This window comes from Vulpes lagopus, chromosome X, assembly GCF_018345385.1.
Source record: "Vulpes lagopus strain Blue_001 chromosome X, ASM1834538v1, whole genome shotgun sequence".
NCBI lineage: Eukaryota > Metazoa > Chordata > Mammalia > Carnivora > Canidae > Vulpes > Vulpes lagopus.
Window position 1 is genome coordinate 86,444,358 of NC_054848.1, and position 72,089 is coordinate 86,516,446.

Here is a 72,089-nt window from a genome sequence, read left to right on the forward strand (position 1 = left end):
CCATCGTGGAGGGCCTCATGACCACCGTCCATGCCATCACTGCCACCCAGAAGACTGTGGATGGCCCCTCTGGGAAGCTGTGGCATGACGACTGAGGGGCTGCCCAGAACATCATCCCTGCTTCCACTGGTGCCACCAAGGCTGTGGCAAGGTCATCCCTGAGCTGAACGGGAAGCTCACTGGCATGGCCTTCCATGTCCCCACCCCCAACGTGTCAGTTGTGGATCTGAACTGTTGCCTGGAGAAAGCTGCCAAATATGATGACATCAAGAAGGTGGTGAAGCAGGCATTGGAGGGCCCCCTCAAGGGCATCCTGGACTACACTGAGGACCAGGTTGTCTCCTGTGACTTCAACAGTGACACCCACTCTTCCACCTTAAACACTGGGGCTGGCATTGGCCTCAATGACCACTTCATCAAGCTCATTTCCTGGTATGACAATGAATTTGGCTACAGCAACCGGGTGGTGGACCTCATGGTACACATGGCCTCTAAGGAATAAGAGCCTCCTGGACCACCAGCCCCAGCAAGAATAAGAGGAAGAGAGAGGCCCTCAGCTGCTGGGGAGTCCCTGCCTCAACTTGATCCCCCAAAACACTTGGAATCTCCTGACCTCCAATTTACATCCCAGACCCCGAGGAAGGGGAGGAGCTTGGGGAGCCCTACCTTGTCATGTACCATCAATAAAGTATACTGTACCCAGCTTAAAAAAAAATTCGAAAGAAACATGAATGTATTAAGGTGAGAAAGAAGTTCTACCTGTCCTGAACAAATTTATCAGTGGAATTTCAAACTTCAATGTTTGTATATCAGGGATCATGGGGAAATATATAGATGTTGCCGAGTGTTATAGTTGATGAAAGCAGTTAGCCTAGAAAACACAACGGAGGCATAATAGCTTTTTAAAACCTTAGAATTTGGAGATTTAGAAAGATGGTAGAGTAGAAAAGCTCCAGAAACGTATTTTCCTATAGAAATGAAATTTTTAAAAAACCCTAAATACTGGCTAAAATAACTTTATGGGAGCTCTGACAAACAAAGGATACATATGATTTTTATATGATATCAGATAAATGATTTGCAAATATTTTTTCCTATTCTACAAGTTGTTTAACTTTTGTGATAGTATCATTTGATGCACAAAGGTTTTTCATTTTAATGAAGCCCGATTTACCATTTTTGGGCAGGATACATGTGCTATGGGTATCATGTCTAAGAAATTACTGCCCAATCCAAGATCACAAAGGCTTAACAACTATTTTTCTTCTAAAAAGTTTATAGATTTAGCTTTTACATTTAAAGCTGTATACAAGCTTAAGTTAATTTTGTATCTGGTTGTAAGGTAGGAGTTTAACTCCCTTGATTTGTATACAGACATCCAGTTGTCCCAGAACCTTTGTTGAAAAGACTATTCTTTATCCATTCATCTTAATACCATTGTCAAAAATCAATTGACCATAAATGTTAATTTCTAGATCTTCCAGTGTTCCATATGTTTATCATTATGCCAGTAAAACAGTCATAAGCACTGTAACTTTGTAGTAAGTTTTAAAATTAGGAAGTATGAGGCTTTCAATTTTGTTCTGCCTTTTCAGGGTTGTCTTTGCTATTCTAAGAGTCTTGCATTTTCATAGGACTTTTAGAATCGGTATGTCAACTTTTGCAAAACACAGCTATGATTTTCATAAAAACAGCATTCAATCTATTGGTCACTTTTAGGATTCTTGCTATTTTAACAATATTAAGTATTCCAATCCGCAATCACAGGATGTCTTGCCATTTATTTAGGTTTTTTTTTTTTTTTCATTTATTTAGGTTTTGAAAAAATTTCATTCAATGATACTTTCTAGTTCTCAAATTTTGCATTTCTTTGTTCATATTTATTCCTATGTGTTTTTTACTCTTTTTCATACTATTGAAAATATATATGTATTCATTTATTTATTTTTAAAAGACTTTATTTATTCATGAGAGACACACAGAGAGAGGCAGAGACATAGGCAGAGGGAGAAGCAGGCTCCTTGCAGGGAGCCTGATGTGGGACTCAATCCCAGGACCCTGGGATTACTACCTGAGCCAGAGGCAGATGCTCAACCACTGAGCCACCCAGGTGCCCCTGAAAATAGATTTTAAATTAATTTTCTGATGGTTACTTCCTAGTATATAGAAACACAATTGATTTGGGTATATTGATCTTATATTCTTCAATGTTACTGAAGCCATTTAAAAGCCCTAATACTTTTTTTTTGAATATTTTGGGTTTTCTATCTACCAGATCATGTCATCTGTGATAGACACAATTTTAATTCTTCCTTTCCGATCTCTATGTTTTTTTTATAAATTTATCTTTTATTGGTGTTCAATTTGCCAACATATAGAATAACACCCAGTGCTCATTCCATCAAGTGCCCCCCTCAGTGCCCTTCACCCAGTCACCCCCAGCCCCCGCCCACCTCCCCTTCCACCATCCCTAGTTCATTTCCCAGAGTTAGGAGCCGATCTCTATGTTTTTTGTTTATTTTTCTCACCTAATTGCTCTGGATAGAACCTCCTGTACAATGTAGAAAGAAATGGCAAGAGCAGACCTCCTTGTCTTGTTTCTAATCATAAAGTTAAATATTATCTTTCAGCAAAAACACGTGATGTTACATATGCAATTTTTAAAAATGCCATTTTCTTTTTTTTTTCTTTTTAAAGATTTCATTCATTTAATCCGTTGGTCTTTTCAAAGGACCATGTTTCCAGTTATTTTTCTCTATTGTTTTTCTTTTCTTTATCTCTTTTATTTCCACTCTAATTTTTATTATATATTTTCCCTACTTCCTCTGTGTTTAATTACGTCTTTATTTTCTGGTGTTAAGGTAGGAAGCAAAGTTATTGATTTGAGATCTTTCTTCTTTCTTTCTTTTTCTTTCTTTCTTTCTTTCTTTCTTTCTTTCTTTCTTTCTTTCTTTCTTTCTTTTTTTAGAGAGAAAGAGGGTTAGTGAAGTGCCAGAGGGAGAGGGAGAGAGAGAATCTTAGCAAGCTCTATGCCCAGTGCAGAGCCTGATGCAAGGTTTGATCTCACAACCCTGAAATCATGACCTGAGCCAAAATCAAAAGTTGGATACTTAACCAACTAAGCCAACTAGGTGCCCCTTTTCTTTTTTAATTTGTTTTTAGCTAAAGATTTTCCTCTAAGTGATGCTGTTGCTGTCTCCCATACATTTTATGTTTCATGTTTGTTTTCACTTACCACAAAATGTTTTCTAATATCCCTTGTGATTTTAATTTGACCCATTGGTTATATGGGAGGATATTGCTTAATTTCTACCTATTTGTGAATTTACCAAATTTCCTTTTTTTGATTACTTATTTAATTCCACTTTCATCAATAATGTTTATGCTTTCATTTATTTTAAATTTATTGAAAAATATTTCATGGTCTTATATATGTGATCTATTCTTGAGAATGTTCTGTGTGTACTTGATAAAAATATATATTTTGCTATTTTAAGTTGGAGTGTTCTATAGATGTCTATTAGGCCCAGTTTATAGCTTTGTTCAAATGTTTATTTCCTCATTGCTCTTCTGTCTAGTTCTGTCCATTATGATAAGTGGGGATATTGAAATGTCCAACTATTATGGAAAATTCTCTATCCCCCCACATTGAAATCTGTCAGTTTTTATTTTGTGCATTATAGGGCTCTTAATTTAGATCATACATGTTTATAATTACTATATCTTCTTGCTGATCTGACTCTTTGATCATTATAAAGGGTTTCTCATTGTCTCTAATAATTTTTGTCTTAAAGTGTATTTTATTTGACATTAGTATAGGCATTTCCAGGTCTCTTTTGGCTACTGTCTCCATGGTATATAATTTTCCCTGTCTTTAATTTCAACCTTTTTTGTCTTTTAGTCTAAAGTCTATTTCTTATAGAAGACATAGAATTCATTTTTTATTACACTCTTCCAAACTATACCTTTATATGAAATGTTTAACTCATTTACAACTGATGTAATTACTGATAAATAGGATTTACATCTTCTATTCTGCTATTTGTTTTCTACATCTTATATCTTTTTGCTCTTCTTCCATTATTGTCTCCTACTCTGTTAAATAACACTTAAAAAAAGATTTATTTATTTTTATTTTAGAGAGAGAGTGTGTGAGCAAGTGAAAGGGGCAGAAGGCAAGGGAGAGAGAGAATCTTCAAGCAGACTGCCTGCTGAGCACTGAGCCCGACCTGGGGCTTGATCCCAGGATCCTGAGATCATGACCTGAGCTGAAATCAAGAGTCAGACACTTAACCAACTGAGCCACACAGTCACCTCTAAATAATACTTTATAATGCATTAATTCCCTTGCTGGTTTAGTATATATTTAAAATTTATTTTTGTAATTAATTTGTGCATTATAATAAACAACTAATAATAATCTGTGTTAGATTAGTACCAATTTAAATTAAGTAATATAAATAACTGTTTCTTCTATATATGTTCATCATACTTCCCTTCATGTGTTATTGCTCACAGAAATCAATTATTTATATACTCTATGTCCATCAACATACATTTGCTAAGTATTGCTTTATTCAGTTGTCTTTTATATCGATAAAAGAAGAAAAATGTTACAAGCAAAAATGTATTTATATTGTCCCTTACTTTTATTTAGTAGTTACCTTACCAGTGTTCCTCACTTATTCATGTGGATTCAGGTTATTGTCCAATATCCTTTCATTTCATCCTGATTTGAATTACTGTCTGAGTTCACTTGCTTTCAGCCTGAAGAACTTCCTTTAATATTCCTGTAGAACTGGTCTGCTAACAATGATTTTTTTCTGGGAATGTTTTAAGTTCTCCTTTATTTTTTGAAGTATAGTTTTGCTAAATATAGAATCCATGATTTATAATCTTTTTCTCTTAGCATCTTAAGCACACTTTTCCCTCTGTTGCATGGATTCTAACGAAAAACAGCTGTTAATTTTACTGAGGATTCCTTGTACATAATGAATCTCCTTTCTATTTCTTCTTTCATGTTTCTCCCTTTATCTCTGGCATTTAACTGTTTGACTATGGTGTGTCTGTAGATTTCTTTGAGTTTATCCTACTTGCTGTTTGTTGAGTTTTTTGATGAGTTTACTAACATTTTTCATTAAATTTAAGAAGACTTTGGCTAATATTTATTGAAATAGTCTTGTGATCATTTTCCTCTGTTTTTTCCCCCCCTGGGAATCCTATTTTGTACGACTTGTCCTTAATGGTGTCCCACAGATCTCTGAGCTTCTATTCATTTTTCTTCATTCATTCTTTCTGTTTCCTTAGTTGGATACTTTCAATTGGCCTTTTTTCAAGTTTGCTTTTTCCTTTTTGTGCTTGTTCAAATCTGTTATTCAACACCTCTAGTGAATTTCACAACTGTGAAGAAATTCTATTTTTCTTAATAATTTCTTTTTATTGATATTCTCAATTTGGTGAGATATTATTCTCACATTTATTATTAGTTTTTTAAACATGGTTTCCTTTAGTTCTTTGGACATAAAATACCCAATTTAGAGTCTTTGTACAACATCTGGGTATTCTCAGGGAGAATTTCTGTTAATTGCTTTTTATCCTTTGTGTGGGCCATACTTTCTTATTTCTTTGCTCATTTCATAATTTTTGAAAACTGAATTTTTCAAATGATATAGAAACTTTGGTAATCAGATTATCCTCCCTATCCAGGATTTGTTGCTACTGCTGTGTGTTGTTTTTTTCTTTTATTTGTTGCTTAGTTACTTTTCTAAACTAATTCCATGAAGCCTTTGTTGTGTGTAGCTACTGAGGGTTCTTCTCAATTAATGTAGTGGTTATGTGGAATCGCCAATTCTCCTAGTCTTTTCCACAGAGCTCTTTGTACCTGGTCAGGCCCACATTTAACACTCAGCCAGGTAATTGAAAACTTCAATTTATTGGATTCCTCCAAAATTCATATTTTACTTCTTGCTTGTGCAAAGTCTCAAAGTTAGCCAGAGGTGAGTGCTTAAGGCCTTCTCAAATCTTTCTTGGACCTTCACACAGCTCTAGACACGTGTACAACTATACACATGAACATCTATATTCCAGGAATGCCTCTGAGCTTTTCAAAGCCTCCCTGGATATCTTAAATTCCAGATTTTTAAAAAAGCTTTCTGGCAACTACAAGTTAATCAATTTACTCTAATATTTTTCTCTCCTTTCCCCCCTTTTTCCCCTTTTCTTTTCTTTTCTTTTCTTTTCTTTTCTTTTCTTTTCTTTCTTTTCTTTCTCTTTCTTTCTTTCCTTTTTTTGACATATACCTTGAGGAAGAGAAGCCTTTTCATGCTGGGCAAGTTCCACATCAAGTGAAATAAAAACAGATTTCAAAGTAGGATTTTTCAGGAAACTACCAGACAGGTCAAATAATGACATTTCTCTAGGAATGAGGCTTTGAAGGGGCTCCAGCCCCATTTTCCTGCCTCTAGGAGTTGGAAAGCCCCATTGTGCCACCTCCAGTGGCTGTGTGGCTGTTTGTTTTCAACATGGTTGAGGCCGTTGGCTTTTAGAGTTACTATAGGACTGGAGGGAATAAAAAGATGGTAATAAGGAAAGTTAAAACTCACAAAAATTACTCTTTTTCCTGAGACTTTGCTTTTTGTTTGTTTGTTTTTTCCTTGAATAAACATTCTTCAGATTGTTGCAAGATTTTGGTGAATTTCCATAATTCTGACACATTTGAGTCTGTGTATTTTTGCCTGTTTTTTTTCTTTTTTTTTGTATATTTTTATTGGAGTTCGATATGCCAACATATAGCATAACACTCAGTGTTTATCCCGTCAAGTGTCGCCCTCAGTGCTCATCACCCAGTCACCCCATCCCCCAGCCCACCTCCCTTTCCACCACCCCTTGTTGGTTTCCCAGAGTTAGGAGTCTCTCATGTTTTGTCTCCCTTTCTGATATTTCCCACTCATTTTCTCTCATTTCCCCTTTAATCCCTTTCACTATTTTTATATTGCCCAAATGAATGAGACCATATAATGTTTGTACTTCTCCGATTGACTTACTTCACTCAGCATAATACCCTCCAGTTCCATCCACATTGAAGCAAATGGTGGCTATTTGTCATTTCTAATGGCTGAGTAATATTCCATTGTATATATAGACCACAGCTTCCTTATCCATTCATCTTTCCATGGACACTGAGGCTCCTTCCACAGTTTGTCTATTGTGGACATTGCTGCTATAAACATTGGGGTGCAGGTGTCTTGGTCTTTCACTGCATCCGTATCTTTGGGGGAAATCCCAGGTAGTACAATTGCTGGGTCGAAGGGTAGCTCTGTTTTTAACTCATTGAGGAACCTCCACACAGTTTTCCAGAGTGGCTGTACCAGTTCATAATCCACCAACAGTGCAAGAGGGTTCCCCTTTCTCCACATCCTCTCCAACATTTGTTGTTTCCTGCCTTGTTAATTTTCCCCATTCTCACTGGTGTGAGGGGATATCTCATTGTGCTTTTGATTTGTATTTCCCTGATGGCAAGTGAGGCAGAGCATTTTCTCATGTGCTTGCTGGCCATGTCGAAGTCTTCTTTGGTGAAATTTCTGTTCATGTCTTTTGCCCATTTCATGATTGGATTGTTTGCTTCTTTGCTGTTGAGTTTAATAAGTTCCTTATAGATCTTGGATACTAGCCCTTTATCTGATAGGTCATTTGCAAATATCTTCTCCCATTCTGTAGGTTGTCTTTGAGTTTTGTTGACTGTATCTTTTGCTGTGCAGAAGCCTTTTATCTTGATTGAGTCCCAATAATTTATTTTTGCTTTTGTTTCCCTTGCCTTCATAGATGTACCTTGCAAGAATTTACTGTGCCAAATTCAAAAAGGGTGTTGCCTGTGTTCTCCTATAGGATTTTGATGGATTCTTGTCTCACATTTAGATCTTTCATCCATTTTTAGTTTATTTTTGTGTATGGTGCAAGGGAATGGTCTCGTTTCATTCTTCTGCATGTGGATGTCCAATTTTTCCCAGCACCATTTATTGAAGAGACTGTCCTTTTTTCCAGTGGATAGTCTTTCCTGCTTTGTCAAATATTTGTTGACCATAGAGTTGAGCGTGCATTTCTCGGTTCTCTATTCTGTTCCATTGATCTATGTGTCTGTTTTTGTGCCAGTACCATATTGTCTTGATGATCACAGCTTTGTAGTACAACTTGAAATCCTTGCCTGTTTTTTCATTGCTTTCATGAAGAAGAGAATTTTCAAAGGTTCTTCTTCTACCATTTTTGGTGACCTTCCTCTTTCTGCTTTTGTATGTAATTTTTTTTATTACAACACAGCCATACCTATTTATTTATATATTGTCTGTATATTATTTCACATTATAATGGCAGACCTAAGGAGTCATGAGAGAGACTGTAAGGCTTACAAAGTCAAAAGTAATTTATTGTCTGGCTTTTTACAGAACAAGTTTGCTTATAAGGCATTTTTATATTATGTTGGAGGTTAAACTAATTCAGTTATTTCTAATGTGTATTTCCATCAGAATCAAAACTGTGGGGGCAGCCCCAGTGGCCCAGCGGTTTAGCACCACCTTCAGCCCAGGGCTTGATCCTGGAAACCTGGGATCGAGTCCCACTCGGGCTCCCTGCTTGGGGCCTCCTTTTCTCTCTGCCTGTGTTTCTGCCTCTCTCTCTGTGTGTGTGTGTGTGTGTGTGTGTGTCTCATGAATAAATAAATAAAATCTTTTAAAAAACTGTGATGCTGGTTTAAAATTGAGACAAAAGGCCCTATACCCAGAAAGTCTGGATATAGAGTACAACCAGCAAGTCTATGTTTTAAAAAAATTAAATCAGAAATTCTGCTGAAGACAGTCCTCTCACTGGAAATAACTTAACTGTTTTTCAGTGTCCTTTCTAAATGTATGATTCTATGTGTTAGACTTCATGTATCAAGACTTTGTGACAGTAAATGGGGAAAATAGTTAATGTTTATTATTGAACATTTTGCTTTTACTCCTATTGTCAAAAGTAGTTCCATTCCTTTAGATTGATTCATCTCTAGTTTATTATAGTTATTAGCCCACAGATGAAGAATTAATAGACCTGTAAGCACTCATTTTTACAAATGTGTGTAAATTACCCTTTACTAATATTTTCTCTCAAGGGCCCAGACTTACTCAATTTTCTTACTTGATTGACAGATCAAGAAGGCTCAGGGCCCTATTTAAGCTTATAAACTGTTCCTTTTTTATGCAATAGAATTATCATAAAGTTTCTAATTGATTAATTTTGCAGTGGACATTCTCTTTTTGTGGATCCATCTCATATTTGTGGCATACACATAATTACTGCATTTGATAAATGAGCAGTAACTAGAAGGACTTACCCATATGTAAGAATATTGCACTCGAGGTTACCTATTCATCCATCTGAACCCTTTTCTCAAGGTCTTTTATCCCTAAAAGCTTTTACTAGTGAAATTGACTGATATTTATTCTTCCAGCTTAAAAAAATTTCTAAGAATAAATACACATGGATGGTTTGAAGGCTTAATGAATTTTGATTCCCTCAATCTACAATTACCAAAAGATGAAAGTGTATTCATTATACAAAAAAGTTATTTTTTGCTCAACAAGAGATAAACAAAAAAAAACAAAAATATCTGAAATTACACCTCTTTCAGAAGGATGATTAAGCCATCTGTGACATCAAAGTTACCTTTTAGTTGTTCAATAATAAAAATTGGGGCGCCTGGGTGGCTCAGCAGTTGAGCATCTGCCTTTGGCTCACAGCATGATCCCAGAGTACTGGTATCGAGTCTCACATCAGGCTTCCGGCATGGAGCCTGCATCTCCCTCTGCCTGTGTCTCTGCCTCTCTCTGTTCGTCTCTCATGAATAAATATATAAAATCTTTAAAATAATAATAATAAAAATTACTGCCAAGGATAATGGGGTATTCCTTACATAATTCAACAAAATACCATAAATTGAGTGGTTTAAATAAGAAAAAATTATTTTCTCACAGTTCTAAAGGCTGGAATTCGAAGATCAAGATGCCATAAGGGTTAGTTTTCTCTGAGGTCTCTCCTTGGCTTGCAGGTAGCTCCTTTCCTACTGCCTTTTCCCATGGTTATCCCATTGTACACACATATCCCTGAGTTCCCTTCCTATTCTTTAAGGACCCTACTCATTGGATTGGTGCTCAAACTAATGGCCTCATTTTAACTTAGTTATCTTTTAGTCTCTTCCTACTCTAAGGACTCTACTCCTATTGGATTAGTGCCCAAACGAATGGACTCATTTTAACTTTATTTCCAAATGCAGTTACATTCAGAGGTACTAGAGTATCTCCACTAGATACAAGAGGACTCCACTATATGGATTTTAGCGGAAAACAATTCAGCCTTTAGCATGGATATTGACAGATTAAACTATAATTTACAATATTCATATTTACTTGAGTTTGTGGGTATTTTAAAAAATAATATAAATGAAAAATTGTAGATAAAATAGAAGGAAATGAGTATAGATCACATAGAAATAATGGAAGCAGTAGAATAAATATTCAGAGTTAAAATGAAAATGTATGTAATGCAGGGACAGCAGTAGGAATAATATAGAGATAATAAAGTCCATGAGCTAAGTAGTGTCAGCTGTATTGCACAAGTTATGTGTAGTTTTTTTCTATTGGAATTCATTTTGAATTATATACTCATTTCCATTTTCATTGTCTGTAATTTATTAATTACATGAAAAGCGTTTTTTTTTAATTTCTAAACATATGAGATTTTAGTTTTCATTCCATACGGATTCTGAATTTTAAATATTGTACTAATGCAATGTGGCCAGTACACAGTTGACCCTTGAACAATGCAGATATTGGGGTGCTAACCCCCATCAAAAATCTGCATATAACTTTTGATTCCCTGAAAACTTAACTGCTGATAGCCTACTGTCCACTAGAAGCCTTACCAATAATATAGACAGCAATTAACATGTATTTTGTATGTTATATGTATTATATACTATATTCTTACAATAAAATAAGCAAGGGAAAAATGTTGAGAAGATCATTAGGAGGAGAAAATACATTTACAGTTCTGTACTATATTTATTGAAAAAAATGTATTAGTTCACAGTTCAGACCTGTGTTCTTTAGAGTCACTTGTAGTATTTACTTTTGCTATTTGTTGAAAACAGTTTTTATGGAATGGTATGCAGTCAGATGTTAAAAATAGTCTATGTGTGCTTGAAAATAGTGGATATTTAAAAATTGTTGGATATACAATTTTATATATGTCCACTACATTAAGCTGGTTAATTGGATCAATTAAATATTTTATACTGTTATGATTTGTTATGTTCAGTCAGTTGGTATCTGAGAGAGATGTCAAAAATCTTCCAGTATGGTTATGGATTTAATGTCTACACATATGTACAATCATTTCTCTTTATACATTCTGATGCTATATTGTTTGTTAAACACAGGGCCAGGATTTTAACCTCTTCTTAGTGAAATGTTCCTTGTGACTCTTTTGCAAAGATGCTGTTTATATTCTAAAATGTTTTTAATTTAAAAGTCTATTTTAGTGTTATTTTTTGCTGTATCAGCTTTCTTTTGGATTGCATCTACCTTTTTAAAAATTTCCTTGTTTCTTTCTTTTTTTTCAATAATATGATTTATTAAAATTAGTTGCATTTAAAAAATTTGGATGCTAGAAAACTTAAAATTACATCCATGGCTTATATTATATTTCTTCTTTTTTTGTTGTTCTTTAATTTTTTTAATAATAAATTGCCTTTTTATTGGTGTTCAATTTACCAACATACAGAATAACACCCAAAGCTCATCCCGTCAAGTGCCCCATTCAGTGCCCATCACCCATTCACCCCCACCCCCCGCCCTTCTCCCCTTCCACCACCCCTAGTTCGTTTCCCAGAGTTAGGAGTCTTTATGTTCTGTCTCCCTATCTGAGATTTCCCACACATTTCTTCTCCCTTCCCTTATATTCCCTTTCACGATTATTTATATTCTCCAAATGAATGAGAACATATAATGTTTGTCCTTCTCCGATTGACTTATTTCACTCAGCATAATACCCTCCAGTTCCATCCACGTTGAAGCAAATGGTGGGTATTTGTCGTTTCTAATGGCTGAGTAATATTCCATTGTATACATAAACCACATCTTCTTTATCCATTCATCTTTCGATGGACACCGAGGCTCCTTCCACAGTTTGGCTATTGTGGACATTGCTGCTAGAAACATCGGGGTGCAGGTGTTCCGGCGTTTCATTACATCTGAATCTTTAGAGTAAATCCCCAACAGTGAAATTTCTGGGTGGTAGGGCAGGTCAATTTTTAACTCTTTGAGGAACCTCCACACAGTTTTCCAGAGTGGCTACACCAGTTCACATTCCCACCAACAGTGTAAGAGGCTTCCCTTTTCTCCGCATCCTCTCCAAAATTTGTGGTTTCCTGCCTTGTTAATTTTCCCCATTCTCACTGGTGTGAGGTGGTATCTCATTGTGGTTTTGATTTGTATTTCCCTGATGGCAAGTGATGCAGAGCATTTTCTCATGTGCATGATGGTCATGTCTATGTCTTCCTCTGTGAGATTTCTCTTCATGTCTTTTGCCCATTTCATGATTGGATTGTTTGATTCTTTGGTGTTGAGTTTAATAAGTTCTTTATAGATTTTGGAAACTAGCCCTTTATCTGATATGTAATTGCAAACATCTCCAATTCTGTACGTTGTCTTTTAGTATTGTTGACTGTATCCTTTGCTGTGCAAAAGCTTCTTATCTTGATGAAGTCCCAATAGTTCATTTTTGCTTTTGTTTCTTTTGCCTTTGTGGATGTATCTTGCAAGAAGTTACTGTGGCCGAGTTCAAAAAGGGTGTTGCCTGTGTTCTCTTCTATGATTTTGATGGACTCTTGTCTCACATTTAGATCTCTCATCCATTTTGAGTTTATCTTTGTGTATGGTGAAAGAGAGTGGTCCAGTTTCATTCTTCTGCATGTGGATGTCCAATTTTCCCAGCACCATTTATTGAAGAGACTGCCTTTCTTCCAATGGATAGTCTTTCCTCCTTTATCGAATATTAGATGACCATACATTTCAGGGTCCACTTCTGGGTTCTCTATTCTGTTCCACTGATCTATGTGTCTGTTTTTGTGCCAGTACCACACTGTCTTGATGACCACAACTTTGTAGTACAACCTGAAATCTGGCATAGTGATGCCACCAGATATGGTTTTCTTTTTTAAAATTCCCCTGGCTATTCGGGGTCTTTTCTGATTCCACACAAATCTTAAAATAATTTGTTCTAACTCTCTGAAGAAAGTCCACAGGAGTTTGATAGGGATTGCATTAAACGTGTAAATTGCCCTGGATAACATTGACATTTTCACAATAGTAATTCTTCCAATTCATGAGCATGGAATATTTTTCCATCTCTTTGTGTCTTCCTCAATTTCTTTCAGAAGTGTTCTATAGTTTTTAGGGTATAGATCCTTTACCTCTTTGGTTAGGTTTATTCCTAGGTATCTTATGCTTTTGGGTGCAATTGTAAATGGGATTGACTCCTTAATTTCTCTTTCTTCAGTCTCATTGTTAGTGTATAGAAATGCTACTGATTTCTGGGCATTGATTTTGTATCCTGCCACGCTACCAAATTGCTGTATGAGTTCTAGCAATCTCGGCGTGGAGGCTTTCGGGTTTTCTATGTATAGTATCATGTCATTGGCGAAGAGGGAGAGTTTGACTTCTTCTTTGCCAATTTGAATGCCTTTAATGTCTTTTTGTTGTCTGATTGCTGAGGCTAGGACTTCCAGTACTATGTTGAATAGCAGTAGTGAGAGTGGACATCCCTGTCTTGTTCCTGATCTTAGGGGAAGGGCTCCCAGTCTTCCCCATTAAGAATGATATTTGCTGTGGGCTTTTCATAGATGGCTTTTAATATGTTGAGGAAAGTTCCCTCTATCCCTGCACTCTGAAGAGTTTTGATCAGGAATGGATGCTGTATTTTGTCAAATGCTTTCTCTGCATCTAATGAGAGTATATTTTGGTTCTTGGTTTTTCTCTTGCTGATATGATGAATCACATTGATTGTTTTACGAGTGTTGAACCAGCCTTGTGTCCCAGGGATAAATCCTACTTAGTCATGGTGAATAATTTTCTTAATGTACTGTTGGATCCTATTGGCTAGTATCTTCTTGAGAATTTTTGCATCCATGTTCATCAGGGATATTGGTCTGTAATTCTTTTTGGTGGGGGCTTTGTCTGGTTTTGGAAGTAAGGTATGATTTCTTCTTTAAGCGTTTGATAGAATTCCCCTGGGAAGCCATCTGGCCCTGGACTTTTGTGTCTTGGGAGGTTTTTGATGACTGCTTCAATTTCCTCCCTGGTTATTGGCCTGTTCAGGTTTTCTATGTCTTCCTGTTCCAGTTTTGGTAGTTTGTGGCTTTCCAGGAATGCGTCCATTTCTTCTAGATTGCCTAATTTATTGGTGTATAGCTGTTCATAATATGTTTTTAAAATCGTTTGTATCTCCTTGGTGTTGGTAGTGATCTCTCCTTTCTCATTAATGATTTTATTAATTTGAGACTTCTCTCTCTTCTTTTGATAAGGCTGGCTAATGGTTTATCTATCTTATTAATTCTTTCAAAGAATTCTTTCTTGGTTTTGTTGATCTGTTCCACAGTTCTTCTGGTCTTGATTTCGTTGAGTTCTGCTCGAATCTTTATGAACTCTCTTCTTCTGCTGGGTGTAGGATCCATTTGCTGTTTTTTCTCTAGCTCTTTTAGGTGTGAGGTTAGCTTTTGTATTTGAGTTCTTTCCGATTTTTGAATGGATGCTTGTATTGTGATTATTCCCCCCTCAGGACTGCTTTTGCTGCATCCCAAAGATTTTGAACGGTTGTATCCTCATTCTCATTAGTTTCCATGAATCTTTTTAATTATTCCTTAATTTCCTGGTTGACCCATTCATATTTTAGCAGGATGGTCCTTAACCTCCACATGTTTAAAGTCCTTCCAAACTTCTTGTTGTGATTTAGTTCTAATTTCAAGGCATTATGGTCTGAGAATACACAGGGGATGATCCCAATCTTTTTGTATCGGTTCAGACCCGATTTGTGACCCAGTATGTGGTCTATTCTGGAGAAAGTTCCATGTGCACTTGAGAAGAATGTGTATTCAGTTGAGTTTGGATGTAAAGTTCTGTAGATATCTGTGAAATCCATCTGCTTGTATCATTTAAAGCTCTCATTTCGTTGGAGATGTTGTGCTTAGAAGACCTATCGATGGTAGAAAGAGCTACATTGAAGTCACCAAGTATAAGTGTATTATTATCTAAGTATTTCTTCACTTTGGTTATTAACTGGTTTAAATATTTGGCAGCTCCCACATTCGGGGCATATATATTGAGGATTGTTAATTCCTCTTGTTGGACAGATCCTTTGAGTATGATATAGTGTCCCTCTTCATCTCTCACTACAGTCTTCGGAGTAAATTTTAGTTTATCTGATATGAGGATGGCTACCCCTGCTTTCTTTTGAGGACCATTTGAATGGTAAATGGTTCTCCAATCTTTTATTTTCAGGCTGTAGGTATCCTTCTGTCTAAAATGAGTCTCTTGTAGACAGCAAACAGATGGGTCCTGCTTTTTTATCCAGTCTGAAACCCTGTGCCTTTTGATGGGGTCATTAAGCCTGTTCACATTTGGAGATACTATTGAAAGGTATGAGTTTAGTGTCATCATGATGTCTATTCAGTCCTTGTTTTTGTGGATTGTTCCACTGAACTTCTTCTTAAAGGGGAATTTTGAGAGTCCCCCTTAAAATTTCTTGCAGAGCTGGTTTGGAGGTCACATATTCTTTCAGTTCCTGCCTGTCTTGGAAGCTCTGTATCTCTCCTTCCATTTTTTAATGAGAGCCTTGCTGGATAAAGTATTCTTGGTTGCATGTTCTTCTCATTTAGGACCTGAATATGTCCTGCCAGCCTTTTCTGGCCTGCCAGGTCTCTGTGGAGAGGTCTGCTGTTACCCTAATACTCCTCCCCATAAAAGTCAGGGATGTCTTGTCTCTTGCTGCTTTAAGGATCTTCTCTTTATCTTTGGAATTTGCAAGCTTCACTATTAAATGTCGAGGTTTTGAACGGTTTTTATTGATTTTAGGGGGGCATCTCTCTATTTCCTAGATCTGAATGCCTGTTTCCCTTCCCAGATTAGGAAAGTTTTCAGTTAGGATTTGTTCAAATACATATTCTGGACCTCTGGCCCTTTCGGCGCCCTCAGGAACCCCAATTAAACGTAGGTTTTTCTTCCTCAGGCTGTCGTTTATTTCCCTTAATCTATCTTCATGGTCTTTTCTTTGTTAGTCTCTTTTTTCCTCAGTTTCTCTCTTTGCCATCAATTTGTCTTGTATGTCACTCACTCGTTCTTCCACCTCGTTAACCCTCGTCGTTAGGACTTCTAGTTTGGATTGCATCTCATTCAATTGATTCTTAATTTCTGCCTGATTGGATCTAAATTCTGCAGTCATGAAGTCTCTTGAGTCCTTTATGCTTTTTTCTAGAGCCACCAGTAGCTGTATAATAGTGCTTCTGAACTGGCTTTCTGACATTGAATTGTAATCCAGATTTTATAACTGTGGGAGAGAGGACTGTTTCTGATTCTTTCTTTTGAGGTGAGGTTTTCCTTCTAGTCATTTTGCTCAGTGCAGAGTGGCCAAAAACAAGTTGTATTGGGAAAAGGAGAAAAAGAGAGAGAAGGAAAGAAAAGAGAAAAGAAAAAAGAGAAAGAAGAAAAAAAGGGGAAAAGAGAAGAAAAAGAAAGAAAGGAGAAAAAGAAAAAAAGGGGGGGTGGGGGAAGCAATCAGAACATCAAGAAGAAAGAGAAAAAAAACACAAAACAAAAACAAAACAAAACCAAAAAAACCACGGGGGAGTATCTTCCGATTCTGTTACTTTAAGTCCCTTGACTTCCCTGGAACTGGTCCGTGTCGCTGGTCTTCTGGGGGAGGGGCCTGCTGTGCTGATTCTCAGGTGTTAGCACTTGGGGGAGCTGCTCTGCCCCTGCTGGTGCAGGGCTCGTGGGGGTTGTTCACCCCGTGAGGCCCCGGGAGGAAGCCCCAGTGGCGGGGGCAGCTCTGGGACCCTGGAGTCAGCTCCCGCAGTAGCTCCGGGGTCTCCGTCTGCAGGGCCTGGCGACTCCGGGGCGCGTCCTGCTGTTACTGCTCGCTCGGGGCCGGGGCTCCCGCCTGTTCTGGGCATCCGCTCTGCCTGTCCCGGGGAGGCCGTCCGCTGTGTCCCGGGCTGTGCTGGCGCTGCGCTGTGATTCGCCTCCGCGGCGCCCCTTCCGGAGCCGCCGCCCGAGCCCCTCCGAGCTGTTCCCGGAGCCGCGCAGCCCCCTCCACGCGGAGCTTCTTCCTCCGCCCGAGCCGCCGCCGCTGAGCTGCTCCCAGAGCCCCGCAGCCCCCTCCGCGGAGCCGCCGCCCGAGCCCCTCCGAGCTGCTCCGGGTCCCGCCGAGCGCTGCAGCCCTTAGGGAGCTCGGCGCACTCCCCGGGGGCGCAGTTCCTCTGTTACTGTCCCAGGGAGCCCGAGGTCATCCCCGCCCTCCCGGGTCCTGCTCTAACTCCCTGCGAGCCCCTTTCCGCGGGGAAGGTTGGTGCAGCTCCTGCTCCTCCGGGACGGGGCTCTCCTGTCCTGGGGACACTCGCCCCGGCCTCAGCCCGGCTCCCCGCGGGGCCCCTCCCCCTCGGAGGCCTTTTGTGTCTTTCTTTTCCCCGTCTTCCTTCCTTGATAGAAGCGCGAACTCTTCTCACTGTAGCGTTCCAGCTGGTCTCTCTTTAAATCTCAGGCCGAATTCGTAGGTTTTCAGGATGACTTGAAGGTTATCTCGGTAATTTGTTGGGGACAGGTGATTTGGGGACCCTACTCTGCCGCCATCTTGCCCCTCCTCCTGTTTCCTTCTTTCTTTCGTTTTCAAATTTTTTCATGGAAATGTTCAAGCTTACAAAAAGAAATAGATTAGTCTAATGATCTGTCATGTTATCATCTCCATAATTAAATAATGATCAATATTTTATAATTTTTCTATCACATATCTTTATTCTTGTTTAGCCTCCTCATAAATTAAAGAACACAATATTTTATTCCAAATCCTACTCCTTCCACGTTATATTTTTTGTCAATATTTTAGTTCCTTCTGGTTACATACTAAACTAGTCATTTATAATAGTGGTTTTCATAGTCAGTTATAGCTTAGATTAACATACATATTTATATACAGATGGCCAACAGACACATGAAAAGATGGTCAACATCACTCATCATCAGGGAAATGAAAATCAAAACAATGAGATATGATCTCACACCTGTCAGAATGGCTAAAGTCAACAATGCAAGAAACAACAAGTCTTGATGAAAATGTGGAGAAAAAGGAATGCCCAATCAGTGTTGATGGGAATACAAACTGGTGCAGCCAATGTGGAAAACATTATGGAAGTTCCTCAAAGCATTAAAAATAGAATTATCTTATGATTCAGTAATTGAACTACTGGATATTCACCCCAAAATATGAAAACACTAATTTGAAAGGATAATTGTTTACTGCAGCATTATTTACAGTGGCCTAACTATGGAAGCAGCCCAAGTGTCTATTAATAGACAAATGAAAAAAGAGGTAGTGGTGTATATATACAATAGAATGTTATTCAGCCATAAAAAAGAATGAAATATTGCCATTTGTGACAAAGCAGATGGAGCTAGATAGTATAATGGTAAGCGAAATAAGTCCGACAGAGAAAAACAATTAGTACATGATTTCATTCATATGTGGAATTTAAGAAACAAAACAAACAGATAAAGAACAACAACAAAAAAAGAGGCAAACTAAAAAACAGACTCTTAACTATAGAGAACAAACAAATGGTTACCAGAGGGGAGGCAGGTTGGGAAGATGAGTGAAATAGGTGAAGAGGATTATGAGTTCACTTATATTGATAAGCACTGAGTGATATATAGAATTGTTTAATCACTATATTGTACACCTATAACATTGTATGTTAACTATACTGGAATTAAAATTTAAAAACAAAAACCCCCAAAATACACATTTATAAATTTCTTTTATCACTAGTACTTTTTACATTTAACTCATTATTTCAGAGTTCAACTTCCTTTTTTATGAAGTAAAATATTAATTTTATAATGATATTTTGAGCTGAGATACTAGTTATTATTTACAATACAGAGTAGAAGTAGATTAAAGACTTTCACATTATTCCTGCTATAAGACAATAAAAGGCTGACTTAAGATGTTGCCAATGGTAATGGGAATATGTAGTGAATCTAAGAGACATTTCAGAAATAACTAATTATATGTGTGTTGTGAAATGGATGGCAAAGGCTAGGGTAAATTAGGTTTCTATGCAGACTTGATAGATTCCTGGAGAAGGCACAAACTCTATTTGGAAATACACAAGGAAGATTTTTTTTATTCTGGATATATTAAATTTGAGTATTTTTGGAGGTACCTGGATAGAAATGTTCACTAGACATTTGAAAACATGAATATCTCATCATAGAAATTTGGACATGGAGATATGGAATCTATAACAGGAGCACATTGTTGAAATCCAGTATTCTAAATCCACTCTGTCTTCTCTCTTTCTCAAATTTTTACATGAATCTTGTCCTTTATTCCTGGGAAAGGGGCTTTTCTACTTTGTCTCTGGTAATCTAATATATGCTAATTTGGTAATAGTTCTAAGCATTGCTTTCCAAAATATTGTCTGTAGGAACAGAAATGAACAAACATGGATGAGCAAATTGGAAAATCTGGAAGAAATGGATAAATTCCTGGAAATATACGACCTACCAACACTGAATCACGAAAACATAGAAATCTGAACAGAACAAAAATAAGTAAGAGATTAAAGTAGCAATCAACAGTCTTCCAAAGAAGAAAAATGAAGGATCAAATGGCATCACTGGTGAATTCTACCATACATTTAAGGAAGATTTAATGTGAATCGTTTTCAAAGCTTCGGAAAAACATTTAAGGAAGATTGAATGTGAATCCTTTTCAAAGCTTCAAGAGGCAACATGACTTCCAAACTAAATTTTTTAAGGCCAGCATTATTCTGATACTAAAGCCAGATACAAATTCCATAAGAAAAGAAAAATTATAAGCAAATCTCTCTCTCTGTTGATCATTGATGGAAAAGTCCTCAGTGAAGTATCAGCAAACTAAATTTAATAGCATATTAAAGGGATCACTAAAATGATTAGTGGGATTTATTTTGGGGATGCAAAGATGGTCACTATACACATGTCAGTGAATGTGATATATCATGTCATCAAAATAAGGGATAAAAATCATATGATCATCACAATAGAGGCAGAAAGAAATAATTTGATCAAATTTGACACTTTTTCATGATAAAAGCTCTCAACAAGTTAGTTAAAGAAGAAATGTACCTCAACATAATAAAGGCCATACATGACAGGCCCATAGCTAACATCATACTCAATGGTGAAAAGCTAAAAGATTTTTCTATAAGAACATGAACAAAGCAAGTATGCCCACTCTTGCCACTTCTGTTCAACATAGGACTAAAAGTTTTATCCGGAGCAATTGGGGAAAAATCATTCTTATCTGAAAGAAAGAAGTAAAATTGTCTTTCTTCGTAGAAAACATGTTTACTAAATAGGAGACCCCAAATACTCCAACAAAAACTATTAGAAGTAATAAATTCAAGAAAGTTGTAGGATACAAAATTAATGTAAGAAATCAATTGTATTTCAATTGATTGAAATCAGTGAACCCCCCCAAAGAAATTTAAAAAATAATACCATTTACAATAGCATCAAAAAGAATAAAACACTTGGAAATAAATTTAACCAGGGAACTGAAAAATCTGTACACTGAAAATAATAAAATATTGATGAAAAATTGAAGAAGATATAAATAAATGGGAAGAATTAGTATTGGTAAAATGTCCACACTACCCAAAGAAATCTGCAGCTTCAATGCACTTTTATAAAAATTTCATTAGCAGTTTTCACAGTAGAAAAAGCAATCCTAAAATTCATATAAACCATATAAACCCACAAAAGTCCCCAGGTTGTGACAGCACTCTTTAGAAAGAATAAAGCATAAGGCACCACACTTCTTGATTTCAAACTGTATTACAAAGCTAAAGTTATCAAAACAGTATGGTACTAGCAAAAAGGCAGACAGATCAATGGAATATAATAGCTCAGAAATAAACTCTATATACTCAACTTATCTTTGGCAAGTGCACCAAGAATACACAAATAGGAAAAGATAGTCTCTTTAATTAATGGTGCTGTGAAATCTGGATATCTACATGTAAAGGAATCAAACTTCACCCTTAAATGCAAAAAAAAAATCAATTAAAATGGATTAAAGGCTTAAACATAAGATCTGAATCATAGGTATTTAGAAGAAACCACAGAGGATAAGCTTTTTGAGTTTGGTCTTGGCAATAATTTTTTGTTATGACACCAAAAGCCAAGGAACAAAAGTGAAAATAAATATGTAGGACTGCACCAATTAAAAAGCTTTTACACAGGGGTGCCTGGGTGGCTCAGTTGGTTAAGGGTCTGTCTTCAGCTCAGGTCATGATCTTGGGTCCTGGGATCAAGTTCCACATCAGGCTTCCTGCTCAGTGTGGAGTCTGCTTCTCCCTCTCCCTCTGTGCTCTCTCTCTTAAATAAATAAAATCCTTTTTTTAAAAAAGCTTTTTCACAGCCAAGGAAATAATCATCAAAATGAACAGGCAACCAACATAATGAAAGAAAATATTTTCAAACCATGTATCTGATAAAGGATCAGTGTCTAAAATATATAAGTAACGAGTCAATAGCAAAGAAGCAAATAATTCAATTTAAAAAATGGACAAAGGGCTTGAGTAATAATTTCTTTAAAGAAGACCTACAAAGAGTCAGCACGTATATGAAAACGTGCTCAACATCCCTAGTCATCAGGGAAATGCATATTCAAGCTACGGTATCACCTAACACCTATTAGAATGGCTTGTATCGGGCAGCCCGGGTGGTTCAGCGGTTTAGCGCGGCCCTCAGCCCAGAGCCTGATCCTGGGGACTGGGGATCAAGTCCCACGTCGGGCTCCCTGCATGGAGCCTGCTTCTCCCTTTGCCTCTCTCTCTCTCTGTGTGTCTCTCATGAATAAATAAATTTTTAAAAAAGGAATGACTTGTATCAAAAAGACAAAAGTGTGGTGAGCATGTAGAGAAACCGAGCCTTAGTAAGCTGTTGGTGGGAATGTAAATTGTTCCAGACACTGTTGAAAACAGTATTGAATTTTCTCAAAAAATTAAAAATAAAACAGCCATATGACCCAGCAATCCCACTTCTGAGTATTTATCCAATAGAACTGAAATCAGGATCTATTCATTTGCAACCTCAGAAGCTGGGAACCCCACCAGATTCTCACATTGAAGATCCAAGGAAGGTCTCCTCAACAGTCTAGGAGGAGAAGAGAAAGAGTAATCCATGTAAAATAAGACTCCAATCATTCTCTGTAACATATGCTTACTCTCCAAAATTAAAGACTTTATCAGTACCTTGTCCCAGAGCCCTAAGGAAAGAACCTTACTCTAGCCTTCCTGTTTCACTTATACTTGGTGGTGGAATAAATGAAATTAAAATATTTATACAATTAAAAAAACACTTGTGAGGGCCGCAGGCCAAAGACATAGGCCCACTAAAAACTAAGATGTAATTGGAAAATTATATAATTCTTCCACTTCCCCATACCTTACCACCATCCGAGAAGGGATCTAATATAATAATAGTGGATTAGAGCTGAAAAGGCTGAAAGATACAGAATCTCTATAGGGAAGAGTATGTAAGAAAGACCAAGGCAAGAGGAAAGATGAAAATAAAAATAGCAGAAGAATTCAAAGCTGCTGGAACCTATAGTGTCAGCAAATATTAAACAAAGTGCAACTTTTAGATACATTATCATCAGACTTCACCTTAGAGACTTATTTACCTCTGTTCCTGCCAAATCTTCAACAAAAAAATATACGGCATACTAAGAGGCAAGTAAAAACATGAAAACATGATCTGCAGAAGAAAAGCAAGCATCAGAACCAGATTAAGATATGCCAAACATAAAAAATATCATACTGAGAATTTAAAATAATTACAATTAAGATGTTAAGGCCTTTAATGGAAAAAGTTGACAGCATGCAAGAACAGATGGATAAGGTAAGCAGAGACATGAAAAGTTGAAGAATACAAAGGAGATGCTATAAACCAAAAACACTGCAACAAAAATGAATAATGTCTTTGATGAGCTCATCAGTAGAATGGAAACAGCTAAGGAAATAATCAGTGAGTTTTAAGATATGTCAATAGAAATTTTCCAAACTGAAATAGAAAAAATAAAACAAATGAATAAACAGAACATTCAGGACATGTGGGGCAATTTCAAAAGATGTGACATATTCATGATTAGAATGCCAGAGTAAGACAGAATATAGCAGAAGAAAAATTTGAAATGATTGTAACCAAGAACTATCTAAAATCAACGATCACCAAACCAAAGACCTTACTCTTACTCTTCTCCTCCTAGACTGTTGAGGAGACCTTCCTTGGATCTTCAATGTGAGAATCTGGTGGGGTTCCCAGCTTCTGAGGTTGCAAATGAATAGATCCTGATTTCAGTTCTATTGGATAAATACTCAGAAGTGGGATTGCTGGGTCATATGGCTGTTTTATTTTTAATTTTTTGAGAAAATTCAATACTGCCCTCTTGCCCTTTCTGCCAAGTGAGGTTACAACAGAAAGACAGTCATATAAGAAGCAGGCTATAATAGAACACTGAATTAGCTGGCACATTGAATTTAGACTGTGAGAACTGTGTTTATGTTGTTGATAAGCCACCTGGTCTGTGATATTTTGTTATAGCAGCCCAAACGGACTAGAACAAAATCAAGAGGGAACTTTCTGAGCTAATGGAAATGTTCTCTATCTTGATTTCGATGAAGTGTACACAATGATATGTATTTGTCAAAAGTTATAGAACTGTACGCTAAAAGAAGTATTTTATACTTTGACACTGTTCTCAGAGTATTCCTGATGTACCTAGGCCTTGAAAGTCACTACTGCTAAGTACTAAAAGAAGTATAAAAAAGAAGTGTTTAGGAAGTTTTACAGCCAAAATGTTTAGTGAAGATGTACAATAAAAGTGTGCCACGCAGTTAATTAATATAAATATTTTTATTTTTTTCTGAATTTGTTATTTTTAGAGCATTTATCAGTGCAATGTCTACTTTTCTGTGTCAACTTGACTAGGCTAAGGGATGCCCCAGATCGCTGGTAAACCATTTTTTCTGGGTGTGTTTATGAAGGTGTTTCTGTAAGAGATTAGCATTTGGAAGAGTAGACTGACTAAAGTTCCACCCTTACTAGTTATGGTGGGCATCAATCAATCTGTGAAGCTTGTAATATAACAAAAAGGCATGGAAAAATGACTCTTTTCTCTCTTCTTGAGTGAGGACATCCATCTTCTGTCTTCAGATATCAGAGTTCTTTTGAACCCTGAAATTTACACTGGTATCGATTTCACCTAACTGATTTTCAGCCTCAGGCTGGGAGTTGCAGCATCAGCTTCCATGGTTCTCAGGCCTTTGAACTTGAACACAATTATATACCACCAGTTTTCCTGCTTCTCTAGCTTGCACACAGCAGATTATAGTACTTCTTGGCTTCCAGAACCATGTGAGCCAATTTCTATAATAAATCTACTGATATGTGTGAGTGTGTGTGTGTGTGATAATCACTGTTTTTAGAAGTTGTGCATTCTAGGGCATCTGAGTGGCTCAGTCAGTTAAGCATCTGCCTTCAGATCAGGTCATGATCTTAGAGTCCTAGGAATTTGCTTCTCCCTTTACCCCACCTCCCTTGTGATATCCATCTCTCTCTAGTTCACTTGCTCTTGTTCTCATGCTCACTCTTAAATAAATAAATAAATAAATAAATAAATAAATAAATAAATAAATGTAATATTAAAAAAAAGAAATTGGGCATTCTATAGTGAGCAAACAGACAAGGTCCTTGTCATGACATGGCATGTATTCTGGTTGGACCAGTATGGTAAAACTACTGGGTGATAACCATTTTCTATTTCCTATTCTTCGTGACATTCCATACTCCCTTGCATTTAGATGAACATGTGACTGAGTTCTTGTGATTAAGTCCAGAAGAATGTAAGTAAAAGTGAATTTGAAGTCTGGTCCATATAGTATTCCATGCATGCTCTACCATGCTCTTTCTCCTCTGGCTACCTAGATGACAAAGACAATGAGACTCTATGCAATTATGAATCAACAAGATGGAAGGTACCATTGAATAGAAATGAGCCAACAGTGGTATCTCAATAGCCATGTAGGACTGCTAGGTGAGTAAGAAGTAAAATTCTGTCTTTGAGATATCACATGCTTGGGTCTTTTTATACTAGTTTGCCTACTCTTAACTACTAGGGGGACAAATACAGTAAACAAATGAATGTATAATGTGGGAACCAACATATACTATGAAAAAATAAGGCAGACCAAAGGAAGCGTGGCTCGGAAAGACCTCCATAAGAAAGTGGCATCTGGTCAGAAACTTCAATTAAATGAGGAAGTCATTCATGAAACTATCTAGAAGAAGAGTATTCTAGGAAGAGTTAACAGCAAACATAAAAACTCTGTGAAGATTAAATAGACTTGGTGTGTGGTTTAAAGAACAGTAAGAAACACATGGCACAAAGTAAGCAAAGGAAAGTGTGTCAGGAAAATAGGGTAAAGGGACATATAAGAATGAGATTATGTAGAATTTTACAATCCATTGTAAGATAATTGGATTTTATTCTAAATATGGGAAATCATGAATCAAGATATTCTCCAATTTACATTCATACATCTATTAATGTGATATATATTGCATATAAATAATAGTTAATATTTTACTGAGGTGAAGTTTACATAGAGCAAAATACACAAATCTTAAGTATACATATCAATAAATTTACAGAAATAAATTTATTTACCTACATCAAATTCCATTATCCTAGAAAGACCCCACAAATATTTCCAGTCAGTCATCCTGCTCTGCTACCCTCTACCACCATGGAGACAAAATTATTCTGATTTCTGTCACCAAAGATTGATTTTTAATTATACAGGATACATTGACTACTTTTAAGATATACATGTCCCTACACGTGCTGAATGGTATGATAGGATGCAGATGGGATGAGAGGTAGAAATTGGGACATTAAGAGAAAGTAACACCCAAGAGGCATCTGAAATTCTTCACCATCCTGATTAGGAGATGGCAGGAGCCTTGAAGAATATGAACACCTTCTTTCTTTAATTTGCTTCAATTAGCAACTTCTTTTATCTCCCTCACACTACAATTTTTGATTTCTTGTTTCCTGGTAAATTAGTTTCAAATTTATAGCATAGATTTGAAAATGGACTCTTTTATTTGATATTTGGGGCTTTTCAAAAGAATGGCACTTTATAGTGCTCTATGAAAAAAATCATTATCAGAAGCTGCGATATTAGAAATATTACTTTATTAAATCAGATGAAATTTTGTGAACAGAAAAACCCATATTTAGGTTCTGAAAATGATTATTCCACAGAAATAAAAGCAACAATAATCACTATTTTCTACTTAAGGATTAACTTTACTAAAATGACATAAATGACCTGAAATGTAGGATTCATTTGATTTCCTATCAGGTATGTTAGTGGGGGAATTTAGAGACCTTTGGAGGTTCTTGCTGCAATTTAATACTCCAAAGGATCTCTGAATCACTCAAGTTAATTTTTCAGGACCAGATTTTAGGTAATTTTTTTTCTTGCATAACATCTCTTTTAAACTTGATTACAGCTCACTGAGAAAAGAAGAGCAAGTGAGTTTTAATAAGGGGTGGTAATTATAGAGCATTTGCTTGGAAATGTCTTGAAATACACAGAAAACAGGAGCTTATCAAATAAATATACATTTTACTTAGCATCTGTATCTATGGCTGGATCCTTGGGTATTCTGGTTCAGTGACTTTGTGACAATAATATTTTATCCCAAATCAAAAAGGGATTAATCTCAAGAAAATTTCCATTTCAGGTGAGAATGAAAAAAAAAAAGCATGTAGATTGCTACTTACTTGGAACACAGTGTAACCAGTGTCATCTTCCTTTTCAACTTGGGAACAACAGCTCATGCATGATAATTGCATATATAAATTATTGAACAGGACTAACAGATGAGCATATTAGCTAAAAGAGGATGAATCAAGGTGACTTTAGAATCAATTTGTACAATAATCTCTTAATTTTCTGGTATTCTTTTAATGCAGACTTGCCAGTAAACAGCATCCATAAAACATTAACAAATTTGAAGTGAACTCTGGCCAATTTGAGACATTACATTTTATAATGCTCTATTTATATTTTAGTATGAAATATGCAAAACATTTTATTATTTATGATTTATCTAAAAAATAATCCTAAAAAGAGCCGCTTTTGCCCAACATGCAGCAAACAAAATATAAAATTCTGAGTACCTTTGAATCCCTTTGTGTACCCCTCTTTGATCATATTCCGCTCCCTGCTCTCTCAGAGGTAACTGCCATCCTGAATACTGTTCATCATTCCTTTGCTTTTTATTTTAATTTTACCACCTGGATACATATCCCCAAAGAATATACTCTTTAATTTTACATGTATATAAATTGTTAGAAATAGAATTAGGCTGTATGTATTTGTCTGCAATTCACTTTGTTCATTCAACTTTGTGAGATTCATCCACATTGAGATGTATGGCTACAGGTCCTTCAGTTTCATTGCTATGTTGTTTTCCATTGTGTGAATACATTACAATTGATCGATTTTGCCTCTGATGTAAATTTGGTTGCTTCCAGGTTTTTGCTTTCCTACACCACTGTTACGTACATGTCACATTGTCTTTATATGTGAGAATTTCTCTAAGGACTATATTTACAGATAGAATTGTTACAGCAAAGAATATGTGCATTTTTACTAGAAAACGCTAAATATTAATTTTTGGAAAATTATTCTAATAATTTATACTCCCACAAACATTTCATGAGCATTCAAGTTCTGCCACCTCACAAGTCAACAGCAATGTCAATTTTGTAATCTTCGCTTTTTAGGTGGTTGTAAAATGGTATGACTTCATTATATACACTGCACTTTACATAATAAAAGTATGCATCTATTCATATATTTGTAAGTCCATTAATTTTCACTACTCTGTAAAATGCCTGTTCATGTCTTTTGATCTTTCCTCTCCATTAGGTATTTATCTTTACTTACAGATTTTAGAAATACTTTATATATCATGGATATCGATACCTTTCAGTTATTTTTACCAGACTACCTACTCATTTTGTAAACTTTCTTTTCACTGTCTTTATGGTATCCATTAGTAAATGGCAGTTCTTAATCTTAATGCAGTTAAATTATACCATCTTTTTCATTCTGGTTTAATTCTTTGTAGTTTCTGTAAGAAATAGTTTCCTATCTGCAAGTTCATAATGTTAATATTTTGTATATCTTTATCTTTTTTGTAAAGTTTTGCACTTCACTTTGTGCGCAACCTGCTGCATAAGTAATTGTGAATTCTGTACCTATACTTGTGTTCCTTATATACTTACTAAATTGTTTGTGTGTGTCTGGCTGTCCATGTGTCTGTGTTCTCTTTTTCTTCTTCATTAGTGTGCTGAGGTTTCTTAATGTTATTAGTATATTCAAAAATTTGGACTTTGTTAGTCTCTTTATTAAAAATTTCATCATTAATTTATGTTCTAACCTTTGTTATTTAACTACTTCTGTTTAATTTGGGTATATTATGTTGATCTTTCTAACTTCTTAAATGGTGTACTTAGATAATGAATTTTAGTCTTTCTTCTTTTATATCTATGTAGCGCTTAAGCTGCATATCCTGTTTTGATATGTAGTATTTCCTTAGGTCAGTCTATAATATTTTTAAACTTTCATTATTTCTTCTTTAACAAACTGATTATTTATTTCTTAATTTGTATGTATATATATACATATATTTTAGTTATTTTACTTTTGATTTCTGGATTAATTTTCATATTATATACTCTAATATTTTGGTTCTTTTATGTTTGTTAAGGCTGTTCTCTGATGCTATATATGTTTGATTTTCATAAAGGCTGCATGTATATCTCAAAGACTGTGCACTCCAGTTGTTTCTTTAAATATTCCATATGTGTTCATTAAGACAATTTGTTACTCCTTCAAATTTTCGAGTTTGTGAAAATTTTGTCTCCATATCTTATTCATTACTAAGAGAGACATGATAAATTCTTCTTTATGTTCATGGAATATTCTATTTTCCCTGAATTTCTGTCAATTTTTGCTTGATACATTTTGAAATTTTACCATTAACAGCATGCATATACAGTACTGTTATATCTTTCTATGGAATTGAATCACATATTATCATGAAATCACATATTTACTTGTAATAATGCTTTATACCTTAACATCAATTTGTCAGACATTTAGGTATACCAACTTTCCTTTATATCGGGATGATAGAATACTCCTTTATTGTTTTGAGGAAACCTTTATGTGCTGCCTAAATTTTACCATTTCTTCTAATATGTTTTGGTGAAATGTTAACCCAATTCATACATTCTCTTTTAATTATTATTGTGATATCTTTATATGAATTTAATATTTATGAAGTAATACCCTTTTGATTTCTTATGTTGGCTTATATATGCATATAAGGCATTTCCTAATGTAGAGATCATATTCTCCTATATGCTCTTCAAATGTTTTAAAAACATTTATAAAATATCTTTCATTTATTTGCAATACATTTCATTTTGTAATGAGAAGTCAAGATCTAAGCATTTTTTCTCAAATAGTTAACAATCAATATTATTTATTGTTATATTATTCTTTTGCTATTGATTTCTTTATCATCTTAATATTTTCTTTTGTAATAATTCATATTTACAAAATCACCTGCAAAAACTGTACATAGGGTTCCTATAAATCCTTTCCCTTACTTCAAATATTAAAATCTTATATAAGCATAGTACAATCAATAAAACCAAGAAATTATCATTGATAGCTGACTCTCATTATTGAAAATACATTTATTTGCTCATTCCTCTTACATATATGGTTTCAGAATTGCTGGTAGATACCTACATGAAAAACAAACTTACTAATTAGTGTATAATATGTAATTATATATTATAATGATTGATTATAATTTTGATATAAATTCAAATTGATAATTTGATTTCTGTTAGTAACTAAATGTTATATATTGCTTGCTATTTAGCAGTGTTCTACATATTTTATATATATATAAAATATATGTATATTTATATATAAATATATATGCATATAGTTTATATACACATATATTTAAACTCATTTAACATATAACATATAATTATATATAATATATAATCACCCTATGAAGTAAATACTATTTTCATCCTTTCCTTACTGATAAAGAAATTAAGGCATAGAGAGGTTTAGTAATTTTCCCAGGATCACACAGATAATAAGGAGTATATCTCAAACTTGGACCCAAGTATTCTGGCTTCAGGATCTGTGCTTTTAATCATTATACCATGCATTTCTCATATGTAAATTATTTCAGTTACTAAGACTTCTCATATTCTATTACATTCCATTATCCTTTCAATCAATTATTCCAGTAGACCAACATGATTTAATTAAATGACTTTCAAATAATTACTTATATCTTATATGGTAAATCTCCTAAATGGTACCCTTTTACAAAGATAACTTGGATAGCCTTATTCTTTTTCTTTTACTTATAAAGCAGTGCATATACATAATTAACAAAGTAAACACTATAAACTTAAATATAAAGAAAAGAGAACAGATCCCATCTTAAATTCTACTCCCAACTCTGAGGGAACCAGTGTTAATAGTCATTGGATTTTGTTAATCTGTCTACTAGTGAAAATGTTATACTCCCACTAGTGTAATAATTTCAGGACAAAATGGCAAAGTGGAGTTTAAATTTACTGTCTTCTCCCAGGAATATAAGTGGTTTTTTGAAGCTTGGTAATTTTAATATGCTTTCCTTTATTTTTTTTTCTTTTGATTCAAATTTTTGTTTGTTCTACTTAAAGTATAGTGTAATATTGGTATCAGGAGTAGAATTTAGTGATTCATCACTTGCATGTAACATACAGTGCTCATCACAAATGGCCTTCCTAATACGCATCACACATTTAGCCCATCCCCTGCTGACCTCACTCCATCAACCCTGAGGTTTTTTTCTATAGTTAAGAATATCTTTTTTTTCTTTTTAAGTAGCCTCCATGCCCAATGTGGAGCCCAACATGGATCTCAAACTTAGACCATGAATTCAAGACCTGAGCTGAGATCAAGAGTTGTTGCCCCTACAGATAAGAGACTCTTATGCTTTGCTTCCCTCTCACTTATTTTTCCCTTCCCCTGTGTTCATCTGTTTCATTTCTTAAATTCCACATATAAGTGAAATCATATGGTATTTGTCTTTCTCTGATTGAATTATTTTACTTAGCATAATACAATCTATCTCCATTCACATCCTTGCAAATGGCAAAACTTCATTCTTTTTTGATGGCTGATCAATATTCCATTATCATTCCATTAATTATATAGGATTATTATATAATATTCCTATATCTATATCTATATAAACAGCCTAAGTGTCCAACTGATGAATGGAAGAAGTCCCAAATATATGTGTGTGTGTGTGTGTGTGTGTGTGTGTGTGTGTGTATAATTCAGCCATTGTAGATGATGCTGCAATAAATATTGGAGTGCATGTGCCCTTGTGAATCTGTATTTTTGTATCCTTGGGATTAAATACCTAGTAGTGCAATTGCTGGATCATACATTAGTTCTATTTTTAACTTTTTGAGGAACCTCCATACTGTTTTCCAGAGTGACTGCTCCAGTTTGCATTCTCACCAACACTGTAAGAGGGTTCCCTTTTTTCCACATCCTTGCTAACGCCTGTTGTTTCCTATGTGGTTAATTTTAGCCATTATGACAAGTGTGAGGTGCTATCTCATCATGATTTTGATTTGTATTACCCTGATGATGAGTGACATTGAACATCTTTTCATCTATTAGCCTCAAGGATGTCTTTGGAAAATATTTGTTCATGTCTTCTATTTCTTAATTGGATTATTTTTTGAGGGGGTATTGATCTTGATAAGTTCTTTATAGACTTTGAATACTAACGCTTTATCAGATATAGCATTTGCAAATATCTTCTCCCATTCTGTAGGTTGCTATCTAGTTTTGTTGAATATTCCCTTTGCTATGCAGAATATTTTTATGTTGATGATGTCCCAACAGTTCATTTTGCTTTTGTTTCCCTTGCCTCTGGAGACATATCTAATAAGTTGCTAGGGCTGATGTTCAAGAAATTACTGCCTGTGTTTTCCTCTAGGATTTTTATTCTTTCCTTTCTCAGATCTCATTTTTTCATCCATTTTGAATTTATTTTTGTGTATGGCATTAGAAAGTGGTTCACGTTGATTGAGTATCCTGTGACTTTACTGAATATATGTATCAGTTTTGATAATTTTTGGTGGTGTCTTTTAGGTATTCTGCATAGAGTGTAATGTTATCTGTAAATAATGACAGCTTGAATCTTCTTTCAGATTTAAATGCTTTTTATTTCTTTTTGTTAGCTGATTGCTGAGGCTAGGACTTCCAGTACTATGTCAAATAACAATGGCGAGAGTGGACATCCCTGTTTTGTTACTGACTAAAACTCAGTTTTTCCCCACTGAAGATGATATTGGATTTGGATCTTTTGTATATGGTCTTTATGGTATTGAGGTATGTTCTCTCTGTCTACTTTGTTGAGGGTTTTTATCAAGAATGGATGCTGTACTTTGTCAAATGCTTTTTCTGCATCTATTGAGAGTATCATATGATTCTTATCCTTTCTTTTATTAATGTGGCATATCATGTTGATTGATTTGTAAATATTGAACAACTCCTGCAACCTAGGAATAAATCCCACTTGATTATGGTGAATGATTCTTTTAATGTACAGTAGGATTTGATTTGCTAGTATCTTGTTGAAAACTTTTGCATCCCTGTTCATCAGGGATATTGGTCTGTAATTCTCCTTTATAGTGGAGTCTTTATCTGGTTTTGGAATCAAAGTCATGCTGGCCTCATAGAATGAGTTTGGAAGTTTTAATTCCATGTCTATTACTTGGAACAGTTTGAGAAGAATAGATATTAGCTCTTCTTTAAATGTGTGATAGAATTCCCTGGGAAGCCTTGTGGCCCTGGATTTTTTTGCGGACATTTTTGATGACTGGTTAAATTTCTTTGCTGGTTATGAGTCTGTCCAAATTTTCTACTTCTTCCTGTCTCAGTTTTGGTCAGTTTGGGTAGTTTATATGTTTCTAGGAATTTATCTATTTCTTCTAGATTACCCAGTTTGTTGGCATATAGTTTTTCATAGTATTCTCTTATAATATTTCTGAATTGTTAGTTGTGATCTCTACTCTATCATTCATGATTTTATCTATTTGGGTCCTTTCTCTTTTGTTTTTGATAAGTCTGGCTAGGGGTTCATCAATTTTATTAATTATTTTGAAGAATCAACTCTTAGCTTCATTGATCCATTCTACTGAATTTTTATATCATTTATTATTGTTCTAATGTTTATCATTTCCCCTCTTCTGCTGGCTATCGGCTTTATTTCCTGTTCATTTTCTAGCTCCTTTAAATATAAGGTTAGGTTGTGTATTTGCGATTTTTCTTGCTTCTTGTGGTAGGGCCTGCACTCCAATGTACTCCTCTCTTAGGACTACCTTTGCTGCATCCCAAAGGTTTTGGGCTGCCATATTTTCACTTACTTCCATATATTTTTTAAATTATTCTTTTATATCCTGGTTAATGCATTCATTCTTTAGTAGGATGTTCTTTAACCTCCATGTATTTGAGGTCTTTCCAAACTTTTTCTTGTGGTTGACTTCCAGTTTCATAGTGCTGTGGTCTGAAAATATGCGTGGCATGACTTCAATCTTTTGTACTTGTTGAGTGCTAATTTGTGACTCAGCATGTGATCTCTTCTGGAGAATGTCCCATGTGCACTTGAGAAGAATGTGTATTCTGCTGCTTTAGGGAGAAATGTTCTGAATATATCTGCTAAGTCCATCCAGTCCAGTATGTCATTCAAAGCCAGTTTCCTTGTTGATTTTCTGCTTAGATGATCTGCCCATTGCTGTGAATGGATTGTTAAAGTCCTCTACTATTATTGTATTATTATAAATGTTTACTTTTGTTATTGTTTTATATATTTGGGTGCTCCTGAGTTGGGGGCATAAATATTTACAATTGTTATATCTTCTTGTTGGATAGACCCCTTTACTATGATATAGTGTCCTTCTTCATCTCTTGTCTCAGTCTTTGATTTAAAATCTAGTTTTCTGATATAGGTAGGTTATTCTGGCTTCTTTTGACATCTGTTAGCATCATAAAAGGTTCTCTATCCCCTTAACTTTCAATCTGCAGGTGTCTTTAGGTCTAAAATGAGTCTATTGTAAGTAGCATATAGATGGTCCTTTTTTTTTTTTTTTATCCATTCTGATATCCTGGGTCTTTTAACTGGAACATTTAGTCCATTCACCTTCAGAGTGATTATTGATAGATATGAATTTAGTACAATTGTATTACATGTAAAGTCATTGTTTCTGAAGATTTTCTCTGTTCCTTTGTAGTCCTGTTGTTCTTGGTCTTTCTTTCCCACTCAAATAGTCCCCTTTGATATTTCTTGCAGGGCTGGTTTAGTGGTCACAAACTCCTTTAGTTTGTCAAGAAAATTTATCTCTCCTTCTTTTCTGAACGACAATTTGCTGAATAAAGTATTCTTGGCTACATATTTTTCCCAATCAATATGGGAAAAATTGAATATACTGTTAATATGCCATTCAACCCATGTTGAATATACCATGCCACTTTCTTCCTGGCCTGCCATGTTTCTGTGGGTAAGTCTGCAGCTAGCCTTACGGGTTTTCCCTTGTAAGTTAGGGATTTCTTTTCCCTTGGTGCTTTTAGGATTTTTCCCTTATCTCTGTATCTTGCAAATTTTGCTATGTTATATCTTGATGTGAGCCTGCTTTTGTTGATCTTGATGGGAGTTCTTTGTGACTCTTGGATCTGGATTTCTGTTTTCTTCCTGAGATTAGGAAGCTTTCAGCTATAATTTCCTCATATAAGCCTTCTGTCCCTTTTTCTCTCTTTTTCTTCTTCTAGATTCCTATGATACAAATGTTATTATACTTTATGGAGTAGGTGATTTCCCTAAGTCTACATTCATGATTCGCTATTTTTCTTTTCCTCTTCTTTTCATCTTCATTATTTTCAAAATTTTTTCTTCTATATCACTTATTTGTTCCTCTACTTCTTCCGTCCTTGTGATCATTATATCCATCCAGTCTGTTTTGCATTTCAGGTATAGCATTTTTCTTATTGCAGCCTGGCTATTTTTAAGGTATTTTATCTGTACAATAAGGGACTCCTTAATGTGATCTGTGCTTTTCTCAACCCCAGCTAGTATCTTTGTGATTTTTGTTTTAAATTCTGGTTCAGGCATTTCACTTATATTATGTTTTGATTAGCTCCCTGGCCATGAACCTCTCCTTATACTTTCTTTTGGGATAAATTCCTCTGTCTTGGCATTTTGTTATATCTCTGTTTTCTCTGTGTTTGGAAAGCTTGTTATGTTTCCTGCTCTTGAGAGTAATGGCTATATTAAGAAGAGGTCATATACTGTCCTGGTTCTGGCACTTCAGGAAGTGTTTTTGGTATATGCTGTGTACACTCTGCTGTTGTGTTTTCACTGCTCTCTCAAATCAGTGCTCTTCAGGGTTTCTTCTTTGATTGCAGTGGGAGTATTTGGACTTTGTCCAGTATGTGATGAGTTTTAAGTAGATGTGTTTTTGGTCTGCTTGTTAAAAAAGGCTAGATCCTTAAAAAAAAAAAAAGGCTAGATCCTATTTCCCCTAAAGCTGGTCTTCTGGTGGAGGGACTGCTACTTTGGCTCTCAGGCACACTTGCCATGGTAAAAAACAAACAAACAAACAAACAGACAAACCAAAAACACCTGCAGAGTGCAGAGGGGTGGGGGTTGGTGTTCAGTGGCTCAAGCCTCCAATGTGGCCACTGTGACTCTCTGAAGTCCATCTGTGCTGATGGGAGTGGTGAAAAATGGTGTCTTCCCCATCTTGTTACCAGAGAGGGGAGTTTGCACCTGCCACTGTTTAAGAAGTCCTCCCAGAAGAGCAAACAGTCTCCCCTCTTGTGTCATAGGCTTCTGTCAGTTTCCTGCCTTCACCTTATCTGTGTCTGAGCTATCTGCCTACATGGCAGCAATGCAGTGCCCCTGTGTTTTTATCTCAGGCATGTGGCTGGGTTTGAAAATTTCAGATTTTCGGTATTTGATGTAGTCTGGACCCATGCTTATCCTGTGGGTGAGAGGAGTGAAAGTTTCACTGCACTGATGCTGGTGCTGCCAGAAAAGCAGTCTCACAACCATGAAGGGATTTGGAGTTAATGATAAAGCATAGCAAAAAGCCAGTGTCCAGGCTAGCTGCCCTCAACAGGAATCTCTGTAATCTAAAGAAAAGGGCAGTTCAATGGCAGTGACACTTCTCCCAAATGCACTGCAAATAGGGAACTCTTTCTTCCAGTGCAATCCAAGGGATCCTCAGACCATGCTGTCCACTCTTGGGCCTCTGCCCACCTTCACAAGTGCGCTACTGTGCCCACAAGGCTTGACTGTGGTGATGGTGCAGACTTCTAAATCTTTAGACTTTGAGCTCCATGGTTGTAAAAATTTGTGGTAATCAGCCCCTCTTGATTTCCCAGTCAGTGGATTTGGGGAAGTGCTTTTCTTGTGCAATCCTCTGTGTACTGATTTCTCTCTTCTCTCTCTCTCTCTCTCTTTCTTCCTTCTCTCTCTCCTTTCTCTTTTTTTTTCTCTCTCTCTCTCCTATCTCTGTGATCAGGGCTCCCTCCCCTCCACAGCACCCATATAATTCTTTTCTCCCCCAAATCATTTCTTAGCACCACCTACCTTCCACAGTGTGGCCTCTTTCCTCCCTTTGGCTGTGCAGTTTGTTCTCTCAGTCCTCAGATTGTTTTCTGAGGTGTTCAGAATGATTCGATATTTTTTCTAGCTGTGTTCCAGACACAAGGCAAGCATAGGGTCCCCCTACTACTCTGCCATCTTAACTCTTCCTCCCTTTGCTTCCCTTTCTGACAGATATTCTAACAGTTACCTTTATTCAGAATAGATAAATTTTACTGAAGATTTGATGACACAAATAGTGTAGTCTTAATACTACATGTAGAACATCTGAAAAATGAACATAAATATATATTTCATAGACCAGCAAAAAATTTAGCTAAGGGTAAAATATCTACAAACAGGTGTATCTTGAATATATTTTAAAGGCAGAATCAATGGAGTTTGCTTAAGGACAGTGCATGAGGTGTAAAAGAAAGAAACAGTCAAGGATTACAACAGGATTGATCTGAATAAATGGTTTAATGGGGATAGCACTTTCTAAAATGTGAAGCACTACATAAGGAACTAATTTTGGAGGGTAATTTTAGTGTTCATTTTCCATATTTAACACTGAGAGACAGATGTCTAGAATAGAGATAGATAAGGTATCTAAAATTAGATTAAGTTCAGATTATTTGTCTATTTTTTCATTGGATTATTTAATTATAATTGAGTTTTCAGTGTTGTTCATTTATTTGAGTAAAAGTCTTGTTAATATATAATTTAAAAATGTTTCTGCTTGTTCGTAGTTTGACTTTATATTCTCCTTAGGGTTACTTTCACAAAACAAAATTTTAAGTTTTGATGGAGTCCAGTTCATCAGTTTTTCTTTAACAAGTTGTGCTTAACATTGTATGTAAGAAACATGAAACATTTGTCTGATTCAAAATGACAAAAATTTCCTTCTGTGTTTTCTTCTGAAAGGTTTATAATCTTAATTTTAAAATTTTGCTCTATGATCCATTTTCAATTAATTTCTGTATAAAGAATGAAGTATAGGGGGAGGGGCAAGATGGCGGAGGAGTAGGGTCTCCAGGTCACCTGTCCTCAGCAAATTACCTAGAAAACCATCCAATCATCCTGAAAACCTACGAATTCGGCCTGAGATTTAAAGAGAGACCAGCTGGAACTCTACAGTGAGAAGAGTTCGCGCTTCTATCAAGGTAGGAAGACGGGGAAAAAGAAATAAAGACACAAAAGGCCTCCAAGGGGGGGGGGGGCGCGAGGAGCCGGGCTGAGGCCGGGGCGAGTGTCCCCAGGACAGGAGAGCCCCGTCCCGGAGGAGCAGGAGCTGCACCAACCTTCCCCGCGGAAAGGGGCTCCCCGGGAATTGGAGCAGGATCCCCAGAAAGGCGGGGATGCCCTCGGGCTCCCTGGGACAGTAACAGAGGAACTGCGCCCCGGGAGATGCGCCGAGCTCCCTAAGGGCTGCAGCGCTCGGCGGGGCCCGGAGCAGCTCGGAGGGGCTCGGGCGGCGGCTCCGCGGAGGGGGCTGCGGGGCTCCGGGAACAGCTCGGAGGGGCTCGGGCGGCGGCTCCGCGGAGGGGGCTGCGCGGCTCCGGGAACAGCTCAGCGGCGGCGGCTCGGGCGGAGGAAGAAGCTCCGCGGAGGGGGCTGCGCGGCTCCGGGAACAGCTCGGAGGGGCTCGGGCGGCGGCTCCGCGGAGGGGGCTGCGCGGCTCCGGGAACAGCTCAGCGGCGGCGGCTCGGGCGGAGGAAGAAGCTCCGCGCGGAGGGGGCTGCGCGGCTCCGGGAACAGCTCGGAGGGGCTCGGGCGGCGGCTCCGCGGAGGGGGCTGCACCGCCGGGAGCGCGAATCCAACAGCGCAGGCCCCGGAGCACAGGGCGCCGGGACACAGCCCAGGATCCGGCCTCCCCCGGGACAGGCAGAGGCCGGGAGGGCCCAGGACAGCAAGGACGCTCCTGCCTGGAACTGAGCAGATCAGCGGCCCCGCCCCGGAGCCCCCAGGCCCTGCAGAAGGAGAGCCCCGGAGCTACTGCGGGGGCTGGATCCAGGGTCCCAGAGCTGCCCCCGCCACTGTGACTTCCTCCCGGGGCCTCACGGGGTCAACAACCCCCACCGAGCCCTGCACCAGGCAGGGGCAGAGCAGCTCCCCCAAGTGCCAACACCTGAGAATCAGCACAGCAGGCCCCTCCCCCAGAAGACCAGCGAGACGGACCAGTTCCAGGGGAAGTCAAGGGACTTAAACTACACAGAATCGGAAGATACTCCCCCGTGGTTTTTTTTTTTGTTTTTTTTTTTTTTTGTTTTTTTTTTTTTTTTTTGTTTTGTTTTGTGCTTTTTTTTCTCTCTTCTTCTTGATTTCTGATTGCTTCCCCCACCCCCCCTTTTTTCTTTTTTCTCCTTTCTTTCTTTTTCTTTCTTTTTCTTCTCTTTTTCCCCTATTTTTTTTCTTCTTTCTCTTTTTTCTTTTTCTCTTTTCTTTCCTTCTTTCTCTTTTTCTCCTTTTCCCAATACAACTTGTTTTTGGCCACTCTGCACTGAGCAAAATGACTAGAAGGAAAACCCCTCAAAAAAAAGAATCAGAAACAGCCCACTCTCCCACAGAGTTACAAAATATGGATTACAATTCAATGTCAGAAAGCCAATTCAGAAGCACTATTTTACAGCTACTGGTGGCTCTAGAAAAAACCATAAAGGACTCAAGAGACTTCATGACTGCAGAATTTAGATCCAATCAGGCAGAAATTAAAAATCAATTAAATGAGATGCAATCCAAGCTAGAAGTCCTAACGACGAGGCTTGACGAGGTGGAAGAACGAGTGAGTGACATAGAAGACAAGTTGATGGCAAAGAGGGAAACTGAGGAAAAAAGAGACAGGCAATTAAAAGACCATGAGGATAGATTAAGGGAAATAAATGATAGCCTGAGGAAGAAAAACCTACGTTTAATTGGGGTTCCCGAGGGCGCGGAAAGGGACAGAGGGCCAGAATATGTATTTGAACAAATCCTAGCTGAAAACTTTCCGAATCTGGGAAGGGAAACAGGCATTCAGATCCAGGAAATAGAGAGATCCCCCCCTAAAATCAACAAAAACCGTTCAACACCTCGACATTTAATAGTGAAGCTTGCAAATTCCAAAGATAAGAAGAAGATCCTTAAAGCAGCAAGAGAAAAAAAGTCCCTGACTTTTATGGGGAGGAATATTAGGGTAACAGCAGACCTCTCCACAGAGACCTGGCAGGCCAGAAAGGGCTGGCAGGATATATTCAGGGTCCTAAATGAAAAGAACATGCAACCAAGAATACTTTACCCCGCAAGGCTTTCATTCAAAATGGAAGGAGAGAGAAAGAGCTTCCAAGACAGGCAGGAACTGAAAGAATATGTAACCTCCAAACCAGCTCTGCAAGAAATTTTAAGGGGGACTCTTAAAATTCCCCTTTAAGAAGAAGTTCAGTGGAACAATCCACAAAAACAAGGACTGAATAGATATGATGACACTAAACTCATATCTATCAATAGTAACTCTGAATGTGAACGGGCTTAATGACCCCATCAAAAGGCGCAGGGTTTCAGACTGGATAAAAAAGCAGGACCCATCTATTTGCTGTCTACAAGAGACTCATTTTAGACAGAAGGACACCTACAACCTGAAAATAAAAGGTTGGAGAACCATTTACCATTCAAATGGTCCTCAAAAGAAAGCAGGGGTTGCCATCCTTATATCAGATAAATTAAAATTTACCCCGAAGACTATAGTGAGAGATGAAGAGGGACACTATCTCATACTCAAAGGATCTATCCAACAAGAGGACTTAACACTCCTCAATATATATGCCCCGAATGTGGGAGCTGCCAAATATTTAAACCAATTAATAACCAAACTCAAGAAATACCTTGATAATAATACACTTATACTTGGTGACTTCAATCTAGCTCTTTCTACCCTGGATAGGTCTTCTAAGCACAACATCTCCAAAGAAACGAGAGCTTTAAATGATACACTGGACCAGATGGATTTCACAGATATCTACAGAACTTTACATCCAAACTCAACTGAATACACATTCTTCTCAAGTGCACATGGAACTTTCTCCAGAATAGACCACATACTGGGTCACAAATCGGGTCTGAACCGATACCAAAAGATCGGGATAGTCCCCTGTATATTCTCAGACCATAATGCCTTGAAATTAGAACTTAATCACAACAAGAAATATGGAAGGACCACAAACACGTGGAGGTTAAGGACCATCCTGCTAAAAGATGAAAAGGTCAACCAGGAAATTAAGGAAGAATTAAAAAGATTCATGGAAACTAATGAAAATGAAGATACAACCGTTCAAAATCTTTGGGATGCAGCAAAAGCAGTCCTGAGGGGGAAATACATCGCAATACAAGCATACATTCAAAAACTGGAAAGATCTCAAATTCAAAAGCTCACCTTACACATAAAGGAACTAGAGAAAAAGCAACAAATAGACCCCACCCCCAGCAGAAGAAGAGAGTTAATTAAAATTCGAGCAGAACTCAATGATATCGAGACCAAAAGAACTGTGGAACAGATCAACAGAACCAGGAGTTGGTTCTTTGAAAGAATTAATAAGATAGATAAACCATTAGCCAACCTTATTAAAAAGAAGAGAGAGAAGACTCAAATTAATAAAATCATGAATGAGAAAGGGGACATCACTACCAACACCAAGGAAATACAAACGATTTTAAAAACATATTATGAACAGCTGTATGCCAATAAATTAGGAAATCTAGAAGAAATGGACGCATTCCTGGAAAGCCACAAACTACCAAAACTGGAGCAGGAAGAAATAGAAAACCTGAACAGGCCAATAACCAGGGAGGAAATTGAAGCAGTCATCAAAAACCTCCCAAGACACAAGAGTCCAGGGCCAGATGGCTTCCCAGGGGAATTCTATCAAACGTTTAAAGAAGAAATCATACCTATTCTACTAAAGCTGTTTGGAAAGATAGAAAGAGATGGAGTACTTCCAAATTCGTTCTATGAGGCCAGCATCACCTTAATTCCGAAACCAGACAAAGACCCCACCAAAAAGGAGAATTACAGGCCAATATCCCTGATGAACATGGATGCAAAAATTCTCAACAAGATACTAGCCAATAGGATCCAACAACACATTAAGAAAATTATTCACCATGACCAAGTAGGATTTATCCCTGGGACACAAGGCTGGTTCAACACTCGTAAAACCATCAATGTGATTCATCATATCAGCAAGAGAAAAACCAAGAACCATATGATACTCTCATTAGATGCAGAGAAAGCATTTGACAAAATACAGCATCCATTCCTGATCAAAACCCTTCAGAGTGTTGGGATAGAGGGAACTTTCCTCGACATCTTAAAAGCCATCTACGAAAAGCCCACAGCAAATATCATTCTCAATGGGGAAGCACTGGGAGCCTTTCCCCTAAGATCAGGAACAAGACAGGGATGTCCACTCTCACCACTGCTGTTCAACATAGTTCTGGAAGTCCTCGCCTCAGCAATCAGACAACAAAAAGACATTAAAGGCATTCAAATTGGCAAAGAAGAAGTCAAACTCTCCCTCTTCGCCGATGACATGATACTCTACATAGAAAACCCAAAAGCCTCCACCCCCAGATTGCTAGAACTCATACAGCAATTTGGTAGCGTGGCAGGATACAAAATCAATGCCCAGAAATCAATGGCATTTCTATACACTAACAATGAGACTGAAGAAAGAGAAATTAAGGAGTCAATCCCATTTACAATTGCACCCAAAAGCATAAGATACCTAGGAATAAACCTAACTAAAGAGGTAAAAGATCTATACCCTAAAAACTATAGAACACTTCTGAAAGAAATTGAGGAAGACACAAAGAGATGGAAAAATATTCCATGCTCATGGATTGGCAGAATTAATATTGTAAAAATGTCAATGTTACCCAGGGCAATTTATACGTTTAATGCAATCCCTATCAAAATACCATGGACTTTCTTCAGAGAGTTAGAACAAATTATTTTAAGATTTGTGTGGAATCAGAAAAGACCCCGAATAGCCAGGGGAATTTTAAAAAAGAAAACCTTAGCTGGGGGCATCACAATGCCAGATTTCAGGTTGTATTACAAAGCTGTGGTCATCAAGACAGTGTGGTACTGGCACAAAAACAGACACATAGATCAATGGAACAGAATAGAGAACCCAGAAGTGGACCCTGAAATGTACGGCCATCTAATATTCGATAAAGGAGGAAAGACTATCCATTGGAAGAAAGACAGTCTCTTCAATAAATGGTGCTGGGAAAATTGGACATCCACATGCAGAAGAATGAAACTGGACCACTCTCTTTCACCATACACAAAGATAAACTCAAAATGGATGAGAGATCTAAATGTGAGACAAGATTCCATCAAAATCCTAGAGGAGAACACAGGCAACACCCTTTTTGAACTTGGCCACAGTAACTTCTTGCAAGATACATCCACGAAGGCAAAAGAAACAAAAGCAAAAATGAACTATTGGGACTTCATCAAGATAAGAAGCTTTTGCACAGCAAAGGATACAGTCAACAAAACTAAAAGACAACCTACAGAATGGGAGAAGATATTTGCAAATGACATATCAGATAAAGGGCTAGTTTCCAAAATCTATAAAGAACTTATTAAACTCAACACCAAAGAAACAAACAATCCAATCATGAAATGGGCAAAAGACATGAAGAGAAATCTCACAGAGGAAGACATGGACATGGCCAACATGCACATGAGAAAATGCTCTGCATCACTTGCCATCAGGGAAATACAAATCAAAACCACAATGAGATACCACCTCACACCAGTGAGAATGGGGAAAATTAACAAGGCAGGAAACAACAAATGTTGGAGAGGATGCGGAGAAAAGGGAACCCTCTTACACTGTTGGTGGGAATGTGAACTGGTGCAGCCACTCTGGAAAACTGTGTGGAGGTTCCTCAAAGAGTTAAAAATAGACCTGCCCTACGACCCAGCAATTGCACTGTTGGGGATTTACCCCAAAGATTCAGATGCAATGAAACGTCGGGACACCTGCACCCCGATGTTTCTATCAGCAATGGCCACAATAGCCAAACTGTGGAAGGAGCCTCGGTGTCCATCGAAAGATGAATGGATAAAGAAGATGTGGTTTATGTATACAATGGAATATTACTCAGCAATTAGAAACGACAAATACCCACCATTTGCTTCAACGTGGATGGAACTGGAGGGTATTATGCTGAGTGAAATAAGTCAATCGGAGAAGGACAAACAGTGTATGTTCTCATTCATTTGGGGAATATGAATAATAGTGAAAGGGAATATAAAGGAAGGGAAAAGAAATGTTGGGAAATATCAGGAAGGGAGACAGAACATAAAGACTCCTAACTCGGGGAAACGAACTAGGGGTGGTGGAAGGGGAGGAGGGCGGGTGTTGGAGGGGAATGGGTGACGGGCACTGAGGTGGACACTTGACGGGATGAGCACTGGGTGTTTTTCTGTATGTTGGTAAATTAAACACCAATAAAAGTTAATTAAAAAAAAAAAAAAAAAAAAAAAAAAAAAAAAAAAAAAAAAAAAAAGAATGAAGTATAGATATTGTTTCTTTTTTCCTTTTTAAATATTTTTTATTGAAGTTCAATTTGCCAACATATAGTATAACACCCAGTGCTCATCCCATCAAGTGCCCCCCTCAGTGCCCACACCCAGTCACCCCATCCCCCAACCCACCTCCCTTTCCACTACCCCTTGTTCGTTTCCCAGAGTTAGGAGTCTCTCATGTTTTGTCACCCCATCTGATTTTTCCCACTCATTTTCTCTCCTTTCCCCTAGAATCCCTTTCACTATTTTTTATATTCCCCATATGAGTGAAACTATATAATGTTTGTCCTTCTCCGATCGACTTACTTCACTCAGCATAATATCCTCCAGTTCCATCCATGTCAAAGCAAATGGTGGGTATTCGTCATTTCTAATGGTGAGTAATATTCCATTGTATATATAGATTACATCTATTTATCCATTCATCTTTCGATGGACACCAAGTCTCCTTCCACAGTTTGGCTATTGTGGACATTCCTGCTATAAACAGTGGGGTGCAGGTGTCTTGGTCTTTCATTGCATCTATATCTTTAGGGGAAATCCATAGCATTGCAATTGCTGGGTTGAAGGGTAGCTCTATTTTTAACTATTTGAAGAACCTCCACACACCTTTCCAGAGTGGCTCTACTAGTTCACATTGCCACCAACAGTGCAAGAGGGTTCCCCTTTCTCCATATCCTCTCCAACATTTGTTGTTTCCTGCCTTGTTAATTTTCACCATTCACACTGGTGCGAAGTGTATCTTATTGTGGTTTTTATTTGTATTTCCCTGATGGCAAGTAATGCAGAGCATTTTCTCATGGGCTTATTTGCCATGTGTATGTCTTCTTTGGTGAAATTTCTGTTCATGTCTTTTCCCCATTTCATGATTGGATTGTTTGTTTCTTTGCTGTGGAGTTTAGTAAGTTCTTGGATACTAGCCCTTTATCTGATAGGTCATTTGCAAATATCTTCTCCCATTCTGTAGGTTGTCTTTGAGTTTTGTTGGCTCTTTCTTTTGCTGTGCAGAAGCTTTTTATCTATATGAAGTCCAAATAGTTCATTTTTTGCTTTTGTTTCCCTTGCCTTCATAGCAGTATCTTGCAAGAAGTTGCTGTGGCCAAGTTCAAAAAGGGCGTTGCCTGTGTTCTCCTCTAGGATTTTGATGGATTCTTCTCTCACAGTTAGATCCTTCACCCATTTTGAGTTTATCTTCATGTATGGTGTAAAAGAATGGTCTAGTTTCATTCTTCTTCATGTGGCTGTCCAATTTTCCCAGCACCATTTATTGAAGAGACTGTCCTTCCAGTGCACCATAGAGTTGAGGGCCCATTTCTAGGTTCTCTATTCTGTTCCATTGATCTATGTGTCTGTTTTTTGTGCCAGGTGTAGGTTTTACTTGCTGTTCATTCTCCAGTTCCTTTAGGTGCAAGGTTACCTTGTGTATTAGAGTTTTTTCCAATTTTTTGAGGGATGCTTGTATTGCGATGTATTTCCCTCTTAGGACTGCTTTTGTTGTATCCCAAAGATTGTGAACAGTTGTATCTTAATTTTCATTAGTTTCCCTGAATCTTTTTAATTTTTCTCTAATTTACTGGTTGACTCATTCATATTTTAGCAGCATGGTCTTTAAGCTCCACGTGTTTGAGCTTCTTCCAAATTTCCTCTTATGATTGAGTTCTAGTTTCAAAGCATTGTAAGGTCTGAAAATATGCAGGGGATAATCCCAATCTTTTTATTTCAGTTGAGACCTGAATGTAACCCAGTATGTGGTCTATTTGGAGAAAGTTCTATGTGCACTTGAGAAGAATGTGTATTCAGTTGCGTTCGGATGCAAAGTTCTGTATATATATGTGAAATCCATGTGGTTCAGTGTATCATTTAAAGCTCTTGTTTCTTTGGAGATGTTGTGCTTCGTTAATCTGTCATTTGCAGAAAGTGCTGTGTTGAAGTCTCCTACTATGAATGTATTATTATCTAAGTATGTCTTTATTTTGGTTATTAATTGATATACTTGGCATCTCCCACATTAGGGGCATAAATATTCATGAGTGTTAGATCTTCTTGTTGAATAGACCCTTTAAGTATGATATAGTGTCCCTCTTCATCTCTTACTACAGCCTTTGGGATAAACTTTATCTGATATGAGGATTGCTACCCCAGCTTTCTTATGAGGACCATTGGAATGGTAAATTGTTCTTCACCCTTTCATTTTCAGGCAGGAGGTGTCCTTAGTTCTAAAATGAGTCTCTTGGGGCAGCCCGGGTGGCTCAGTGGTTTAGCGCCGCCTTCAGCCCAGGGCCTGATCCTGGAGACCCAGGATCAAGTCCCATGTCGGGCTCCCTGCATGGAGCCTGCTTCTCCCTCTGCCTGTGTCTCTGCCTCTCTCTCTCCTCTCTGTGTATTCTCATGAATAAATAAATAAAATCTTTAAAAAAATAAAATAAAATAAAATGAGTCTCTTGTAGACAGTAAATTGATGGGTCTTGCTTTTTTATCCAGTCTGAAACCCTGCATCTTTTGATGAGATCATTTAGCCCAGTCACATTCAGAGTTACTATTGAAAGATACGAATTTAGTGTCATTGTAATACCTATACAGTTCCCGTTTTTTGGATTATTTCTTTGGGCGTCCTCTTTCTTTTACAGTGTCCCTCTTAATATTTCTTGCAGAGCTGATTTGGTGATGATATATTATTTTAGTTTCTGCATATCTTGGAAGGTCTTTATCTCTCCTTCTATTATGAATGAGAGCCTTGCTAGATAAAGTATTCTTGGCTGCATGTTCTTCTCATTTAGGACCCTAAATATATCCTGCCAGCCCTTTCTGGCCTACCAGATCTCTGTGGAGAGGTCTGCTGTTAATCTAACATTTCTCCCCATATAAGTTAGAGATCTCTTGTCTCTCACTGCTTTAAGGATTTTCTCTTTATCTTTGGAATTTGTGACTTGATATCTGGCCAGTTTTGATGATGTACTATGGACATTTGAAGAGAATATTTACTATTATTAGGGTATAAATTTTAACATACATTTACTTATGTTGTTTTAAGTCTTTTATATTTTTATCTGTTTGTTTGAATTTAACCTCTTTTTGAGTTATGTGATTCTGGTACTAGTAGTACTATTTAACCATGTAGCTCTTGTCTTTCCAGGAATTCCTGCTTTATGAAGGTGTTTCCTATGTTATTTGACACATAAATATTTTTGTTATATTTTCATTTCAAATGTGGCCTTTTGCATTATAAAGTGCCCCTTTTCTAATTTACCATATTTTGGGCTTTATTCACTTTTTATAATGTCAGGATTGTAACATCTACTTATTTCCTGTATTTCTGTTGTATATGTTAATCATTTTTGCTTCTCTAAATTATTTTGATTTAGATGTCTTTAAATCAGTGAAGTGTCAGTTTTGCTTTATGAGCCAATCTCATTTTTTTAATATAGGAGTTAAGTCCATTTACCATTATATAAATAAAATTATTTTAGTATCACTTATTTCCTACTATTTATGTTGCATTAATATGTATTATTTTGTATTTTCTAGATCTCTATGTGGTCTATTTTCCTTGCTCTTTTTTTCTTTATTTGGGAGTATATACGTGTGTGTATGTGTATGTATATATATACACATATATACACATATATACATATACATATACACACACACACATATATATATACTATTTACTATATATTTTTTTCATGGTTATGTTTAATCTAACACCATCTATAATACAAAAGGTATACCCTTTTTAAATTTGGCTTCTGACATTTTAAAACCATCTTTAAATAAGACCCTTTGAGAGGTACCTGGGTAACTCAGTTGGTTAAGTGTTTAGCTCTTTTTTTTTTTTTTTTTTTTTTTTTTTTTGGCTCAGGTCATGATCTCACGGATCATCAGACTGATCCCCACATCAAGGCTCCACACTTAGCATGGAGTCTGCTTAAATATTCTTTCCTTCTGCCCCTGCCTCCACTCACTCTTTCTCTCTCTTTTTCTAAAATAAATAAATCTAATAAGTAAGACCCTTTGACTTCCATATATTACTTACATAACAATCCATGAGATTTATCTGTTTGTTTTTTAAATATATTTTATTTATTTGAGAGACAGAGAGCATGAGCACGGCAGAGTGAGAGGGAGAAGCAGACTGCACTGAACTGGGAACCCAATATGGGGCTCAAAACCAGGACTCTGAGATCATAACCTGAGCCACCCAGGTGCCCCAAGATTTTTGTATTTTCATTTATCTCTCCTTACCCTTCCCATTTTTAAATATTATTTCTATCTATCAGAACATAGAACATATACATGTTAATATTTCATGCTTCTTTCTATTTTTTAGTCTTAGTCGTAAAATTGAAAATATCCAATAGTCACTGTTAGTTTTTTTTCCTAAGTATCCCCAGTCATATTTTAATTGTATAAAGCTAGTCTTCTACTAGATTTATCTGAAAAGATGAATGAATGAATGCAATATTATCCACGTACTTCAATGTTGGAACTGCTTTTCTATAGCCTTTAAAATTGAATGACAATTTTAGTAGTTTTATTAGGATATCCTAGTGTAGGCAACTCAGGTATCACTTCAATAAGTCTTTTAAATATTTAGTTTCATATCTTTTTATCCATGGAAAAGCTTTCTTTGATTATAGCTTTGAATATCATTTATAGTTCATTGTTTATCCTTTCTTCTTTAAGGACTAAATTATGTTATATTTTCTTTCCTTATTTCCTATATTAAATAACTAATATAGGTTTTGTTTCTTCATTAATATGTTTTCATCTTCTTGACTTCTTTTTTTCATCCATCTTTATGGGGGCATAACTTACATAAAACAAATTATAAAATAAATTACAATATTTTTAGGGATACAATTGTATGCAACCATATAATGACTATAATCAAAATATAGAATATTACCATCATACCATAAAGTGACATCATTCCAGTTTATATTAAATCTTGTTCCCAAAGCCACAGCCCCAAGTAACAGCTAATATACTAATATGCTTTCTGATTTTATTTTGCCTTCTATAAAATTCCATGCAAATAGATTATGTATTTTTTTCTTCAGAATTTTTTAAGGTTTACTTCATATTGTTCCATGTATTAGTGGTTCATTACTTATTATTGTTGAGTAGATGTCAATAGCACAGAATTACTCTATTTTAAAAATCTGTTCACCAGTTGATGGACATGGAGGTTATATCAAATGTTTGGGTATTATGAATAATGCAGCTATGAATAATGCAGTCTTAATTCACATTTAAGTCTTTTGTGGATTTATGTATTTATTTCTCTTGGGTAAATACCTAGGAATGGGATTGCACAATTATATAGTAAATATACATTTAACTTCATAAAGAGCTACCAAACTTTTATCCAGTGAGACTTTATAATTTTGCAATTCTACTACTAGTTTCTTCACATCTTTGTCAATGCTAAGTTTTGTCAGTCTTTTAAATTTTAGCCATTCTAGTGAGTGCATAGTATTTTAATACTATGCTATTAGTTATATTTCCTGGAGGCCTAGTGGTGGTGTCTGTATGTACCTATTAGCTGTTCATATATCTTCTTGGCTGAAGTGTATATTATAATATTATGCCAGGGATCCCTGGGTGCCTCAGAGGTTTGGCACCTGCCTTCCACCAAGGGTGTGATCCTGGAGTCCTGGGATCGAGTCCTACATCGGGCTCCCTGCATGGAGCCTGCTTCTGCCTCTGCCTCTCTCTCTCTCTCTCTCTCTCTCATGAATAAATAAAATATTTTAAAAAACAAATAAAATAAAATATTTTGCCAATTTTTAATTGGTTTATGATAGGGTGGCTGGTGACTCAGGCAGCAAAGAATTACACAAAGAGTAGAGCAACAAATAGGACATAGTTTATTCAGTATCCAAGGGAGGAAAGGGGCCAGACATCAAGTGAGATGTTAGCCCCAAGTTTCTGTTAGGCTGGGCCTTTTAAGGGGTTTTAAAGGATGTGAGAGGGTTACAGCTGTACTCATGGAGGGAGGTGATGTGGAGGGGGTTGACTCTTGGCCTGGCAAAGCAAGAGGTGGCAGGTTTTTCAAAGGGTTTGTCCTGGGCTTGTCTGGGATATGGGCTATGGTCAGGCTAGAGAATAATATATTTTGTAGTTGGGGTTCACTTTCTGAGAATGGAGTGCACCATGACCTAGAAAAACAGTTAGGGCCAATTGCAGACCTGTGATTTTTATCTGTATGCTAGGCTGGAGGTGATGGGGAGGGCACTTTGAATAGATTCCTTTCAGTTTTTTCTCTTCAACAAAACAAAAAGAGACAAACAAACAAACAAACAAAACCAGGCTCTTAAATACACATAACAAGCTGGTGGTTGCCAGAGAGGACATAGGTTGAGAGATGGATAAAATAGATGAAGGAGATCAAGAATATACTTATCTGGATGAGCACTGAATTGGTGACTCATTAAATTGTACACCTGAAGGTAATATGACACTATATGTTAATTAGGCTTCAATAAGAAATATTTTCTTTATATATTATTACAAACCTTTGTCAGAGATAAATTTGCAAACATTTTCTCAAAATCCTGGCTTGACTTTTTATTTTCTTCAATGTGTCTTTCAAAGAACAAAAATCTTTAAGTTTGCTAGAGGGTATTTGGGCCTTGTATCTTGTGATCTTGCTAAATTATAATATGAGTTTTAGTCATTGAATTGTAATTTCCTTAAGATTTCCAATTCACATGATCATTTGATGTATATTCTTTAGGGATTTCTATGTAAACAATAATGTCTTTTTTAAATTTAAATTTTAGGTAGCTAACATATGGTGCAATATTGGAGTAAAATTCAGTGATTCATCACTTCCATAAAATACCCAGGGCTCATCATAACAAGTGCCTTCTTTAATACCCATCACCCATCTAGCCCATCCCCCACCTGCCTCCCTCCATCAACCCTCAGTTTGTTCTCCATTGTTAAGAGTCTCCTATGGTTTGTTTCCCTTTCTCCTCTTTTTCTTTTACCCCTTCCCATATGTTCAACTGTTTTCTTTCTTAAATTCCACATGAGTGGGTTCCTCTCATATTTGTCTTTGTCTCACTGACTTATTTCACATAGCGTAATACACTCTAACTCTATACATGTCATTGCAAATGGCAAGATTTCATTCGTTTTGATGGCTGAGTAAAGTTCCATTCTCTGTGTGTGTGTGTATCACTTTTTCTTTATCCATTCATCAGTCAATGAACAGCTGGTCTTTCTATAGTTTGGCTATTGTTGATAATGCTGCTATAAACATCAGGGTGCGTGTATTACTTTGAATCTGGACTTTTGTATCCTTTGGTTAAATACCTAATAGTGCAATTGCTGGATTATAGGGTAGCTCTATTTTTAACATTTTGAGAAACTTCCATTCTGTTTTTTAAGAGTGCCTGGACCAGTTTGCATTCCTACCAACAATGCAAGAGGGTTTCCCTTTCTACCCACCCTCACCAACACTTATTATTTCTTGTCTTTTTGATAATAGTCATCCTGACAGGTGTGAGATGGTATGTCATCATGGCTTTGATTTGTATTTCCCTGATGATGAGTGATGTTGAACATATTTTCATGTATCTGTTAGTCATCTGGATGTCTTTTTTTGAAAAGTATCTATTCATGTCTTCTGCCCACCTCTTAACTGGGTTATTTGTTTTTTGTGTTGAGTTTGATGAGTTCTTTATAGATTTTGAATACTAACCCTTTATCAGATATGTCATTTGAAAATATCTTCTCCCATTCTTTAGGCTGCCTTTCAGTTTTGTTGATTGTTTCCTCTGATGTGCGAAAGCTTTTTTACCTTGATGAAGTCTCAACAATTCATTTTTGCTTTTGATTCCCTTGTCTCAGGAGATATATCTAGTAAGAAGTTGCTATGAACTATGTCAAAGAGATTACTGCCTATGTTCTCCTCTGGGATTTTGATGGCTTCTTGTGTCACATTTAGGTCTTTAATTCATTTTGAATTTATTTTTGTGTATAGTGTAAGAAAGTGGTCCAGTTTCTTTCATCTACATGTTGTTATCCAATACTATTTGATGAAGAGATTTTTTTTTCTATTAAATATTCTTTTCTGCTTTGTCAAAGATTAGTTGACCATATAGTTGTGGGTCCAGTTCTGGGTTATCTATTCTATTCCATTGATCTATGTGTCTGTTTTTGTACCATAATCAGTCTGTCTTGAGCACTACAGCTGTGAAATATAGCTTGAAGTCCAGAATTGTGATGCCTCCAGTTTTGTTTTCCTTTTTCAGAATTACTTTGGCTATTCGGAGTCTTTTGTGGTTCCATACACATTTTAGGATTGTTCTAGCTCTGTGAAAAATGCTGCTGGTATTTTGATGGGGATTGCATTAAATGTGTAGATTGCCTTGGATAGTATAGACATTTTAACAGTATTTTTTCTTCCAACTCATGAGCATAGAATGCTTTTCCATTTCTTTGTGTCATCTCCAATTTCTTTCATCAGTGTTCTATAGTTCTCAGAGTATGGATCTTTTATTTCTTTGTTTAGGATTATTCCTAGGTATGATTTTTGGTGCAATGGTAAATAGGATCAATTTATTGACTTCTTTTTCTATTGCTTCATTATTGGTGTGTAGAAACACAACAAATTTCTCTACCTTGATTTTGTATCCTGTGACTTTATTGAATTTATCAGTTTTAATGATCTTTGGTGATGTCTTTTGGGTTTTCTACTTAGAGTATAATGTTATCTGCAAATAATAAAAGCTTGACTTCTTCCTTTTAGATTCAGATTGCCTTTTATTTATTTTTGTTGTCTGATTGATGAGGTTAGAATCCAGTACTGTGTTAAATAAAAGTGGTAAGAGTGGACATCCCTGTCTTGTTCCAGACTATAGAGGAAATGCTCTCCAGTTTTTCCCCATTGAGGATGATATTAGCTGTGGGTTTTCATATTTATGATGTTGAGGTATGTTCCCTCTATTACTACTTTGTTGAGGGTTTTTATCAAGAATGTATGGTGTACTTTGTCAAATGCTTTTTCTGCATCTATTGAAAGGATCATATGATTATTTTCTTTTATTAATATCATGTTGATTGATTTGTGAATATTAAAATATTGAACCACTCCTGAAGCCCAGGAATAAGTCCCACTTGATTATGGGCAATGATTCTTTTCATATACTGTTGAATGCTATTTGATAGTATTTTATTTAGAATTTTTACATCCCTATTCTTCAGAGACACTGTAATTCTCCTTTTTAGTGGAGTCTTTGTCTGGTTTTGGAATCAAGATCATGCTTGTTTTATAGAATGAGTTTAGAAGTTTTCCTTCTATTTCTATTTTTGGAACAGTTTGAGAAGAATAGGTATTAATTCTTTTATTAAGAAAAATATTTTTATTAATTTATTTGAGATAGAGTGAGTGAGAGAGAGGGACAAGAAGCAGAGGGAAAAGTAGAAGCAGGCTCTGCACTGAACTGGGAGCCTGATGTGGGGCTTGATCCCAGGATCCTGAGATCATGACCTGAGCTAAAGGGAGATGCTTAACCAACTAAGCCACCCAGGTGCCCCTTAACTTTTCTTTAAATATCTGGTAGAATTCTCCTGAGAAGCCATCTGGCCCTGGACTTTTGTTTGTTGGGAGATTTTTTTAAGACTTTATTTATTTATTCCTGAGAGACACACAGAGAGAGGCAGAGACACATAAGCAGAGGGAGAAGCAGGCTCCCTGCAGGGAGCCCAATGCAGAACTCAATCCTAGGACCTGGGATCACAACCTGGGCCAAAGCCAGATGCTTAACCACTGAGCCACCCAGGTGCTCCTGTTGGGAGATTTTTGATGACTGATTCAATTTCTTTGCTGGTTAGGGATCTGTTCAAATTTTCTATTTCTTCCTGTTCTTTTCCTATATCATTTATTTCTGCTCTAATCTTTATTATTTCCCTTCTGATCTTTTAGGCTTTATTTACTTTCCTTTGTATAGCTCCTTTAGGTGTAAGGTTAGGTTGTGTATTTGTGAATTTTCTTGCTTTTAAAGTGACCTAGGCCTGCACTCCAATGTATTTCCCTCTTAGGACCACCCTTGCTGCATCCCAAAGGTATTGGGCTATCAAGCTTTCATTTTCATTTGTTTTCATGTATTTTTTAAAATTCTTTAATTTCCTGGTTAACTCATTTATTCTTTTGTAGGATGTTCTTTACCTCCAGGTATTTGAGATATTTTCAATTTTTTTTTTTCTTGTGGCTGACTTCTAACTTCATAGTGCCATGGTCTGAAAATAAGTATGATGTAATTTTGTTCTTCTTTTATTACTTGAGTGCTGATTTGTGACCCAGTATGTGATCTCCTCTGGAGAATGTTGCATATGCACTTGAGAAGAATATGTATGGGGTTTTTGATGGAATGTTCTGGATATATTTATTACGTCCATCCAGTCAAGTGTGTCATTTCCAAGCCATTGTTCCCTTATTGATTCTCTGCTTAGATGATCTGTCCATTGCTGTAACTGGGGTATTAAAGTCCCCTACTATTTTTCTATTATTATCAATGAGTTTCTTTATGTTTGTTATTAATTGATTTATATATTTGGATGCTCCCAAGTTGGGGGCATAATTATTTATAATTGTTAGATCTCCTCGATGTATAGACCCCTTAATTATGATATAATGTCCCCTTTCATCTCTTGTTACAGTCTTTGTTTTAAAAATTTAGTTTGTCTGATATAAAGATGGCTACTCTGGCTTTCTTTTGACATCCATTACCATGGTAGATGGTTCTCCATCTGCTCACTTTCAATCTTCAGGTGTCTTTAAGTCTAAAATAAGACTCTTGTAGGCAGCATATGATGGATCTTATTTTTTGTCCATTCTCATACCGTATGTCTTTTGATTGGTGCATTTAGTCCATTTACCTTCAGAGTGATTATTGAGAGATATTAATTTTGTGCCATTGTGTTACCTGTAGAGTTGGTGTTTCTGGTCATGTTCTCTGGTCCTTTCCAGGCTTTGTTTTTTGGTCTTTTCTTTCTCCACTCAAAGAGTCCTCCTTAAAAATTTTTGCAGTGCTAATTTAGTGATCATGATCTCTTTAATTTTCATTTGTCTGGAAAACTCTATCTTTCCTTCTATTTTGAATGACAGTATTACAGGATAATTAATTTTTGGCTGCATATTTTTCCCATTCAGCATGTTGAATATATCCTTTCACTCATTTCTAGCTTGCCATATCTCTGTGTATAGATCTGCTGCAAACCTGATTGGTCTACCTTTGTATGTTAAGGACCTTTATTTCCTTGCTGCTTTCTGAATTTTTCTTTGCCTGTGTATTTTATGAATTATGACTGATACACCTTGGCAATCACTGGCTTTTGCTGGACTTAATGGGAGTTCTCTGTGCTTCTTGGAATTTGATATCTGTATCCTTCCCCAGATAGGGAAATTTTTGCTCAAATATATCTTCTGCCCCTTTATCTCTCCATCTTTTGGAACTCCTATGATACAAACATTTTAATAGGTTGCTGAGTTCTCTAAATCTGCCTTTGTGGTCCATTACCTTTCTTTCCTTCTTCTTTTTGGCTTAATTATTTTCCATAATTTTATCTTCTATATCACTGATTTGCTCCCCTGCTTCAGCTATCCTCTTTTTATGGCCTCTATTTGTGTTTGCATCTCAGGTATAGCATTTTAAATTTTGACCTAACTAGATTTTATTCTTTTATCTGTACCATAAAGATTCTCTAGTGTCTTCTATGCTTTTTTTCAAGCCCAGCTAGGATACTTATAATTGTTGTTTTAAATTATGATTCAGACATCTTACTTGTCTGAATGAATGTCTGTATTGATTAAATCCCTGGCCATAGAATTAATATTGTGAAAATGTCAATGTTACCCAGGGCAATTTACACGTTTAATGCAATCCCTATCAAAATACCATGGACTTTCTTCAGAGAGTTAGAACAAATTATTTTAAGATTTGTGTGGAATCAGAAAAGACCCCGAATAGCCAGGGGAATTTTAAAAAAGAAAACCATAGCTGGGGGCATCACAATGCCAGATTTCAGGTTGTACTACAAAGCTGTGGTCATCAAGACAGTGTGGTACTGGCACAAAAACAGACACATAGATGAATAGAACAGAATAGAGAATCCAGAAGTGGACCCTGAACTTTATGGTCAACTAATATTCAATAAAGGAGGAAAGACTATCCATTGGAAGAAAGGCAGTCTCTTCAATAAATGGTGTTGGGAAAATTGGACATCCACATGCAGAAGAATGAAACTGGACCTCTCTCTTTCACCATACACAAAGATAAAATCAAAATGGATGAGAGATCTAAATGTGAGACAAGATTCCATCAAAATCCTAAAGGAGAACACAGGCAACACCCTTTTTGAACTCAGCCACAGCAACTTCTTGCAAGATACATCCACGAAGGCAAAAGAAACAAAAGGAAAAATGAACTATTGGAACTTCATCAAGATAAGAAGCTTTTGCACAGCAAAGGATACAGTCAACAAAACTAAAAGACAACCTACAGAATGGGAGACGATATTTGCAAATGACATATCAGATAAAGGGCTAGTTTCCAAAATCTATAAAGAACTTATTAAACTCAACAGCAAAGAAACAAACAATCCAATCATGAAATGGGCAAAAGACATGAAGAGAAATCTCACAGAGGAAGACATGGACATGGCCAACATGCACATGAGAAAATGCTCTGCATCACTTGCCATCAAGGAAATACAAATCAAAACCACAGTGAGATACCACCTCACACCAGTGAGAATGGGGAAAATTAACAAGGCAGGAAACCACAAATGTTGGAGAGGATGCGGAGAAAAGGGAACCCTCTTACACTGTTGGTAAGAATGTGAACTGGTGCAGCCACTATGGAAAAGTGTGTGGAGGTTCCTCAAAGAGTTAAAAATAGACCTGCCCTGCCACCCAGCAATTGCACTGTTGGGTATTTACCCCAAAGACTCAGATGCAATGAAACGCTGGGACACCTGCACCCCGATGTTTCTAGCAGCAATGTCCACAATAGCCAAACTGTGGAAGGAGCCTCGGTGTCCATCGAAAGATGAATGGATAAAGAAGATGTGGTTTATGTATACAATGGAATATTACTCAGCCATTAGAATCGACAAATACCCACCATTTGTTTCGACGTGGATGGAACTGGAGGGTATTATGCTGAGTGCAGTAAGTCAATCGGAGAAGGACAAACAGTGTATGTTCTCATTCATTTGGAATATAAATAATAGTGAAAAGGAATATAAGGGAAGGGAGAAGAAATGTGTGGGAAATATCAGGAAGGGAAACAGAACATAAAGACTCCTAACTCTGGGAAACGAACTAGGGGTGGTGGAAGGGGAGGAGGGCAGGGGGGGGGGGTGACTGGGTGACGGGCACTGAGGGGGACACTTGACAGGATGAGCACTCGGTGTTTTTCTGTATGCTGGTAAATTGAACACCAATAAAAATTAATTTATTAAAAAAATAAATAAATAAATCCCTGGCCATGAGTTCTTTCTTGTGTTCTTTCTTTTGGGGTCAATTCCTGTCTTGTCATTTTGTTCAGAAAAGAAAAGAAGAATGAGAAAAAAGAACAAAAACCAATAATAACAAAGCAAAAAAAAAAAACAGAAAAATAAAAAACAAAGTGAAAAACAAAGAAAAAGACAAAAACACAAAGCAGAAAAAACAGAAAAAAAAAAAAAAGAGCAACCTAGACACTGGGTGTGGTTTGGTCTGCTTACTAGATTCTTTTAAATCTACATCTCTCAAAAATAAAATAAAATGAAATAAAATGAAATAAGGTAAAAATTTAAAAATTCATACATGAAAAGTATATTATATATTATATAAAGCAATAATAAAAAATTTTTTAAAAGGAATTGGATAATATATGAATATATAACCAAATTAAAAATAAAGAATAGAAGTAAAAAGAAAATGAGATCCTATTTCCCCTAAAGCTGAAGCTGTGTAGTACTCTATGATCAGTAGACTTTGTGCAAGCAAGTTGTTTGTGCTGGTCTTCTTGGGGATAGGCCGCCTGGGCTGATTCTCAGGAGTTGTTTAAGTGGAAATGCTTCTCCGGGGCAGGGAGGTGGGGCTTGGTGTACACCACTCCATCCTCCACTAGGTGGCTCTGTTTTGCTCCCTGTGGGCACTGAGGGGTAGGATGAAAATGGCTGCACCCTGCTCTCTAGCTCTGATCTAAAAGTTTGCACCCTCTAATCTTCAGTGAGTCCTCACAGATAAAACAATTACTCTGTTTCCCTGGTTTTTGTCTGAACCCTATGTTCACCTTGCCTGTATTCAAGCCTTTTTATCTCAAGTGCATGACCAAGTTTCAAATTACAAACCGAGGGACAACCGAGGCATGAACCCACACTATTCTTCAGGGAAGAGTCTTGCCATGTTTGCTGGCCCATCCCCGGAAAGCAGTCACACCACCACGTGGCAGTTCACAGTTTATAGCTGAAAACCAGCACCAAGACCGCTGCTCTCGGCCAGTTTCCCAGCTCACATGCCTGGGAACAAGACAACACCTTGGCACCTCCTGTTCTTCCAATGACCAAGGGGATCCTCAGACACCCTGTCACTCCTGAGATTCTGCCCTTCTTTGTCACCTGAGCACCTTTAATCCAGGCATGTCCCCCACAGTAGTGGATCAAAAAGTTCAGGTTTTGTGCTTGGATTCTTCTCATACTTTGCAGTAGCCTTTGTAAGCAGGCTCCCTCCCACTGCTTCCACAGCTGTTTTCCCAAAGTAAACTTCTGCACCTCCTACCTTCCAAAGGTGATTGCTCTGCAACTTGTAGACTTGCAGTTTTTGTTCTCTCAGACCTCTGATTGACTACTTGGGTGTTCAGAATAATTTAATATCTAGCCGTGTTCAAGGGATGAGATATGCTTCAACAACCGTGTCTTTTATGAACACAGATAATTTTATTCTTCCTTGCCAATGTCTTGTTTTTACTTTATTCCAGTTACTGAAACCCTTCATATAATGTTGAATAACATTGCTGAAAGCAGACATCTCTGCCTTGTTTGCCTTCTTAAGATGAGAGCATTTGGTTTTTCATCATTGAGTATGACAGCTCTTGGTCATTTTTATATCACTTTTAATAATTTAAGAATATTCCTATTTATATTTTTCTGAGAGTTTTTTTCATTGGTGACTGTAGGATTTTGTACAGTGCTTTACCTTCATCTACTAAAATTATCATATATTTTATTGTCTTTTATTAATAAGGTGATTTGACTTGACTGTTTTTAGGATGGTAAATGAAGTTTGAAGTCCTAGTGTCAAACCTGTTGTGGTTGCTAGATTTGTTTCATAATATTTTCTGAAAAATACTTACATCTACATTCATTGGAATATTGATATGCAGTTTTCTTTTTTGTGGTGTCTGTGTGTTATTTTAGTGTTTGTAAATTAATGATCTTATGTGAGTCGGTAAATGTTCATTTTTCTTCTATTCTGAATGTTTATGTAGGATTGCAATGATTTCTCTTTAAATATTTGATGATATTCACCAGTGAAGCCACCTGGACCTGAAGTATATTTGAGGGAAGAGTTTTAACTATGAATTCAATTTCCTTTCTTTGTGTATGGTAAAGCATTATTTTATTTTTTATGTCAGTTATGGTAATTTGTGACTTTTAATCAATTAACAATGTATATAAATTGTCCAATTTGGGGGCAGAAGTTTTTGTCATATCCCCTTATTAGCCTTTTACTATCTGTAGTATTTGTAGTTATTTCCTCTCTTTTATTTCTGATGCTAGTAATTAGCATATTTTCTCTTTTTGTCTTGATCTTTTCTGAGAAACAGGTTTTGGTTTCATTTATTTTCTCTAATTTTGGCTTGTTTTCTGTTTACTTGATATCTGACCTTATGATTATTTCCTTTGGTTTAACTTTGTTCCTCTTTGCCTTGTTCCTTTAGGTAAGTCCTTAGATCATGGGCTTGGGATCTTTTTTATTTTTAATATATGCATTTAAAGCTACAACCTTGGGGATCCCTGGGTGGCTCAGCAGTTTAGCGCCTGCCTTTGGCCCAGGTCGTGATCCTGGAGTCCCGGGATCGAGACCCGCATTGGGATCTCTGCATGGAGCCTGCTTCTCCCTCTGCCTGTGTCTCTGTCTCTCTGTCTCTCTATATATATCATGAATAAATAAATAAAACCTTTAAAAAAAGAGCTAGAGGTTACTCTAGGACTAAGAAATTTAAAAAAATAATAATAAAATAAAGCTATAACCTTGCCCCTAAGTATTTCTTTAGATGCATTTCACAGATTTCTATATGTCATATTTTTATTACATTCAATTTAAAAATATTTCCTAATTTTCCTTTTTTTTTCTTTCACTCAGTATTATTTAGAAGTGTGACTTTTTTTAATTTGTAAAAATTTGGAGTTTTCTTATAGATGTATTGCTTTTGATTTCTTGCTTATTTTTTACTCTGATTAAAAAACATACTCTGTTCTATGTCAGTCAGTCATTTTAAATTTACTGACACTGACTTTATGCCTGTGTACTTCATTTAGATTGATAATTACATTATGTGAACATAAAAATAAAGTGTATCCTGTGGTTGTTGGCTGTGGTTTAAAGTGGTTGATACTGTTTTTCAGATTTTCTATGTCTTTGTTGATTTTATTTAGTTGTTTTAGCAATTGCTAAGAGAACAATCTTAACATCTGTGGGGGAAACAGCCATCCTGTGACTTGCTATGGCTATGGCCACCTGAGTGCCCAATCTGCCAGCAGCAGAGAACACTAAGTTCACAATATGGCACCATTTCTCAGGATGAGCAGCCAGCTGCTTGATGGCAGGTTGATTACAGTGGACTATATCCATTGCAGAAGGGGCTGCTTTTTGTTCTTGTTGGGATAGATACTTCATGTTGGGGGAAGCCGCCATCACATGACCTGCCACCCCTCTGCAGGACTGCAAGATCAGTGCCCTGGGCCTACAACATTCCCCTATACAAAAAAAAAAAAAAAATGATGTTGAAGTTGCTGCTTGAAAAAATGGTGATGAAGTTGTTGCCTGGTCCTGTAGTCTTCTTTCTTATTTGGAAAAACCTTCCTCTCTCCTGGATATGCAGTGAACTTTTTATTGCTTAAGTATGTGTGTCATTGTAGCTAGCTAGCCCCACACTCACTATAAGGAAATGGGGTCTTTGCCTGCAGTATGAGAGGGATGGGCACAGTCTATCATCGTCTGTCAGGTATTGTGAGGGATCAACTGGCCATGAGAGACCAGCACACATTACAGACCATGATCTTGCTGTGCATCTTCTTTTGTGAACATAATGTTATTCCAGCCAGTATTTTATGTGTTGAGTCTTCCTTGGCAAAGCCAAACCCACAGAAGAGGCTGGGAGTCAAGGTCTTGTGAGCTCCTACTTCTAGGTGGTATCGTTATTATGATCTTTGATATCCTCTATGTGGTAGGAATCTTCACTTGGGATTGGTAGCTGATTTTCCTACTCTTGACAATATCTCCTGCTATGATTGTGGGATTGTCTCTAGTTCTATCAATTTTTGCTTTATAGACTCCATTGTTATTATTAACACATACATAGTTTTTAGGAGTTAAGTCTTAGCAACAAATTGTCCCCTTAATCATTATGAAATGTCCCATTTTATTTTTGACACTACTCATTGTCATCAATATGTTTTATATTAAATAGTTGCTTCAGTCTTTTCATGAATACTGCTTGTATGATATACATTTTAATCTATTTATTTTCATCATATCTGTGTTTTTATATGTGAAATGTGTCTTTTGTACAGAGCATATAGTTGATTCTTGCTTTTATGCATTCTTATATCTGCCTTTTTATTGTAGTGTTTAGTTCATTAAAGTTTAATATAATCATTGCTATTGATTCATGTTTACCATTTTAATATTTGCATTTAATTTATTCTTTTGGCTTTCTATCCCTCTTTTCTTTTTTTTCCTGTCTTTTACAATATTATTTGACTAAATTTTAGTATTCCATTTAAACATTTTTATTGGCTTTTTTGCTATGCTTCCTCACTTCCCTTTTTCAGCAATTTCTCTAGGCATTTATCTTAACCATATTACCTTGGGTGAGGTATGGTGAGACCAGACGCACATCAAGAGAGAGAAACCAGAAAGAGTTTTACAGTTTGTTATAATTGTAGTTCCCTGGGGAGAACACAGTGCATTTCCCATGGCCACACAGGTCAAGCACTAGAGGCAGAGAGAAAGAGGGTAACTGTGGGCAAGCACCTTTATTTTGTTTTTTTTATAGAAGGAAATGGTGAGGCAGGACAAATAAGCTTAAGATTGGCTAGTTTGAATAGTTGGACTCTGGAGCAAAGGAGTTGTCCTTGTTTGTCTGATATCTGGCCCTGGGGCATTTAAGGCAGGTATAAAGTTGCCTCAAGTGTGAGAACTTAATACAACATGTGGCTGGGAATATTAATTTAATTGGCTGCTCAAGAATGGAAACTGATCTGCCTTTAACCAGGGCTTCAAAAGTGGGCCAAAACTGCTTTTTAAAAACCATATTAAAATATTATAGCTACATCCTTAACATTTCACAACCTACTTTGAGTTAATGTTGCATGACTTTAAATAAATATAGAAACTTTGTAACTGTAAAGGTCAATTGATCTCCTTCTCATCTTTTATGCTACAGTTATTATATGTATTATGTTACCATAGATTATATAACCTAAAAGATGTTATAAAGCTTGCTTTAAACTGTCATATGTGTTTTGAAGGAATTTAAAGGGAAAAAATTATTTTTTTACATTTACCATTTATAGTGCTCTTTATTCCCTACAGAGGATTCAAGTTTCCATCTGGTATCAACTTCCTTCTGCCTGAATAACTTCCTTTAGTACTTCCTATAATGTAGGCTTAACAGTAATACATCCCTTTGTTTTACTTTTATTTGAAAATGTCTTCACTTTCCCTTCATCATTGAAGGATATTTTATTGGAAAAATAAAATATGGTTGAAATGTTTAATTTTGCATTCAGCATTTTAAAGATGTTGTTTCATTTTCTTCTGGCCTCCAGACATCCTGAAGAATAGCTAACTATTAATTGAATCATGGTTCTCCTGTACATAATATGTCATTTTCTTGTTGTTGCTTTCAAGATTTTCTTTATTTCACATTCAACTGTTTGATTATGAAATGCCCCAACAGAGACTGCTTAAATGTTTATTCTGTTTGGAGTTCCTTGAACATCCAGATTCTACATGTTTCATCAAATAAGAATTGTTATATAGACATTATTGTTCAAATTTATTTCCTGCCTTGTTTTCTTTCTTCTCCTTCTGGGACCCCAATTACATGTACTTTAGTCAACTTGTTATTAACTATCCAGTCTCTGAGAATCTGTTCATTTTTTTAAATAAACTTTTTGTATGTTTTATAGAGCAGTGTTTGGTGCATAGCAAAATGGAGTGGAAAGCACAAAATTCCCATATATCCTCTACCTCCACACATGTATAGCTTCCCATATTATTCTGTGTTCTTTTGTGTGATAGTCAACTGTGGCACAATAGCAAATAGAGGAGAAGCTCAGGAAAACAAAGTTTACTATCCTCACAGGTCCTAGAAACAGGAGACATAGTTTACCATGGAGGGCTATAGGAAGACACCATGATTGGCCAAGGAGGCAGAAAGTACAACAATGAGGGCAGAGCCTAAATCACAGGTTTAATTGGAGTTTCCACAGAAAAAGAAAGCAGGTAACTAAATAGTTTAGGATTAGCTAATTTGAATAATTGCAGCAGTCTCTAAGGCACAGAGATGATGCCTGGTACCTGGCCCTGGGATGATTAAGGCAGGGGAATATTGCCTCCTGGGCTATAGGTGAGATGATAGAAGAAGATTGGCTCTGAATTGGTTAATTTCCATACCAAAGACCTGTTCCTTGTTCTGTTCCTTGTTCCCTAGCTCAAGGGGTGGCAGTCTCCCTAGTGAGAAAGGCTTTTAAAGTTCCAAAACATCATAATATATAGAAAATAGGAGATGTAAACAATGCACCAACTGCCAAAGTCCTGAATATGGTTAATTTGTTACTATCAATGACCCTGCATTGACATGTTATTGTCACCCAGGTCCATAGTTTACATTAGGGTTCATTTTTGGTCTTGTTTATTCTATCAGTTTACACAAAATATAATGACATGGATCCATTAATATAGTATCACCCAGAATAGTTTCACTGCCATAAAACTCCTCTGTATTCCACCTATTCATCCCTCCTCCCCTACCCAACACTGGCAACCACTGATCTTTTTACTTTCTATATAGTTTTTCATTTTACAAAATGTCATACTGTTGGAATAATACGGTATATAGCCTTTTCAGACTAACTTCTTTTACTTAGTAACATGCATTTAAGGTTCTTCCATGTCTTTTCATGGCTTGGTAGCTCATTTCCTTTTAGTGCTGAATAATATTCCATTGTCTGGATGTACCATAGTTTATTTATTTATTTACCTAGTGGAGGACATCATGGAGTAGTTGCCTCCAAGTTTTGGCAGTTATGAATAAAGCTACTAAAAACATTTGTGTGCAGGCTTTGACTTTACTCTAATTGACATGTCGTAGGATTTCTTTGCTTTTTAAATTTGCATTTCCCTGATGATATATGATGTGGAGAATTTTTTCATATGCTTATTTTCCAGATGTACATCTTTGTGAAATGTCTGTTAAGGTCTTAAACCCATTTTTTAAATTTATTTTTTTATTGTTGAGTTGTAGGAGTTCTTTCTATATTTTGGATAACAGTCATTTATCAGCTATGTCTTTGGCAAATATCTCCTTCCAGTGTGTGATTTGCCTTCTCATTCTCTTGTGTTCATTTTTTAAAAATCCTTTCCTCTTTTCTTCAGATTATATAATTTCTATTGATTTATCCTTAAGTTCACAGATTCTTTTGTTTGTCACTCCCATTCTGCTAAGTCTATCCAGTAAATATGTTTTTAATCTCTAATATTTTTTTTACTCTACAATTATCATTTAAAATTTCTTTTTAAAAAAATCAAAACTAAAATCTATTAAGATTTAGTATCTTTTTATTCTTGAGAGTTTGTAGTTTTACATTGTTAGGGACAGTTATAATAGCTGCTTCAAAATCTTTGCTTACTAATTCTGGCATTGGTAAATCTTGGTGTTTATGCCAGTTAATTGTGTTTTTCTCTTGAAAAAGAATTATATTTTCCTAGTTCTCCATATCTCATATTATTTTGAATAGGATATGATGAATGCTATAGAGTCTGGAGACTATATTCTTTTATTTTTTTGAGTGTTTCCTTTTGTTTCAGCAGGGAATTGAGTTCACTGGGTTCAAACTGAAAACTCTTCCATAGCAGAGGAATTCATATATTTGTTCTTAGTTGAGCTGCTTTGAGTATCTTCTACAAATTTGTAGTTGCAGCATCAGCCAGAGACATTAGGAAACTTAATTTAAAGATCTGCTCTCTGACTCTTTCCTTTCTTGGTTTTCTCTTTTTCCAATGTTCATGGTTGTTCCAGACTGAATTGTCTTGCCCCCAAGTCAAAAAGCCTGAAGTCTTTCCTATAAAGCACAATTGCGCCAATTCTCATACTAGAAGTAGTGAGAAGAGGGAACTCACACTGTACATTGGCCATCCTTAGTTCATGTGCCCTCCAGCAAAATCTTCCCACTTTTGTTCACTGTAACTTTATGTTCAGAGTCTATAGCTGTTATTTATGGAAGATGTTCTTATTCATTATCAGATACTTGGTTATTTTATTTTTTGTATTAGATATTTATATGAATCTATTCTCCTTTTGTATCTTGAAAATAATCTTCATTTCTTATTCTTTTTTCTTCAGTTTCATTCCTGAATTTGATCACCTTTCATTTCTTTTGGTTTGAGGGTTGGTTTGTAGGTGAGGTTTTGAATTTCTGATTAGAGGTTTTATTTTATATTTAAAAATTATTTTTTTCTGAATATTAATTCACATTAGAATACTCATTATAGGTTTTCAGTGCACCATGTTTTGTTGTTTTTGTTTTGGGATAATTTTTGTTAGTTGAAATAGTTTGATTCTCATATTCTTTCTTTTCAGAATAGTTTTATATGGACATACTTGTATTTTCTGTTTAAATGCCTTACTTTTTTGGGATCAGCAATATTTGATAAGTTTAAGATGTTTTTGTTATGAATTCATTGTAAAGAGAGTTTTGTAATCAATGGAACACTTTCATGTAGGTTGAAGGGCTTGATTTTGTCATTCACCTTTCTTTGGGACGCTTAAATTCCCCTCCTCTGTTTATTTTCCACTTCCCTCTTCCTATTTAATTTTCTCTTCTTTCTAACAAGCATCTGAAGAATGTATCCTTCTTCCAAGTTGCCTCCTTTTCTTGAAGAAGTGATGTCTTTTCAATATCGCAACTCCTGACTTTGCATACCTCTATGACCATTCCTTGAAATTCACCACTATCTAGTTCTTTGATCTATCAGTCTTCAGATATTTCTAAACATTTCCTCTCTTAGAGAGAATTATTCTTTTTCCAGATTTTTCTGGTTATGCCTCTCTTCCTTCCTAGCTCCTTTCTCCTATTTTCCAGGTAGTCTAGCTAATATTCAACTCTAGGTTGGGCTCTGGACATAGATGACAGGTTTGGCTTGCTTATTTCACATCTATAAGTTCTTTAAAATTCATACCAATCTATATATCTTAAGTTAAGTTGTAGACATAAGATATGGAGAATTTATTCTCCCTTCTTTATCTATATATTTTCTGCTGATAATATAATGACTTTCTCCTGATAATTTTCTGCTGATTTTGGTAGCTGAATTTATCCTATAGGAACCCAGAAGTCCCTTAACTACTCTTTGTTGCTAATATGTACAAAGACAGTAGTATGCCTATGAAACTGTATTTATCTTGACATTTTTCATTTTGTTAAATGGTATGTAACGTCTATTATGATGTGATATACGAATGTTCCTTCCCATGTTAAGCAAAAATTGTTAGCACTACTCAAATTTAATCAAATTCTTATTGCAAGGTATTTATCAAAATGGAAAAATTTAAGAAGTACTAATTCTGGTATCATCATTTACAGGTGGAAAAGTATTTCTAAACATTATGTTTATTATCATGCTCTTTTATAGGACAATTAAAATATAAAATTTATATAGCAAAACCATTTTTGTAATGTCTATCACGTTTCACTACAAATCTGTTAAATTTTAATTATGTGGAATTTACGTATTGAGGATATAATCTATTTTTTGTTAGTACTAGGCCTTTTATGCAACCATCTGTGCTCAGCAAATCATAAAAACTGGAAAGGGTCTCAGAGCTCTGCTTAAAAGATTCCATTGCAAAGTCCATATTCCTTTGTAACAGCCTTTACCATCAACTTGTTCACGTCCGAACATTTACACATTTTTGCTTGATATGTAATTTATCCATTGTTTGTCTGCTGAGCCTCTCCTGAAGTTTCTTACAAAGAAAATAGTATGAACCAATTAAGAGCTTAGATAAGAAGAGACATTTTAAAATTAACTCTGTGGAAATAATTTTTAAAATTCCCTTAATGCAATGATTGTGAGCAACCCAAAATTTATATTTGTTCTGCTTTTTACAATAAAATGAGCTCAATTAATTTGTATGCCTTCTCTGAGGCCATGTTTTAGCTTCCCATCTTCAAAGTCCTTGCTATGTTGTCAGTGCATGAGAGATGTCAAATAGTAAAGCAGTAATAGAAAAATGGGGGAGATGGTGGAACAGGGCACTGGAGTTTATTTTCTCACTAGATTATAAAACAAAGGTAGGTTTGTATATTTATCTATCAAACACTTATTGATCATCTAATCAAATGTCAACCATTGTCAGGTCCTATCAATACAGAGAGAAAAAACAGACTCTGCTGGCAAGGGGCTCACTATCTACTGAGGAAGAGAAATAAGTAAAATTTTAAAAAATGGTACTATGGTAGTTTTAAAGTAAAAGGAATGGATACTGTGCAATGAGAGCAGAGAGGAAGGGCACCCAACCCAGACTGGGGGTTAGCACAAGGCTTGGTAAGCCAAACAACCCCTCTGTCGTTGTTGTTGTTGTTGTTGTTGTTGTTATTTTGTTGTTGTTGTTTAATGTTCAGGACAACTTTCTAGACTAGATCTGGTGGCTCTGGAACCAGACCTCCTGTTCAGCACATTCTACGAGATTATTAAACTGGTTGTGTCAGTGTTATGTATTCCATCTACTTGGAAAGTATTTAATACTTGATATGAAATAAATAAGGGAATTAATCTGTCTTCAAAGACAGTTGCATTATCTTGTTCATGCTCTACCATGGGGCAGAGGAAAACTCTTACTTAAGTCTTCTCTTGAGCAACTTAGTGAGACTTTAGAGTATTCCTGAGAGAGTTTGAAAATGTATGAGATTCATGAAATCTAGGACCGACACATGTTTGACAAAGCTGAAGCTGAAAAAACTAACTAGTATCATTGGTCTAAGGCAGTAAAACAAAGAGGGCTCTGTTAACAGCGGGCTGAACTGGCACTGAAAGTGGGGCAAAGGTGAATGTTTTTAAGCAGCAAATGTGGACCTATTTAAAGAAAACTAGCCTGGGGAGTATTAAAAGGGAAGATGGTAGATTGATCTAACACCTGTACTGCAATAAAACCCAAAACTCATCAGATAAAGGGAGATATTTTAAGAAGCCAGTTAAAAAAGAGGCATTTTCTCATTAAAAGATCTACAGTGGGAAGTCCCTATAATGGAAGCTCCAAAAAGAACTCCACAGTGAAAGAATGAATAATATTACATTCTCTATATTCAGAGGTCACAATACTAGAAAAATTACCATTTTTCTGTACTTTATGTTTCTTCCTCACTAAAACGCTGTAGGGAACAGAAATCTTGACTGGTGAGTAAGGAGGAGGTAGATTAGAAATTAGAGAAGTGATTTACTTTGCCTGTCCTCCCCAACTCCAGGCTTCTTGTTTGGCTCAGGCTTCACTTGGGAGATGGGAGAAACTTTAAATTAAATTTGGACTTAGAGTTTTAGGTATTCCACTGGATTGAAATGAAGTAATGTAACTATCATATTGGATTCGACCCTTAATGTTAAAACAAAGAGAATATTTGCTTATGATCTTAAAGGAAAGTTAACAACAACAAACCCTCTGGGACATGTGTAAGTTTTCAACCAGGATTGGAAAAAAGTAATAATACCAGAGCAGATTTTAAGGGGCAATAGAAAAAAACTAATAAAATTGGTTTCTGTTTACAACCTATTGACTGAATACTGGCTATTCAATAAGCAGTTAAGAAAAAAAATCAGAATACATGATCTGACACATAGTTCTAAGTATTTCTCATATGTTTGTGTTTTGGTTTGTGAATTAATTTTTAATGAAAAGTCTTATACCTAATTATATTTAAATTCTGCATTTTTCTTTTAAAAGATTTTATTTATTTATTCATGAGACACACACACACACACACACACACACACACACACAGAAAGAGAGAGAGAGAGAGAGAGAGAGAGGCAGAGACACAGACAGAGGGAGAAGCAGGCTCCATGCAGGGAGCCTGATGTGGGATTTGATCCTGGGGCAGGATCAGGCCCTGGGCTGAAGGCGGAGCTAAACCGCTGAGCCACCCAGGCTGCCCTTAAAATGCATTATAATGTTTATAATAATATATTCTGATAAAAAATAATTTAGATTCATGGATAGGTGGAAAGGAAAAAAGATACCTATGGTTCAAACTTTTATAAATATTTTGACATATTTCCTTTCAATTATTTTAAGTATTTTTTTCCTAATCTATTTATAAACATACTAGGTAAAAGTTTGTCTTTTTTTCTACTTAATTTTAAAATAAAAAGCATTTTCAGTATTACTACAATTTGAACTAATACTTATTTCTTTTTACATTTTTGTGATTATGGTTTTATGCTTGATACAGTAACCTATACAGATCCCAATTACACAGTTCACTAAGTTTTGATAATATTCACTTATGTAACCATCAACCAAAACAAGATACAGAACATTTCCATTTTCTTGAAAGTTCCCTTGTGCCGTTTTAAAATTAAAATTCCCCACCCACAGGCAACCATTGTTCTGATTTTTTTTCTATCATAGATTAGTTTTGCTTGCCTTCAAATTTCATATACATGGAATCATACAGTTTGTATTCCATTCTGTCTAGCTTTTTATACCCAACATATTTTGGGAATTGATCCATGCTGTTGTGTTATCAGTAGTCATTTTCTTTTCATCATTGAATAGTATTCCAATGTGTATTCACATATTGGCATTCCTCTATTGATGAACAGTTGGGTTGTTTCTGGTTTTTGGCTATTAAGAACAAGGCTGCTTTGAACATCATTGTGAAAATCTTTTTTGTATATATGTGTTTTCGTTTCTCTTTGAATAGAATTACTGTCAAAGGTGGTTAATTATTTAACTTTTTTAGAAGCCTCCAATGTTTTATTCTGATGGGTTTTTGTCATTCTTGATATCACTAGCAAGGTTTGAGAGTTCTGTATGCTCCACATACTTACTAATATTGACTTTCTCAGTCTTTTTTCATTAACTTTTTATTCTAAAATAATTATAGACTCATACATAGTTGCAAGAGAATGTATTATGAACCTTTTACTCATAGTTATAATATTGTTAGGTAGACTACAGAACTTATTCAGTTTTCACTACTTTTATGAGCACTCATTTGAGTTGAGTGTGTTTGTGTTTGTGTGTAGATCTGTGTATTGTATCTCATGTATAACTACCACCACAATCAAGATACAGAACTGCTCCGTGATAGAGGAACTGAGGAACTCCCACATTCTACACTTTTTCAGTTCTATACTTCTATGTACCCTGTCACCATGCTCTGGCAGCCACAAATCTTTTCTCAATCTATAATTTTTGTCCTTTCAAATATGTCAATGGAGATGGTAACCTTTTGATATTGGCTTTTTTTTTTCACTGAGCACAATGCCCCTATTTATCCAAATTGTTGCATATATCAATAATATATATAATATATTTCATTTTATAATGAAATGCATCCATTTCTTCTAGATTGCCTAATTTATTGGCGTATAGCTGCTCATAATATGGTTTTAAAATCGTTTGTATTTCCTTGGTGTTGGTGGTGATCTCTCCTTTCTCATTCATGATTTTATTATTTTGAGTCTTCTCTCTCTTCTTTTTAATAAGGCTGGCTAATGGTTTATCTATCTTATTAATTCTTTCAAAGAACCAACTCCTGGTTTTGTTGATCTGTTCCACAGTTATATTGGTCTCTATTTCATTGAGGTCTGCTCGAATCTTTATGAACTC

At 36.3% G+C, this 72,089-nt stretch overlaps 1 pseudogene; it reads left to right on the forward strand.

Moving 5' to 3' along the window:
- LOC121483495 overlaps positions 1-680 on the forward strand; it is a 1,179-nt pseudogene extending 499 nt beyond the window's left edge.
- Positions 681-72,089: the final 71,409 nt, after the last annotated feature.